The following is a 52,993-nucleotide window of genomic DNA, read 5'->3' as shown; positions in this document are numbered from 1 at the left end:
AAGGATTACCTTTGATATCTCAAGTCGATTTTGGATCCTATCCTATGGCTGCCGGCGGCTACGAGAAAGAGGAAAGAACTTTACATATGCAGATGGCATAGATATACGTACCTTCAGTTAAACCTGAGAATGTACGCGCGCGATATAAAGGCGTACGTATCACTTTAGTAATACTGCGTACATCCTGAGAACATACGCGCGCGACAGAAAACCGAATTCTACTGTAAATGACGTTATCCGTATATCTCAGTACGTTACGGATGAGTACAGTATATTGAGTATGAAAATGGGATGATACGCAGTATGTCGCGTGCTGTTAGGGATAACATGTAATAATTTCTATTAAATATGATTATACAGGGTGTCCCACCTAACTTGAGCATTCTAAATATCTTGCTTATTTTTTATGATAGGAGGATGCCGAAAAGGGTCATTATTCAGTTCGATGAGACAAATACTGTAATAAACAAGAACTTTTTGGATTCGTCTTGACCTTGTCTATCATATCGCAAGGATAAAAATATGTACTTTCAGATAAAAAAATAACAATAACTTTGAAATCCTACCTAAAAATAAAAAATATTACCTTGAAAAAAAATTTCTTGTTTATTACAGTATTTGTCTCTTCGAACTGAATAAAGATCCTTCTCGGCATTCTCCTATCATAAAAAATAAGCGAGATATTTAGGATGCTCAAGTTAGATGGGACACCCTGTATATAAACTTCTGAAGAGTGGAATGTATCGAGATTGTTTTAACTAACTGTAATAAGTTGTGTTATGGAAAAAACCAACTTGTAACGAACAGGAACATAAATATAAATATTCGTACAAAATATTTATACTAAAAAATGATCATCGATCCTCACTTTTCAAAGTAAAAAATCGCTATGTACCGCATTAACGGTAATATAAAATTGTCAATAATTTATTGACAATTGTGAATCAATTGTGAATAATTTAATACCCACAAGAAGTTTTTACATTAACAATTCGACACATCTTCTAAGTATAAAAATTTGGTTGTTTTTGTATGTTTTAACTTTAATATGTACTAAAAAAAATTGCAATATTGTTTTTCTTTTTCCTATTTCTTTCTTCTGTATTTTTTTTTTGCTTGCAACTTGGATCGTCAAAAGTTAGTGGTCCCTGATCTTGAATACATGTGCATGGAAAAAAGAGATTTACTAGAACAGTAAGAAAACTTGTTACTGTACAGTCAGCAAGAAAAATTTGCTAAACTTATTGAAGTTTTTGGCTGCTTTCCTTTTAGGAGACACAGTCGACTTGTGTCGACTGTGTCTCCTAAAAGGAAAGCAGCCTTTGTATTGTCAGCAAAACGTTTTTGTTGAAATGAGACAAAAAATTTAGTAGATAAACTCAGCAAATAATTTTTCTTGCTGGTCATATAATAGCAAAAACTTCTTTTTCGTTTGTGCGTACGGACAGAAATTCCATGCATTCCTGAATAAGAAGATAAGATTGAACGAAGAACCAGGAAAATAAGCGAGGCCGGCGTAGATCGGACGCGATCGAACCACTATGCGGAGCGTGCGCGGAAGTTCTCTTTGGTAGAAAATTCTCTTAGAGCGTCATTTACGCGTGTCATTCGTCCATTGATAGCTCGTCCCGTGGACCGCCGGCGAGATTCCGAATTCTGTTGCGTATCTGGTAAGTCAGACAGATCGGCATTGCTATGTCCGATTTTTCCGTCTTTTTGTATAAACATTTCCGAAGACTCATGGCGTTGCGGACACGTGAGTGGTCGTCCACGTGTGTATATATATGTTCGACGCTTCTTGACGCGTTTGCTCGATCATTGACTGAATTTTTACGTAATTGCTGCTAACATCGATTGAATGGCGTTCCGAGCGAATAACACAATTGATAAACGCGAATTATCCGTGTTTGCTCAACGTTTTATGACGTTTTCTGTTATCACAGAATTGTTCTGTTATGCGCAAATAGTTCGGTGTTACTTCACAAGTACAAGTGAGATCCAATATTAAATTCGGCAAAATTTCCGCTCCGTTCTCATAAGCATGCTACTCGAGCTTTCACTTTGCCACTTGTGCGTCCGGAAAGTAAACATTCCAATGCAATTGAATTCACGTGAAATGACAATAGAATGAACGATCTGGCACGATTATCTGACGTGATCATTGTTATGAGATTATCGTCAATTCGAATCTCGTATAAATGTGACTCTTGATTGGAACGATTAAAATTGTTTGCAATTTGTTATATCTTTTTTCTTTTATTATCTTTTTCCCCTCTCTCTCTCTCTCTCTCTCTCTCTCTTTCTCTCTCTCTCTCTCTGTTCTTTACATTAATTAAACAGTAATGGAGATACATATATAATTTGCTATTTAACATTTCAGTCTGCCATGACGGAAAAACATATTTTGCAATGGACCGACTATTTAGTAATAGCAATCATGCTGTGCATAAGTATAGGAATTGGTATTTACTACAGATTTAGCGGAGGTCGTCAGAAAACCATGGAGGTATGCAAGTGTTACCAACTTTTTTTGAAAAAAAACCTAAACAACAGCACTATATATAAATAATTTTTCTTGACATTTTGTTGCAACAGGAATATTTTGTTGCAAGTCGATCCATGGGCATTATAACAGTAGCCATCGCCTTGACAGTGTCTTTCATGTCTGCAGTCACATTGCTCGGAGTGTCTGCCGAAAATTACACATATGGGACGCAGTTTGTTGCAATAAACGTATCGTATCTGATTGGCACGCCGATTGTATGTTACGGATTCCTGCCGGTGTTCTTCAAGTTACAGGCAACTAGCACTTACGAGGTTTGTTCCACGTTAAATGCAATAACTCACTTGCAATTGATTGAGATTGTTGTCAATATGGATATACATATTTGAAGGAGTATATTACTTTTCTTTTAGTACTTAGAAAAACGTTTCGGAGTAAGAACTAGAACAATGGCTAGTTTTATTTACTGGATTCAACTGCTTTTGTACTCAGGAGTGGTACTTTATGCTCCTTCTTTAGCTTTGGAGGCGACCACGGGAATTTCCAAGACCGCCAGCATTATCATTATCGGTCTCGTATGCTCCCTTTATTCGAGCATAGGCGGCATTAAGGCCGTGCTGATAACAGACGTATTTCAAGCTGTGCTCATGTTTGCCGCTGTGTTTGTTGTTATTGCCATAGCCGCGCACGATACAGGAGGGTTGGGGCAGATATGGGAGATAGCGAATCAGGGCCAACGTATTGAATTCGATAGGTGTTGTATTTGCATTTTGTTTTATTAACACAGCTCGAGAGCTTGGAGACGATTTGTATGCGCTAATAAAGCTTGTTTATCTTTAACGTTATTTTGTAGCATCTCGATTGATCCAACAGTAAGACATACCTGGTGGTCTCTCATTTTTGGCGGCTTATGCACGTTTCTATCGCTTTATGGTGTGAATCAAGTACAGGTTCAGCGTTCATTAACTGTCAAGTAAGTTTTGGAAGATATAATTAAACAGCAAAAGCATGCGTAAAAAGAACTTAATGTAAAAAAACATTGTGTGATAGATTATTTTATATGGGAAATATATGTATATATATGATGAAGAAGCGCATTAAATACATTTTGGTTTAGAAATATACAAGCTGCACAAAAATCTATGTGGTTGTCTTGGCCTATTCTAACAGTTCTCTCGATCACAACTTGCTTCTCAGGCCTAGCAATATATAGCAAATATCACAGATGTGACCCATACCTTCAGAAAAGAATCACCTCGCCCGATATGCTTATGCCGCTGTACGTTATGGACACAATGTCTAGTATGCCTGGCTTGCCAGGCCTCTTCATTGCAGGTACAACATTTCCAAAAGCAATTTATTTTAATAATCTAAAAAGAAAACTCTTGTAATATGTACATATTACAATATGTACATATTTATACATATGTACCTTTTTAAAACTAAAAATAAATACATATATATTCTTTTACAGGTGTTTTTAGTGCTGGTCTTAGCACAATATCAGCAGCTCTGAATTCTCTGGCAGCTGTAACGTTAGAAGATTACCTGAAACCTTTGTACAGAAAGTACACTAAACGAGAATTCTCTCCTAAAAAATCAACTTCTATCGCTAAAATGATCTCGTTTCTATTCGGCTTACTTTCCATTCTTCTGGCATTTCTAGCACAATTATTAGGTGGAGTTCTCCAAGTAAATCGAGAAACACTCACATGATCAGTTTCCAAATTATTTGATATATGTAAATACAGAATAAATCTCACGTTGAAGTTATTGTTAGTAATACAATTTTTTTAATCGTAGACTAGCTTAACTATTTTTGGAGTAGTCGGCGGACCAATACTGGGCGTTTTCACGCTCGGCATGGGCACGGAATCGGCAACGGAAGGTGGTACAATAATTGGATGCCTTACGTCGCTCGCGTTTTTATTTTGGATCGCTTTTGGCCAGCCACGTCCGAGGCCGCCTGTACTACCAACAACTATCGAAGGCTGTGATGTAAATAATATTATTGCAAATGAAACAATATCTATTTTGCAAACCGTTACGAACTTCCCTAAGTAAGTGATTTGTTACATGAAGAAGACACGCCGTTATTTAAAACAATAAAAATGTTCTTTATTAATTATTAATTAATCAAAATCTTCTCTATCTATTTTTTCAGGAGCACCGGCGACAGTTCGTATTTTTACTTATATCGTATTTCGTACATGTGGTATTCTCCTCTTGGATTTTTAATGACTTTTGTGCTCGGCCTACTCGTCAGCAACTTCTTCCGTTTGTTTGCAAAGGATCAAGCCGAGTTGGATTCGAATTTATTCTTCCCCGTGATAGCTCGGCGTATACGACATCGACGGCGTCAAGTAGAACCCAACGATAACGCGGAGAGAAAGTATTCTTTTACTAACGTGATCTGTGATGAAGATCGTGTCGATAAACTTGATACGAAGCTCTAAATATTTATAGGTGATCTAGTATAAATCACAATTACTATCATATAGTAATAATAGAAAGGTTAGACATTTCCCGCATTTATTTGAATTAATAGCACAATTGTGTTAGAAAAGAATAATTTTACAAGGATCTAAAATAACGTCGCGGATTGTATTAAATAACAATACAATCCAATAATAATATACTTTTAATAATTTTATACTAAATTGCATTAAATGTCTTCCAAGCTGGGGTTTACACTGCCGCTTTATTTGTAAGCGAAAGTTTCGCACAGATAATACGTTCGTTTTGAAAACGTATATGCTAAGTATTCGTCTGCAACTAATTTGCATCGGAACATATCTATAGATGTATGTACTTTTCATAAGAGTTTCTTTTATTTTTGTGTGCATGTATGTAATGTTCATATAAATATGTATTTACAAAAATCTGTTCTATACAGAAAAATGTCGACAATACATAGTGACTTAAAATATTAGATAGAAGTAATTTCACACATAATACATACAGTACATTACATACGTAAAGTTAGCGGTTTGTATAATAATATAGTATGTGTTATGTGCTAATCTTTCGAAAAACTTTAAGGGAATAGTTGACATTTTAAGATATGTATGTTTGTCAATGTTGCTGTATATGTTGTTGGTGCTGTTATTGTTAACGTTAGTTAAAAATATCGTGTGATTGTGTACTTAAGAAAGAGACGACCAAACATGTTTATATCAGTGCATAGAGAGTAGCGTGTATCGGACACTGCAGTATTTATCGAAATAAATAGTTAGTCACTTGCAATAATTTATTACTCAATTTACTCTAATATATGAAATCCACGACTCTGAAGCAACACCCGTGATGATTTTGCAATATTCAATATAAGTAAAGAGCGAAAGAGAGAAAAAAGAACCCGTTTTTGTTATCAAGGTAGCGATTTTGTTGTGCGGTTGTCCGTGCAATTATCTTTTCTAAATCCTCTTCGATAGTACAGATGGAAAAGAGAGGGACAGAAACTTGGTCTTATATATAAAAAAGGATGGGACATTTGCGGAGGGGAAAAAACCAAGGTGGCCGCGGAAAGCATCTCGTCCGTTCGGATTGACACGCCAGATTGAACCAACGCCAGCCAGTTAAAACCAGTTTCAATTTATGCGAGTCTCCGCTGGACCGCCGATCGGGACACTCCGTGGGTCCTTTTTAATTATTTTTCTACTGAAACGTGTCTCACGGATCCCATAAAACAATGCACGCCCGGTGCCTCTTCTTCCTAGACCGGGTGGCATGGTTAACGAACAATTAAGTCATCAGCGAAATTGCGCGGCATATCAGCTACATCGGCATTGCTGCTCTTCATCTTTGAGGTGTCGAATATATCTCAACGACTTTTCTCTCTTACGCGACAATCAGTTTCCTTGGCACGTGCTTAAAACGTGATTAATTAAAGTAGAAAAGATAATAAAATAGAATTTAAAAAAATTTTCTGGCCTATTTTTTTATGATTATGTATTTCATTAATTATTGAATATTATTTATTCTGAATATTATTTATTCTTAATTATTGAATTGAACGCGCGTTCTAAAGTTAGGAGAAAGAATATAATTTAAAAAAATAGACTTGGAACATATTCAATAATTAATTGTCCTTTTTATTGTTTCCCAGATAATTTTATAATATGAAATACAAGTTGTATTAGTAAGTTCAGTAAGATTTTCAGTACACTCTATAAGTTTTAGCAGCGGCATTACACAGTGCATTGACCTTAAAGAATGTACACGCACTGTTGCTCAAACTTTTGTTTTATTTTTTAAATATTTATTTTTATTTATTATTCTTATCTATTTTTATTTATTATTCTTCATACACATTATTCCATTATCTTTTTATAAATATCTATTTATTATTATTACGATCCGGTTAAAACCGACCTTGTCGCTGTTCTTGTATTTGTATTCTCCTTATATTTGGCAAAGTCTCTTTGATTTTCGATGTCAACAGTCTCTACGTTCAACAACCTTTAATTCACGTTCCGCAGGAATGAAGTCTCGCATGATTAATTGCGTCTAGTAAGAGACAATTCGTTTTTCCTCGAGTGCAACAATTCGTACGTGTAAGTGTAAATGTGTGTGATTCTATTAGCGCGATACGATCTGTGCAATATCAATGTGTAATTTTGCAACTTCGGAAACGCGACGCGTTCGCACAATTCTTTGTAATCAAAATTTCATGACGAGTGAGTAACAGATCGGTAAGAACTGCGTAAAAGTCCTCGTTGCAATCGCTACAAATATTATGTTTTGCGCCTGAAAAATTATATTTACCAGAAATTCGTTCAAACCGTTTTTTACCGCTTTCTGACTTGAATCTTCAGGGCGCAAGTTTATCTCTCGGATGTGTCTCGAGCAAATTACGAATTTATTTTACATTTGTGAATTAACCATTTTATTTATTTTTCTACAATTGAAAACATGCAAATAACTCGACGATCGCCGCGCATTTCTTACTTCGAACAATTAGCATTGCATTACTCATATCTGAGAAATCATTTATGCAAAAATTATCTATTCGCGCATGTAAAAGCGCATCAAGTAAAAACTGTTTACTCTGTCCTTCCTCGATTACATTCGGTATTATCTGGTTAGATCTGAACGCAACCGCGTGTGTGCACAGGGTGTTCCAGAAGTCTTTCTTTCTGTAAGGCACAGGTACACGCAGAAAAACAGGTCGATTGTTTTGTACATTGCACAAAACAATTGACAACAGGACACTACGGAACAAATTTACTTAAATAGAAATATCTTTTAATAGAAAAAAAAAGAAAGAAATTTACCTGTGTAAACGAAAGATTTTTAAAAAATGCTCCGCGCTTTTTTTATATCGCACACAGATAATAAATATTTATTACCGTCAATACGTGTCGGCGTACTTTATCGTTCCCAAGGGTATGTCGTTTCTCAAATGTCGTCACCAAGCGCGAGAATGTGATTGTAATTAATCTACGCGACTCATTTTCGATTGACGCGCTCATTGCCAATGCATAATATCTTTACATCTGTTAGACATTTCCCGTCTACCTGGTTTGTTTGTTTACCATCTTGTAAATCGTAACCGGTTAAATGTGGACTTAGCCGGATTCTCGGCGGGGTTCCCTCACACTTATCGCACAAAAGTTACATTGGACCTGCCATTGACTTTTCATTCAAGTGTCTTAGCTATTAGCTAATTCATTTGAAGGTTACACTTAGATATTTTTTTCGTACAAAGGAACTTTTTAAATTTGTTTTAATTAATATTTTTATTTCTTTCACATTGTTTTCAATCGCGAGTACATTGAGTTATGATACTACGTGGGAATGTAATTTGTAAGCGCTTTTTAATGGAGAAAAATAATATGTCCGGAATACTTCTCTTGATAACGACACGTGTTTTTTTCTTTTATATGTAATCTTTTGTCAGTTTTGTCACGCGATGTAAATCTCGTGACAGATTTATAAGATCAGATATGCGACGAATAAAAGTCGACCTGTACGTTGTTCAGTCATTTTTTTGTGACCAGTATATCCGCTAATTTTGTGTAGTGTTTTAAAAGTGTTTGAAAATATATCAGTGAATCTCTTCAATCTCTAATTGCGTTCATTGACAAAATCAAATTTTCACTTACAATAGAATTACTTTGAATCGCGGAATATTCACAGGATTGCAAATATGTTGTAAATTTTTTTAGAGAAATAATATCAGTGAACTTCTTCAATCTCTATGTCTATCGACAATATCGAATCTTCAGGGAGTTACAATGGAATTAGTTTTTTATCGTGGAATATCCAGGACAGGATTACAAGTAAGCCTGCGGAATTTGTAAAATCGCGCGGGCAATCAATTATGTGATCGTCGCGTAGCGTGAGGATAACGAGATGATTACTGTTACTATTGTTTTGGCGAGTTTATACAGGAACTAGTCATACGTACGGAGTGGCGGGCAAAGTAGGGGGATGATGGGACGGGTTGTATAAAGGCGCAAACGTGACAATTAAAACGATCAGTCTCGAATCCGTTCTCCGTGTTAATCTGCCTTTCCTTCTTGCGTAGTGTTTTTTCATTACCAGGACTCTTTGATCGTCCTGCGTATCTTTACACGAAAATTTTGGAAAAAGAACAAAGTTTTTGTGCGATTCTTCGAGTATCAAGAAAGTCCTTGCGAATAAGAGAAGCTCGCGAAGGAGAGCGAGAGTTTAGTTTGAAGGAAGTTCGCGAGCATCATATATGCGTTATATTAGGAAGACGAGCAAAATCATTCAACTACAATTTCGCACTTTTCTACTCAGCAACAACCGTGATTATAGGCATTAGAATTTTCTGCTTTTGTACATAAATCAACTCCGAGAATTGGGTGATACGCGTCCCGAAAGAAGCAATCAAACAGGTAAACACACAAATTTTAATTAAAATAATAATGTTCGAAGGGGGAATTTGTTTAAGCAAATTAACACGTGCCTGAATTGTAAAATTACCAGCTGGTAGCGCTTTCTCTTTTAACATTTCTGATACAGTCGTGTATGTACGGAGAGCGTAATAGTATTTAAATTTCATTTCTCGCGTTACACGCGGATGAAGAGCAATGTAAAATGTAAAATGTAAATTTGATTTGCACGTCAACACTTTGCTTGAATGACGTAGATAAAATATATTTCAGTCTTTCGCGGTTTTCTCGTAACAGGCTTACGTTTATGCATTGTTGCTCAACCGAGAAGAACGCGTCTCTTACGTATCAAATTACTCTCGTAAAGTTTTATTCAACGTATTTACCGCGGCGCATTTATTGTGTCATGCGCGGTGTGTTTCTTCACACAAAGTAGAAATCAAAAAATATATATATGTAATAAGGGCGCGGATTCGCCATCGGTTTTTTGTCATCGATCCATTATGTTGTGGTTTAACGTTGAGCTAACCGGTTCTAACCAGAGAACTAATAGTCTAACCGGTTCAAACACATCTTATTAATGATCGAGAAATAGTGGTATTGGCGACGATACTGTTGAGTTATAGTTATTGGCAATTATCCTTTGATGACGCAAAGCTAAGATAAATAACTGAAATGTACAAACCGCGAAAGTCGATCCGCTGTATTGAATTTCATCGATTTAATCAAGCGAGAATTAACATATACGCCATTGTATTCAACCTTCTGAATTAATGCATGTAAATATTAGTATAATGCAAGATTTGTTTGCATGTCTTTTTTTTTTAACGTTAGTAACTTCTGGCTTGCGATCCGCAATTGTTACTCCGATATTTTCTAGAACTCGATGAATTGTGAGCGTTTGATATTCATTGACATTGTCTCGCTTCGCTCTCGATATTTAATAAAAACTATAACAACGAGATTCGAATAATTGACTGTAACGACGCTCCGATGTGATCGATAAGATCTGTAGGATTCAAGGTGACGAGTGTCAAATGAAAGAATCAATTGAGGCGGTATATCAATTTATATACGAATCCGTTAAAATTCCATTAGAGCAAACGTACTGTGTTGAATAACTTTTTCAAAACTTTGTGCAGACAAGTGCAAATATGAATTTTTAAATATTAAATAACTTTTTTCTCTCTCTTTCGCGAAAATGTTGTAATCCATTATTGAGATCCATTGTTCTAACACAGTAAATTAGCGATCTGATCTAAAACATTACTGCAATTACGTTAGCGTGATGTTGTGTCAAATCATTTTACGCAAATTATGCAGTTAATCGTATAATTGACAGCTTTTAAATAACATGATATCACAGAGAATCAAAGAGAAAAATAATCGACAGATTCAATCAAAGATGCGGTTGCATCTTCTCGTTCTCTTTCTCTTCCTGTCGGCGTCGTCCGCGGAGCAACGAAGCAAGAGCGACGAAGAGAAATGTCGCGAGGAGCACCCAACTTTACTTTACTACTTCTCATGGGCGGATTACACGGTGCTCGCCACGATGTTGTTGGTTTCATGTCTGATCGGCACCTTCTACGGCTTCTTCTCGAGCAAGCAGGAGACCAGCGAGGATTTTCTGCTAGGCGGCTCGTCCATGAGCACGTTTCCCACGGCGATGTCGCTGGCCGCCAGTTTTATCACGGCCATCGAACTACTCGGAAATCCCGCGGAAATGTACGGACAGGTGTGAACACGCAGATTCATCGTATATTAATTTAATAAACAAATGAATTTTCCTGCGACATTTGTTCTGAAAAAATCAAAACGTGATATACTTATTTAATTAACACTTTTCTCAATATCATTGTTTTCTCACCAGGGTACTCAGTTTTGGATGACTTGTTTCTCCTTCATACTCGTGGTACCGATCACCTCTCGTTTGTACCTGCCGGTCTATATGAAATTAAGGCTGACTTCGAGCTACGAATACCTGAATCTGCGCTTTGATCGGCACTGCCGGTTGCTCGCGAGCGTGTTGTACATGCTGCAAATGGTGTTGTACACGTCGGTGGCCGTGTACGCCCCTGCATTAGCTTTAAGTAACGGTGAGTGAATGATCGATTTGGATTCTGATATTCATTGCCAGTGAATTTCGGAATGCAGCACGTACAATTGCACGTAACAATCGTCTAATTAATCACAGATTTATTGTGCTGTCGCGCACAATAGACACACTTGACGCAATTTACACAAATTGATGATTAAGTGCGCAAGAAATCTTTTTTTGCAAATTAATTTGCAACTTAGCAAATAAACAAAATAGTAATATTCGCGGAAATTTTGTGCTATTTCTTTGGTACAAAAGAAAGCACATTAACAGTTTTGAAAAGAGCTCGTTACAATTCAGTTGAATGTTCTTTATTTGCGCTCGAGGCGCGCTAATTCGCAAAACAAAAACAACTAGTTTGAAGCAACTTTTTTTGTCGGATATGTTCAACATTCTTTTCGGAATCGATTTTACACCGTGATCTCATTTCGCGATATTTTTTTGCCGCCAACTTTGTGAGCAAACACGAACTATTTATTGTACTCTTACTGAATCTATCAGAAATCCGTCGAAAAAATTTTTAAACAATGTTCTTCAATTTACAGTAACAGGCCTGAATACTTACATAGCCGTCACTCTAGTCTACGTAGTCTGCATTTTTTATGCTTCACAGGTTTGTATTTTTTATGTGCCATGTTTTTATTACTACACAAAATAATGATAAGAAGAAGAAGAAAATATATATTTGTTTTCTTTTTTATATCATGTAATAATTGTTTTTTTAAATAATAGGGTGGTATGAAAGCAGTGATAATGACCGATACCTTCCAAGCCGCCGTTCTTATCGGTTCGTTGTTCCTTATTATGAGTTACGGAATGTCCTGGGCGGGCGGATTCCTCACCGTTTGGGTAGACAACACAAAATCCGGAAGAATAGAGTTCTTCAATATGGATCCTAGTCCTACAGTACGGCACAGTTTCTGGAGTGTCGTCATTGGTGGCACCTTTTATTGGACGACCATGTTTTGCAGCAACCAGGCGTCCGTCCAAAAGTATCTCAGTGTCGAGAGCATTTCGCAAGTGAGAATGTAAGTGTTTTCAAGATAACAAACTTTAAAACGCGCAATCGCTGTTTAAAATAATTTTATTTAAAAAAAACACTCGTTGTTACAGAGCGTTGTGGGTGTCCTCGTTCGGAATGATCATAATTTATACCGTGAACTTTTTAACCGGAATGGTACTGTACAGTGCCTACAAAGACTGCGATCCTTTAACCGCCGGATACATAAGCGGCCAGGATCAAATACTTCCATTGTATGTAATGAATTTCATGGGACGTCTCCGTGGTGTTCCCGGATTTTTTGTCGCTGGAATCTTTGCCGCATCTCTCGGGTTCGTGTATATAAAAAAAAAAATACATGTGTCGTCTGAAAAAACTTGAGTAAATTTAAAGAGATATTTTTGAAACGAGATTCACAAAAACATCTCTAACCCATTTCAGAACCGTGGCTAGTGCTTTAAACTCTTTGGCAGCGATAACCTGCGAGGACGTTCTTCGTGGGCTCTTTCAGATGAACCTGCCGGCGAGTAAAGGTGCTGTTTACGCCCGATGGATCAGTATATTTTTCGGAGCTCTTTCTTTCGCGCTTGTCTTCGTTGTGGAACGACTCGGTAGCGTTCTGCAAGTAAGTCACGAATATTTTTCACCAATAACTTTTATTCTGCTTCTTTCTTCGAAGAAAGTAAGAAACAACAAATCGTCGATCTTAGGTCGCACTATCTTTTAACGGTATGGTGGGAGGCGTGACTCTGGGATTGTTCTCTCTGGGCATGTTCGTGCCGTGGGCCAACGCTAAAGGAGCGATAGCAGGTTCCATCACGAGTTTGGTAGTCGTGTTGTGGATCGGATTAGGCGCCCAAGTTGCGGCGGTAAACGGACAAATCCACTTGGATAGCAAATCCGTATCGATTGCAGGCTGTCCTTGTATAAACGAGACCGCAATCATCTCTGATCAATCTAGGGTCATTGAATCCGACGACGAAGTCTTTTCTTTTTACAAGGTGAGATTATAATATACAAACGTATAATGTAAACACACACACACACACACACACACACACACACACACACACACGATGTATACGAAACATATAACAAATTGTTATTTTAATTTGCAGATCAGTTATTTGTGGTACAGCGCGATCGGCTGCGTGTTGACGATGCTGGTAGGCCTGGTGGTAAGTTTTGCCACAGGCGCGCAGAATCCCGCCGACGTCGATCAGGACTTCCTCAGTCCGCCGATCGCGGCCATGTTTCGCATGCAGACGAAACCCGCGAGCGCAAACATCCAGGGTATCACGAACATCGGTCTGGAACTGGAAGACGAGAAACCCCGACAGGCCGACGTCTGCAAGAGAGTCGCGTGAGATGTTCTTGACAAAAGGATGGAAGCAGTCACCGAACGGGGTATATGCCACAATAGATCCTAGCTTACTAAACATTTATCGAGCGATCGAACAAAGTTCCATGACAGGGTATATTTGTTTCTTTAGGCTTTACTTAGCTTATCAGTTTAGACAGAATACACAGAGAATCTTGATCATATTTTTATAAAATAATATATAATACAAAAATTATTTTCGTACAATATACATATACACATCACAAACAAACAAAAACACATTTTTTACGCACACACATCAAAACCGAATCGTTTGATGTAATCGATTATTTATTTCATTTGAATTTTTTAAATTTGTATCTTGCGTCGCAAACAGTTTTTATATAGATATTATGTGAAATTAGAAGAACTTTTTTCGGGATACGCGCTTTAAGAGAGATCCAGTAAAGTTTTATTTTTTACTGTACATAGATAATTTATTAAGCGTGTCTCTTACGGATAGTCCACGATCGTAGATATACATAGATATAGTTGTTAAAATGTTATTTGTACTTAGTAATCGTTATTTTGTAAAAAAAACGTTCCACACATAGGACATTAATTAATAAAGAAAAATCAATATCAAAAATAAAAAGTAATCAGCTTTTTTCTTTGACATTCTACTATTTTTTCTTCTTATCAAATTATTAAAAACTAACACATAAACTTAATATAGAAAAAAATGTGATATATTGATGCAGTTACCGAATGCCGGTACCTCATATCAAATGTTTAAGTACGAGGTGAGTGCACGTTAACATTGCTGTCGGAAGTAAAAGAGAGGGAGAACGAGACAGTGAAAGTAGATCAATACGCGGTGAGCGTACACCGCTTGTTCGGCGGCCGTACGGCGTATGGACGTCCTCCTTTGGAGTCGACTGTACATCACCTCGCAAAAGCGTGTTTATAGTGACAGTTAACAAAATCGTTTAACAATCTCGATTGTCAACTAGGTGTGGGTTCACCTCTCTTGTGAGAATGCAACGTAATTGTTTTGATCGTGTACGAATTGCGCATTGAGCGTTTTTTGTTTCTCTCGATTCCACATAATTAAAAAAAACAGTTTGCCATAAAATTGTTTAATTGTTGCTCGCGCGGAAGTGTGTGTTCCTAATTTTTTGTTTTTATCCGCGAAGTAAGCTTCATGCTGTATGTCACGTGAGATGAATCGTCGGTTTGTTTACTGGTGATCGAGAATTTCGATTACGTGTTTGTGAGAATCTGACAAGTCTGATGAATCGGTTGTGTCGCACGAAAAACATTGGAAACTTCGACCATCCGATGAGAGAACGAAGCGCAAATTAGAAAGCGGCTTGAGTCACCGTGTGCATGCTAAGGAATCGAGATGTCACATCTTGTAAGTAAGAGGAAAATTGAAAAAAAAAAAACAATATTTTAGAGAGAAAGAGAAAAAAACACTGCGTATATACAGAGAGAATTGGTTTCGATTAACGTTTATACTTCTGTTATACGTCTATATCAATTTCAATCTTTAAGTTTTTAACTTTTTAAAATAATTTTGTATTTTTTTCAAACTTTAAAAAGCAAATTATATTTAGCAAGTTAAAATCAAACAAAATTAGGTAACGCATAAAATGCGTTCTGGCGAGGAAGTAAATAAATTTTTCTTTTGAAAGATACGAAGCTGCAAACAAGAACTGACTTGTCTGCGATTCCTGCGTTGGACCATCCTGGTACCGCTCGTGATTTATATTTTTCTGCTTTTTATCAAATACAATAAAAACGTGCCTCTAAAGAGTCCGTCGATCCCGAGCAATGCGGATAAAGAGAGCTCCGTTATAGACAATTTGTTCGTCGAGCTGGAAGCTGTGACAGTTGACAAGAAAGATCTGATAAGATACGAAGACGTTGCCGGAATTGACGAAAATATACGAAGAGTTGTGGAGGCGGAAAATCGCGAGAATCCGAGAAATCTTCTAGAAGACATTTTCCGGCGAGCCGATACCGATGAGAATCAATTGTTGGATATCCAAGAATTGGCCAAATGGATTCACGTAAAGATAACCGAGCACATAACGTGGGCTATGCGAGAAAACGTTGGCTTGTTCACCGCTATCGACAACAATCCTAGAAATGGTATTAAAAAACACATATATAGTTCATATAAAGTAATATATAATTAACTTTTCGCGAACAGACATGGGTTTCCCAGACCCATTCAAAAATTGCACATCGCCGTCTCTAGTAAAAATTCGTTTTTTTTTTAAAACGCTTGTATTTTTGAAACTACTAGAGATTTTTTTTATTTGTTTTTTCATCGACGCAGAATTTTTCAAATTTTCGAGTAAAAAAACAAAGTTAAGAAAATATTGATGTTTTAAAGTCGCGTAAGTCTCATAGACCCAGTCTGTCCAACTAGTCATTATCTTTTAAATCTGTCCACGAAGAATTACTAATTTAATCGATAAATTAATAATTTAATTTGTCGCGTGTGAATTAATGAGTGAAACTTAATTTTTATATAATCGATAAATAAATAACTTACAAATAATACAAATAATCTTTATAAAAATTTAAATGTGTGTGTACACATAAATATAGTTCAAAAAAATTTTCACTCATTGCGTGTAATCACTCAAAAAGAGATTTAAAACAACCGGAATCAGATGAAGCCGTACACTAGTATTAGTTGCCTACAACCGCAGAAAAACTGAAAGTTAAAGTAAAATACACAATCAAGTGGTATGCGAATTACGGTCATTAGTTGGTTTGCTTTTGCTGCTTGTCCCAGGCGAAGTGTCGTGGGAAGAATATCACGCTTATTTCCTGAGATCGCATGGTTTCTCCGAGGCTTACATCAATTCCCACGACAAGAAGCACAGCGAAATGTCGCGGACGTTGAAGGAGAGCATAATGAGGGATAGAGCGCGATGGGCCGAAGCGGCCAGAAATGATCCCGACAGATTGGCCCTAGACGAATTCTTGGCTTTCACGCATCCCGAGAGCAGCCACAGAGCTCTCCTGCAAATGGTGGAGGATCTTTTTGACAAATTCGGTAAATTTTATCTTAATCTTATAATTATTTATAATAATTATAAAAAGTATTCTTATATGTTCCAATACAAATAATAATAATACCATATAATAATAATAATAATAATAACAACATATTGTTTCCATTATTTTGATATCAATAAACTTTGACAGATCGAGACGGTGACGAGCAATTGACGGAAAACGAGTTCTCGGATTTGCCGTCGGAAGGAGTCGGGCTGGATTTACGCGAAGATCGGCAGCAATCGATAGGAGGCAGCGAAGACAGGCGGAAGGAGTTTCGACATTTGATTGACAAGAACAAAAACGGGAAAGCAGATCGAACCGAACTTCTGGTGAGTAATGAGATATAAATAAGAAAAACTGTTTCATAGTTCATACTACCATGATCAAAAAATAACCGGAATTTATTCATAAAAAGAAAAGTACATGTTTATTCTTCAAAATTCAAGTTGTCCCCTTCAAAGTAGTCCCCGTCGGCTGCGATGCACTTGTGCCAGCGTTTGATCCACCCCTCGAAGCTTTTCTGGAAGTCGGTTTTTGGTATAGCCATTAGCGCCTCCAGCGATTTTAGCTTTATTGCCTCCACACTCTCAAAACGAGTTCCTCGTAGTGGTTTTTTGAGTCGATCGAATAGGAAGAAGTCACATGGTGCCAGATCAGGTGAATTGGGCGGTTGTTGAATGGTATTGGTGTTGTTTTTGACGAGAAACTCATGAGAATTTTTGCACGAAATTCAGTTCTTTTGGCACCAATCTCGCAGTGACTCGCCTCAGACCCAAATCCTCACGCAAAATGCTCTGAATGGATCCGAATGATATGTTGGTGGTCTCAGCTATCTCCCTTATCGTCAATTTGCGATTTTCGATCAACAATTGTCGGATTTCATCGACGTTTTNATCAGTTTTCGATGTCGATGGCCTCCCAGGACGAGCATCGTCCTCAACAGCCTCACGACCACTTTTAAAGCGTTCATACCACTGGTACACCTGTGTTTTNGATAGAGTATCGTCACCATAACACTTTTGTAACATTTTTAATGTGTCGGAACACTTAATTTCATTTTTATAGCAAAATTTAANGCAAGAACGTTGTTTTTGAATCCATTGTAAAAATCGCCGCGACGTAAAAACTTGATGTAAAGAAATCACTGTCATAAAGGTAAATGAACAGCTGATAAGCAGAAGCTTGGCATGGGTGTCCGTAACAGTGCTGCCAACGTGACACAAACAACAGAATTCTAAACCGATAAGCCCGCGAGGTTTAAATTAAAAATTCCGGTTATTTTTTGATCATGGTACACATAGCAAGATTGCATCGTCGATTTCTTGTACAACGAACGTTCTTCATTTTCTAATTAAAAACTCGATTTCAGATGTACATCGATCCGCGAAATCCCAGACACGCTATTCAAGAGGCGCAACATTTGATCACTCTGTCGGATACGAATTTGGACGGGAAGCTCGATCTCTCGGAGATCCTCAGTAAGATGGACCTGTTTCTCGAGAGCAAAATGGTCGACACCGAGAAGAGTTTTCACGACGAGTTCCGATAGTTCGTCGCGAGATGAAAAGCGTCTTCGGAAATAAATGTTCCCTTGTGTACGGCTCTAAAACTTTTCTTGCGCGACGCAGATGGTTTTAAACGCTAAGAGAGAAGATTTCTGGAGAACAGTTCCTTCGACTTTTGTACCGAATAGACAATATGATGATTCTTTTTATTGACGATCGATAATCACAATCAAAGACCAATACAATTAATTAATTAATTTGCGCACACACAGAAAAATGCATACTGTATCAAGTATATAATAAGTTTATATATCCGCAAATATATTATAAGATTTTCGTAAGTATTTAATTTACTCAAAATACAAATTTACTAAGATTTAGAGTGTATTTTGAGTAAATTAAATACTTACAAAGATCTTATAATATATTTGCGGATATATAAACTTATTATATACTTGATACAGTATGCATTTTTCTGTGTGCAGAGTACTCGGAGCGGCAGCGATTTCTCTGAACGGAATTTCTTCGCGACACGTTGATTGGATCCATATTGTGCAAACGAAAATTAAATACAAGCTTTTAGAACGTATCTGTGATAGTCTTTACGACGTAGAATATTACGTTTAAGTAGACACGATTTTTTATTAATAGTTATGCCGAAAAACGCGTCAACGCTATATCAATTTGCGCGATATAAATGGACTTTAATCGTTTACTATACAGGGTCAGAATTTGTCGATTACTTGCCATTCGATTGTAACAGCGAATAATAAAAGGGTTTGCAAATCCGTCCTTTTCGTAGATTTCTATCGCAATTTCTCACAATAAATATCTGAGTGTTTCTCCGTGATTTATGAAACACCCGTACATCTACAAAGAATAGGCGAACATGAGATGTACGCATATTGTTTTCTTGTCAGCTGAGTTTCACCTCTCAATCACACACGTTGCTCATCATTGTCAATGAACGCATAATGACATACAACTTTATATAAAGAATAACGGCTTAAATTCTCTTATTTCGAAGCGAAATTTCGTATATCATCTATATTTTAAGAACAATCTTTTTAGAAAATTTTGTACACTAGCGCATTTTTCTATACTGTGATTTGGCACAATAAAATCTGTTTAGAAACGGTATCGGTCAGACTTTTGCTTTTTCTGTATATCCTGTTCCACTCTTCTTTTCTCCCTCTTTTTTATCTAATTGTAAATTATAATAAATATGTACAAGAATTATAATGAAACACACACAGATATGTATGCAATTTAACTTTAAACTTAATTTATTTTTACAAGAGATGTTGTTACACGTAAGAACAAAATTGCGCAAAATTTCAAAGTAACAGAATAATTTGTAATATTAAATCAAAGAGTCGTTAATTAGTGATGGCTCTCATTTTTTTCGCGCCACTTTAAAATTCACGGCAAGTAATTTTGATTACAGCGCGATTTTATTCCCACATTTGCAGAACGAAGGAAAAGTTGGTTTTTTTTAAGTGTAAAATTTTTGAAGTAAATTCAGGCGATTCCAGAAACTGCAAGTGTAATTGAAACTTGATATGGAGGTATGCGTGAGATTTAAAGTTCTTATTATAAACGCGCGCGCACATACACACATAATAAAAAAGCACTAATTGAGATGTATGTTAAAACAGTCTCGACCTTAATTTTAATGATGCTAGCAAGAGGTAACAACTGTATCGCATAACTGTATACTGCAAAAATAACTATTACAAAAAAATATTTTAAAAGCGTACCTGTTTCCTCATACGTGGACTACGAGAGAGAGAGAGAGAGAGAGAGAGAGAGAGAGCTCATCTTTCTTCTCTGCAAAGTTTCTTTCTTTTCCTCAAAGCTTTATTACCATCCAGCCGTTCGTGCATATTCAAACGTTTGGTCCGCGCGCCAATTACGAGTGTCAGAGGAATAGGTTTTTGCCAGATAATGAGCGGGCAATTAGTCAGCTAAAGGTCAAGGTGCGCCTGATAGTTTCCTTTGAATAGAAAATTTTTCGCGATTAAGTAAGCCGGATTTCTCTCTCTCTCTCTCTCTCTCTCTCTCTCTCTCTCTCTCTCTCTCTCTAAATTTTGTGATACCGTTTCTGAGAATAAAGAGAATTCTATGATCGGCAACACAGACGTACTTCCTGTTTTTCGATCAAAGAGAGATATAAGATAAAACTAAGTTAAAACATATGTGGTTTCGAATATAGTATTACGCGACTTAGAGAACAGTCATTAACCTTTAGACCGCCGGTGTTTTTCCATTAAAAACATGGTATTTTTTTCCGTAATATTTGTATATAAATTGAGTTTATTATATTGCGTGAAGTGCTCTAGATTTTACCTGGCTTTAGTCGATGTCAGGCCGGTGGGGAACGGAAGTGAAAAATATAAAATGGTATTGCTAGGGATTTTTCATATCGCTGATTACGTTCTTTAAAGTTGCAAAAATCTTTTCAATACAGTAGCATTATTACCAAGCTAATCATGTATAAATAAATTTTGTTATCTCAGATCACGGCAAATTCGAAAGCTAAACTACACCATACATTCATACAACATATTTAGACCTTCTAAGTATTTTTTTTTCACAACTCAAAAGTCAAATGAAAAAAAACTTTCCTCCAAAATACGGTATATAACATTGGCGTCTCCATAGCGATGCCATACATCGCATCATGCGGTCTAAAGGTTAAGTTTACATCAGTTATAAGTACCTATAGTGTGACATCAGCAATATTATTTAGTACATCAATAACGGACCAATATCTGAATCAAGTCTATGGTTAATTAAAAAAAGATTTGAGTACTACCAACTTACATAATTACAAGACAGTATTTAGGCCTTGACATTCATGTTTCTTTACGTTGAGAAACAGAAGAATCTGTTTTCGAATAAGCTTAAAGCGACAAAAACCTACGCAAAAAAATTCTGTTCCCATCACTGCGACGTGATGCCTGCGGTATCAACTTGCGAGTGAAAAGCCGTTTCCTTTGATCGGAAATCCGAGGAATGTGACATTGGCAGCTTCACTATCCAAGGAATTATCTTAGTTTGTAACTGGTTGTCGGACGTTGAAGAATTCACATGATTGCTACGGTCAGACAGCTGTTCTGAAACGTGAGCAAATGCTTTCTATAGAAACATTGTATTTTCTTGAAAATTCACATAAACTTGCGAGTACAATTACGCGCGTGAATATAAATATTTTATAACTAATTTTATAAACAAAAGATATATAATACACACGTACACACACTCGTTATAATTAAAACTTGTACACTTTGAAAGTCTTTTTTATTGATTGTCCTTTACAGATTGGATTTTACATAGATGTAAAAAAAATAGATAAACAAAGAGGTGAAAGAAGCGCAACGCGAGCGTAAGCAGTTAAATACCTCGAGGAAATGCGCATTCAATCTTCCCATCTCTCTGTCCTTGTGTTCTGTAACACAATGTAGAGGAATGACATAAATCACCATAACAAGCAAATTAATTATATAATCATAAGATATCAGTGCTTCAGATAGAAAAGTTTTTTTTGAAAAAACCTGTAAATAACTTTTTTTTAATACGCAGTACATATTAAAAACACGTACTAAAGCGCGTAATAAAAGCAATAATAAAGAAATAGGGTAGGGGAGACCGAGGCTAGTTGTGACACGGGGTTAGTTGTCAAACTGCTATTATCTTGCTTACTAAATCTTGGAAAATATTCTTCTTTTTATTGTAAGTTGCTACTAGTTGTGTTAGTAACGCGTACGAAAGAACTTTTCTTAAAAACATTATATATGATATTTACGAGCACTTTTGTAAAACTGGATATGGCAAGTAGATTTTTCTGATCTCGATTCTTTAGTAATTTCATTGGTTTTAAAATTTCTAATTGCAATTTTATCTTATGTATAGGAAATATGGTAGTTTTAAATAAGTTTTCCTATATTTATTTAATCGTCATCGCATCGCAGTTTATAAATATAATATCTTTTATTTAAAATGAACGTTTGGGATAAGTTGACTCAAATTGAGACGGGATAAGTTGTCACACGGTGAGCATGCGCGAAGAAGTAATCGGAGTGATCGTTATGCGTCGTTATAACTTTTTCAGTACCTGTCATTGTTTTTTTTTTATTAAAGATTAGATTACTAATTATGTTTTATAGTTTTTAACTGATTTAGTATTGTGAAATCATTTAAACTTGTTTTATATATATATATGATTATTAATATTGTGTGTATAAATGCTTTATACTTAATGTATAATGTTATGTACTCTCAATAAATTTAATAAAATAAAAAACAGAAATTTTATATCTTGTTGTTTCTCTGTATAAAAGACATGTGACAATTAACCCTGGGTATGGGGCAGGTTGACAAATCTGCGCGATTGTACTTAACATTAAAATACTCTTTTTTTTAAAGATATATAAGAATAATATTTGTTTTTTCTTAAAGCTAAAGGATGTGACTATTATATAATGTACCCAATATTACATAATATTGCGTACATTTTTTTTTTACAATCTATTTTGGATGTTACTTTGTGCCCCGGTCTCCCCTACGCATAATAAAAAAATGTACCAACCTGCTTTTTTTATTGTCCGTATTATTTGGCAGAGAGAAGTTACATACTTTTTTTGTTAACAAAATCCTAATTCTAATACACATGCATATATAAATAAATATAATATTAATCTATAGCCGATATTGTTAAATTTGTTATATAATTACAAGGCTTGACAGTCGTAACCATAAATACAATTACAAATATAAGTAAAATTAACAATACAAAACGTAATAATATACGTAATAATATGTGAAATGATACAACAGATATCAAAATGAACAGAAGACACATTTCAAATTTCAATACAGGACTGAAAGGAAAGAAAAACAAAGAGTGATTCATTTCTATTCAACTTTACTCTTTGCATAAAAAGATTTAATCGTAACTCATTTAATTTATGACAAATAATGGCAGTGATGAAAACTTTACAAATTGTCACGACGCAAGAGCGATGACACAATTGACAATTACCACGAGCAACGTAGCGCGTTTCCTCGAGAGAAACTGACCGTGTTACAGACGCATTTAACGTGTGTTTTACTTATTATACACAATAGTTGGACTGTGAGAGATATACATAGATTGACCTTGATAACGATCTAAATTGCGGATCGTCGACGACAAACGAGCCTTCCTTGATCATTTACTTACTCGACAGGGCGATCCGGTGATGGTGTATTTCCGCCACGACAGCAGAGTTTGACCAATCCGGTAGATCTTGTCTCTTCCTTCTCTAGCTCGATTACTGTAACATGCATGTTTTGCAATAAAGCAAATGTTTCTATTTAATTTAATTTTCTATTTATTGTAAATGTTTAAATGTTTTTTATTTTTTTAAACTATAATTAAAGATATATAATAAGGTATATGACGATAGAAAGGTTTATAATAACATACAAACACAGTCGCGTTTGAAAAGAGTTTTGAGAAACTAATTAACAAGATCAAGCCAGCAAGTAATTAAAAGTTATTATACTTAAATATTTGCATACTCTCTGACAACGTTTCCTTTTATTAATTTTTTTAAAGTTTGTGATTATATACTTTTTATGTGTATATTGTATATGTGTGTGTGTATGTATAAATGTTTTTAATTTTATGTAGATGCTTAAAAACTCTCTCAATATGTTTAACTATTTTTTGTATACAGTGTCCCTTAAGTCAAAATCAATCGTTCGGGAGGTGATTGACGACCTAAAAACTAAGAAAAAAAAGTTAATATGAACATACGTCCAGAAATACGTTGTTTTCGAGTTATCTTCATTTTTATGTTGAAATTACTGTATTTTGATTTCTTACAGAAGAAAAACATTTCGAACAGCTCTTATAATTTTTATATTGTCATTCATACTCACCCGCCGCCTCCACGTATACGCGCGCGCGGCAGAGAGGGTTTGGAGTCACTAAATATCACAGAATTGACGAACTATAAGGTCTTGATCTTTGCCAAGGGATAAGAGCTGTATCTCCACGTAGTGCATCCTGGGTAGTGCTAAAGCACTCCGCAACTTTTATTTGACTATAGTTATAAAACTCATATAACTAACCATTCTTTCTTTCAATTTTGACAAAAAATTTGCAATACGAAAATACAGCAATTTCAAATTTCAACATAAAAATGGCGATAACTCGAAAACAATGCATTTCCGAACGTATGTTCATATCAACTTTTTTTCTTGTTTTTGGATCTTCGATTACCTTCTGAGCGATTGACCTCAACTTACAACACATTTTGTATAGCAAAACTTTGCAAAAAAATTATTAGAATGTAGAATGTGGACGTGTACGTATACTATAACGTACGTATAGTATACTACAACAATAAAAGAGAAATTTAATTTACCGCGATATTGTTATCCGGTCTACCAGCCCGATACACTGAGAAAAAAATACTATTAACTCAACTAAATGCGTTTAGTTAAGTTTCAGTTTGTTATCTGAAATACTTGGTTTTTTAATTCAAGTATATGATAATAAAGATAACAAATTCGTATAAGTTGAATTAACAATAGTGGTAATGAACATATTTAATTCACTAAACCATGAATTGTTTTGTCGAACATAAGTTAGTTGTGATAATTTCAAATAAAAGATACTGTTAAAAAAGATGAAATAGGCAATTCTCATTTACTTTAATTGAATATAATCTGAATTTCTTTGTACTAAGTATTTCATTTAATCAAACTGCTTATTTTTATAAGCAGACAAAATATTGTGTTGTTCTATTGTGTTGTACGTTCAAAGTTACCTGTATTTAAGCAAATTATAATTTTGTTAAAACACAACTAAATTGTCTTTCGGTATAATCTAATTATTATATCTATTGAAGCATGATATCTTCTTACATTAATCAATATTTTATTGACAGCCCGTGAGACCGCTGCATATAGGTGAATCGAATACTATTTTGTTACTTCACCAACTTTTTTTTCTCAGTGTAGATACAAGATATTTAAGAATATTTTCGTCTAGAAAGAGATTTTACAAAAATCTATATTTTGAAGAATTTCTTAATTCGTTCTATGCATATTTTCAAGAATCGATTAAAGAAATTTCAACTTTTTATTTATTCTGAAAAATGTTCAGTTTATTATTTCCTATATTATAAGATCAATTTTTTTAAAAAGTTGCGTCAAGTAATGATTATAAAAATTTTTGTAATCGTAATATATAAGCCACTTTTTTTTTAACGTCATCAATTTCTTCAATGAGTATCATCAATTAGGTGAATATTTACAAAAAGTCATCTCTCTCCGAATTCAATGAGGTTGACATATGTTATCAAGGACATCTTCGTGAGTAACAATCAAAAGGTTTTAGCCGTCGCTCGTTGTAAAAAGTTATTTAAAAAAATGAGACCGTAAACAAATATTGGAACTTTCCATTTTTCTTATTTATTCTGTGTAATGTTGTACAATGTTATATGTTTTTACTGTTATCATAATGCATTATAAGTATTGTTCATTGTTTTGTAGCCGAATATCATGTAATAAATATATCTCTGACATTATTATGAAAAACTTATTTATCCGTTCTTTGCAAAGCGATGTCTAAATAAGTATTCAGCTATGTAAAATTTGTAATGTTCTACTGATATTCCCTAACGTGGAATATTCGCTCACATATTACGCCAAATTCTTTCAATATTTTGCAATGTACATCATGTATAACGTTGAATTAAAATAACAAGACTACTTTTTTGTTCTTTTTATTCGCGTGTAAGCATGTAGGCAGGGAGGCTACGCATTCCCTCTCGAGAAAAAATAAGGCACGACTTTCGATTACGTGTCGCTTTATGTTGATAGTATGTACGTAATTTTTAGCGACACTCAATCAGAAATTGTTCCCTATTTTTTCTCGAAAGAGGTGCAGGGGAAGGGGGCGTAGCTCTCCTGCCTATACGCTTACAACTTACAACACAAACAAAATGTACATAATGTTGGAAAGTAAGAATTTATGAAACTTCTTTTGTTTATAACTTTTTAACAAATAACAAGCGACGGCTAAAACTTTTTGATTGTTACTCAGAGGAGTGTCCTTGGCAACATATATCAATCTCACAGAATTCGGAGGAAGATGATCTTTTGTAAATATTTATCCATCAATTGCTTAAACGAATAATGTTTGTAATACAATACATCAAAAAGTATATCGTATCAACCTAAAAAAATCTGCACGTCGGTACTGCACTTGATTCTCTCATTAGTAAATTATTAGAATCGGCAACTCCAAGGTTTTTTTCCTTAATAAGCGTATGGATCGACTAATATCGGGAATTTGGATTTTTATCCTAAACAATAAGCTGCATGTGATCTGCTAATGTTAATGTATTACCAGAAATTATGAATCTTCATACGCAATCGTCACTGGAGTATTACCGAGATCATTGTCAATATATGACTGTTTCATTTTAACATATTGTCAGTTACGCAATACTTTTCTACAAAAGAGAAAATGCGAGTTTCATGTAAACATTTTGAATGAAATAATTAACAAGTTGGAAAGGCAGATCAACATGAGCAAAATAATTGTTAAATTACGTAATTTTCTCTTGTATATGTATTTTTCTGTTCTTATTAAAATCTTCCTTGGTGAGTAAACATATTACAATAAGTGCAATAAAAAAACAAAATAAACAATAAAAAAGATAAAAACATAATAAAATAATAAATGTAATAATTAGAATAATACAAGAATAATCAAGAATCATATCGCAAATGAAGAGATAGTCATAACAATATGTCATTACATTAAGTCAGAATATAGTATAAGTCAACAAAATTAAAAAATTAAAAAATGTACATAAAATTGATGTTAAAAAAGTTAAAAGAATATCACCACAACCAAGCGCGATGAGATCAAACCGTTGAAATTTTGATAACATTAACAATAACAAACGAGTAAGCGCAATGTACAACACAGAGATAATTCAATAAATAAAATTAAAGTTTTCTTCAAAAGTTATTGTATACTTCGTAAAATTTATTAAACATGATTTTTTTTCATCTTGTTAGAGAGCTACACGTCGTCGTTATAGATCCACGTTGCAAGTAAATTGACTCTGTGATATTTTTCAGTTAGCTTGGGGCACAATTTTTTCCGGAATATTTTATATTCCCGATAAATGATATATATTTTGCGGAAAATATTCCTGTGATAATAATGCGCACCACCAATTCACCCGCGATTAAACAAAGCTTTCGTTACAAAAGAGACAATTATGTGGCAGAATGTTATTGCGATACTACGCCGCGAGATATATGACTGAAAATCAGCTATCGCGCGTATCGATTTTCATATTTACCCGAAGTTATTCGATGAGGCTGACATCCGCTGAAAGCCGACTGTCTTCTGGTCTGCAAGTCGGCTCCTCTCAGAGAAAGATAAACAGCAATAGTCTTGTCTAGAGCGAGTCTTACCTACAAAATAAGGGCAACTAAATGCATAGAAACACAACTAAAATGCAACAAATTAATTCTCAAACAAACAAGTTCTCTTAAATATATTTGTTAATTATTTTATTTTGATCATCTTTGTCGAAGATCTAATGTTGCGAGTCTCGACGGCTGTAACGTGTTTCGAGCAGAAGCTTCTTCTTCTTTGCTGTAATGGCTCTTGCCCCGGTGAGGAAGGAGCATACGCCAGTCTTCGATTTATTATTATTACTAGTATGTACTTGTTTAGACTAGAGACTACGATGATAATATTGAAAGTGGTGTAAAAACACCTAAAAACACCTAAAATTGTCCAAAAATATTCACAGTAGAACTACGCACATCCAACCAACATGGCTGATGCAACGCGACTTTTCGAGCAGAAGCGACTTACCTCGCCATTAAGAAAGCAATATAGAGTTGCGATGAAAAGACCCTGAAATGATCGCAAGAAGTGCGTGGTATACGACCATACGGCGAATTTCTTTACGTTATCCAACGGGGCGTCGATCATAAACAGCACGTTCGTTATACCCAGTAAAGGCAAAAGAACCACGGCTGCTCTCACAGCTTTTCTGTACGAAAGAGGTAGACGCTTTTACCTTCGCTTCCGGTGACGCACTTAAATGCATTTCTATTGTCAGTTGCGTTTTGAACAAAAACAAAAACACGATGCAACAGGATAACAAGTCGCTCCATAAATTCTTTTTCAGAACAAAGCTCGAGGATTTAAATATTCAATTGAAATTGTTCTAGAAAAAAGAACAGCGAGAAACTATGCAAATGCAATGCGAAAGGTCATTAACGAGTCAATATCAGCTTTTTCTCGCGACGTGGCACTTCTTTGTGTTTCTTTTGCGAATTGTGCGCTTGTAAATTCGCAGCACAAAGATCCGAATACATAAAAGAGTAATTATATAAGCGTGTTTAAGATCGATTGAAAGAAAATACGTATTTACTTTATTGAAAAATCAGAAAGTTTAGACTTGGAAAGGAGCGCTTTTGTTTGATTTTTTTTCCCTCAAAACTCTCGCAAATAAAAAATACTACCGTTATACTACGGTAAATTATAAAATATTAATTTGCACAGATGTACTCACATAACTTGTTTAATCTCGCTTGTATGACTCTGCCGCAACTTCATCACGAGCACTCTTATGATGTTCAGAAGAAACAAAAAATTGAGCTAAAAGAAAAAACAATAAAAATGGAAAGTGCGACTTGACGCGCAACTTAGTGAATTATTATTACTGTAAACGATATAAAAATTTAAGTTTTTCATTTTTTATCTTTTTCTTTTTCTCTAAAGTATTATTGAATTGTTGTTTGTAAGAAAGTTCTTTCTCACCAATATCACCGCGAATCTTGGTCCCTCGAGGATCCAAAAGTAGGACGACAAATTGTATCCTGACCAGCATCTGAATAATCTAATATTTCAAAAACGTTACATCTCTCCGCGTTCCGTCAATTATACTGTCAATTATACATTTGCTTTGTTTCAAACAACGTACTTTGATTTCGGATGATAATAAAACGCCATAACAACGGCCCAGATCAAAGTCATCAGCACGGGACATCCCCATCCAACGAGTCGATATATCCGATAGTAAGACGTCTCTTGAAAGACCGTCACTGCAAAATTACATTTCAACAACAATCCTCATTGTGTTTTCTCAAATTTACATAGAAAAGCTACTCAAAAATTCGCCAGACATTTAACGCTTTTACGACCGACTCTTTTGACCTTTTGAGGTAAAGCTTATTCTCTTTTTTTTTTTTTTTTTTTTGCTCCTAGGCCGAGTTCACTCGACGTACCGCATTTGTAGCAGACTGGCTTTTAGGCGAGGTTACGTAAAAAAGTCACAACGTCAGAAGCACGTACGTACCTGTCACCATGTTATGCAGAAAGAGACCTTCTATAAACATCCACATGAACATCGCGGTTTTGACGTACTCCAGCAGCACGTAACTAGCTTCGCAAAGCACCGGCTGCAAAATTGGAATAACATAAAAAAAAGCGCTTTTTACGCGATGCAAGAACTCTTGGGCGAATATGTATAATGCGAGCTGAAGTCTCCCGCGCATGAAAAAGCCAAGTAATTCAGTCGTCTGAAACTAAATTGGCGATCTGATTTAAGTGTTGGTAAGATTATGTATCTTTAGCTCGTCTCGCAAAGAAAATTTGCTTTTTCGATAATTTTATCGACACTGTGCTTCTCCGCGCGTGTTTTTGTCAAAGAATTTAAGTTATTTTTCATAAAAATACAAGCATGCGACGAACGCACGTGTTCCCCGAGAAAATTAGACAAATATCTCTCTCATTTTCTTCTTGTTTTTAATTTTTGTAACAGCAAAATTGATGAATTCGTCTTACGGTATTTCCTATTCCTCGTTGCATGCTGTGCGACTTTCTCCGGAAGATCGCGATGTCTATGTATAACATCAGCCTGATCAGCACCTGCACGATCATGGCAACGAACAGATTCTTGTGGATTCTGGTTCGTGTATTACGCAACGATCTGTAACATTCAATTAGTAGAGATGTCATTTGACTTTATTAATTTCAAACTCGCGTTAGCCGCATTCAATAAAAAAACAAATCATGCAAATTGATACGATCGTTTCTCGCCGCGTCACTCACAAACTTCATTGGGCAAATGACTCCAATATTATATAATAAAGCGATAGAAACTCGTTTTTGCATACGAAAAATTTCGTATCGCTGAAAACATCTCAAACGTATTAATTTATAAAAGATAATGTCGTAAATTAAAGATAATGTCTTGACAAAGTCTGTCTTTGTAAAGGTTGTTCTCCGCATATTTCTGATGAGAGAAAACCTTGCTTCTCGATTACTACTCAGAAAGCGCGATGTTTTCAAATTGAGTTTCTCATAATCGTTAAAAGGTTTCGCCTAGCTGGCAAAAACTCTGATTAATAACATTTATCATATTGCAAGTCAGAGTTAATAACGGATTGTTGATCCCAGAGAAAAGAAGTAGCAAACCGCGCCACGACGTTGCGATCACGTTTAATGCGAACCACGCTTCGCTGGACGAGCACAAAACTCTCTTTTTCTCTCACTTACTTTCTCTTTCTCTCTTTTTTAAAACGCTCACCTAAATCGACAGAAAATCACCAACGAAGCGAGCAGAGCCACCAGAGAGATACTGAGACCGACAAATTCCAAAGTACGAGTCTTCTCGGCGATTTCCATCTTCATCTGAAAAAATTCTCTTTCTCTCTCTCTTTCTCTCTAATTAAGTTTTTAAATAAAAAATGCAAATATTTGTATTAAACAAAAAAAGATGTAATTATTTTAAAAAATTTTAATTATTAAAAACATTTTTTTTAATAAAAATGAGAAGAAATAAGCATTAACACTAGGTAGTGATAGCTTTTAATAGAATCAAAGTAATCAATTATGATTTTCAAGAGTAACATGTACAAAATTGTTATATATTCAATTTGACAAATCGATGGAAAGTCACGCGTTATTGTAGATGCATCGTCTTAATGATATGCGCTTACTTCGCCTTCGAGATTATTGTTGTAAACCCTATAGTGAAGCCACAGCATTTCCGGTGTTAAACAAGTGGTATAGTTTGCCCAGCCGGTGAGCGAATCCTCGTTCGTGCTTGTGCCATTCTGCGATTCCCAGCGACCATTGTAACCGCATTTCTTTGCTACAGATTCTGGAAAGAAATAAATGATAGATATCTCTCTTTTATAAAAAGAAATTACGGAGCCCAGACATTTTTTATCACTACAAATATTTTCACATTTAAATATGTATAGACAGAACGACATTTTATTTTCACTCACTTATGGTATTTTTATTCCTTGCGTTTTATTATAATATTTTAAAATCTCAGTGAATATATATATATATATATACATATATATGTGCAAACTAAGTCTAGAGTAATATATAAAATCGAATATGTCTGAAGACTTTCGATTGATTAAAAATATAATTAAAATTAAATTTCTACAAGTTTTACATAACAGAGTAAATTTTTGTATTACATTCTTTTTATATCTCTCAAGTGTCAGCAAAATGTTTTCGACCTCTTTGAAGAAGAGAATCAATAATGCGGGAAGCACGCAACTCTTGATATATCACATTGCTCGCTGGCAAAAAATGCAATTTCAACGAGTCTATTTTCGATAAAAGTGGCACATTTCAGTTTATTTCAGTTTTACATAGCAACAAGTACAAAACGGCGAAACTGCCAACGCTCGGCTAAAACTGCTATTTTCACAATTCATTATACGCACATTGTAATATTTTCGCAAAATACGAAAGAATTAAAGATTCGTTCCATGTTACTGGTTTTGATATGTTGAATTAAATAATAATTGCTTCTCTATTTTCTGTTTGTAAAACACATCAAGAGTTTTTTTACACACACGTGCACACTCGGGTTTACCAGATGGAAAATTTTCTGCTCGTTCCAATTTATATTTAAAAAACGTGAGTAAAAAAACGATCATGATATAATGAGATGATGTTACGTGTAACATCTTCCGAGAATCTCGTCAAGCTGGCTGCGCAACAATTTGATAAAATGAATTTTATTTTATACCAAGACCGAGACTTGTTCGAAAATTTCAATTTCGTGAAACAAATATTTCTGACACATTTATATGTATTTTATTATTGTTTTACTTTTATCGAAAAAAAACGCTCATAATTAAAACCACTTATGAATATTTTATGAATTTTATTATGAATAATTAGAAAACGTGTAAGATTTTTTGTTCAATTTTTTGTCAGAGTTTTTGTCACAATTTTAATTCAAGTTCATACATAACATTAAATTATGAAAAAAGTGTTTCACAATATATAGACAATTTTATTTACAATGTTGTCAAGATTATGTAAATGAAATTTTTTTATTTCTTTGCGCGGAACATTCGCGGAAACAATCGTTCTTTAAATTCGCCTTGTGCTCCATTAAAGAGGAAGTACTGTCACGATTCGTCTTCGGTTTCGTTCATTTGCGGTCTGTGGTTCGAGAAAAAAAGACCAGAAAGATTGCGCGGTAAGATTTACCTTTTAAACGCACAAACACAATTCGATAATCTGCTCGTGCAACAACCAGCTTTTCCGCCTCTTTGCGATCAATACACATTCATTAAAATGCAAATTTGCCTGGCTTGTTGCATAAATTTCGAAAGTTTGATGTAAAGGTTTTGCAGAATATGAACATATTTTGTCTACTCACTTGTTGTATCGAATCCATCCACAAAAGGACATCGGAGTTTCGCAAAAGTAGAGGCTTTTGTTGGCGGCCAACAGAGATAAGAATCCCATACCGGGCTGCACCAGAGTTCTATTATATAAAAGAACTTTTATCGCTTTATATTGAATTATAAAAGTCATCTTATATAAGGTAACTCCAGTATTTTTATTGTGCCGGATTTTACGCTGCATAGAAAAAAATAGGAGTGCGATAATTTGAGTGCAACCATTTTATTGTTATACATTAGTGTTGTTCAATTTCAGCTTTCAATTGTTGATATTATATGTAACAAATTCATTTAGTCAGTTTAGTCGAGCGTGACTATTAGCGCAATCATTTATTGCGGATACGTAAAATAATAATAATAATAATAATAATTTATTATAGAGTTTGTAATAGACTGTGGCTGTTTCACGATAATAATAATAGACGGATGGTCAAAGAATAAAGTATAGCGCTTATCTCTTGTATTTTTGTTCAATTTGATATCTTGTACATGTCACCTGTTAAGGATACAAGACATTTTCAGCGTGTGCAATTGAATCACAATACGAACATGAGTTCGTCAGTATATTCTTGACTATATCTTGACAAAATAACAATAATTTGCACTTAAGACACATAGTAAGTAAGCAAAATTATTGTCTGCAAAATCTAATGGTTTTAACTTCTCTTGTCTGTAAATAAACAATTAAAAACTAAGTCAAACTTATTTCCTAACTTCTTCTTTTAATGGTTACTTAAGCAAGTAATCATTAAAAACTAAACTTTTTATAACGCAGCTTATAACAAATTTTCATAACAAAGTTATATTACATTTGTGTTATATTACATTTATTTCTTGTTGAAATAAGTTTTATTTAAAAACGTTTCGTTTAAAAATTCTTGTTTGTTTATTTTTTATTAAAAAAAAGTTTGTTATTTAAAGTTATTTAATAAATAAGTAAATGTCAAATAATAAGTACATAAGCGAATATTTTATAGTAATAAAAAAGCATTTGTGAATCGCAATATTTTATTCTAATTCTTATGTGCAATCATTATTTCACTGGATAGGAGGGAGGGGCATTATTTTATCGACATAATTAAAAAATATATATATCTCATTTTAATAAAATATTTTACTTTTGATTTTCTACTCAGCACAATCATATTTTATATGTTAATATTTAATTCTGAGTGTTATTTGTAAGCTTTCTTTATTTATGAGTTTTACGTGGCCGTATATATAACTCTCATGGGATATATGACAAAAATACAACTTTAAAAAACTTTTTTTAGGATGTAACAAATAAACATTTTATATTTAAATTAAAGTACAACAGGCCTTAAAATGATAAACTAACTGAGAATGTAACCTTACTTACTTTTTGAGTCTACGAATGGAAGTGGTATGAAAATTATTCTTTAATGGGGATATTTTATATTTATAATGTTTTCATTGTAAAAGACAGTATAAAGTTCTATTAGTACAGTTTATTTATATTTAACATCGTAAGTAATATTTGATAAATTAAGTTTTCAATAGGTGCAACATATGTATCGGAGTTATTCTTTAAAAAACATCAACTTTTTCTCTCTGTGTGTGAAAAAGATGTTAAATTAAATTAATTAACTAACTAAACAAACGCTATATGTTTCAAAATAAAGTAATTAAAATAAACATCAAATTAAAGAATAACGTCAAATTAAACATTTCCACAAATTTATTTCATTTAAAAACACATATTTACTGTTGCAATTAATAATTCTCTGAGAAAATAAAATAATCTCTGTCACAAATTACTTTTCCGTTTACATATTCAAAATAAAGATTTTGGCGATGTAAAATCCGTTTGTTAAAGTAAATTTTAAAAGAGAGTAAAAGGGTGTAGCAAGTAAAAATTCAATTATTCGTTCTTAAAATATTTTTCCGAAAAGTACGCAAACGCGCGAAGAATGATGAAAGTTTTGAGCGAATCGTACCTCCGTGCGGCGCCACAAAGTGTTTGTATTGAATATTACAGTATTCTCGGGTGTTGTTGCCGTTGACATTCAGACCGTCCATTTTTCCCTCTAATAGTCTATTTTCGCGCGTTGTCTCTGCATCTTCGTTTTAGTGTTTGGCTGAGTTAGAAAGTGGAAAACGACGTGCGGCGTACTGTAAACAAATTCATTCTTTATCTTGTTTTTCGTCGCTTTTGCTTTCCGTTTACCATTTCTTAGCAAAACAGAAATAAAATAGCTTCCAGAAATATAAGATTATATCCAACTTTTCTCTGTTCGTCATCATGTCAAAAGGAATATGTTTGCCGTCTCTAAGTTTGTTAGTTGTTTGCACTTGTTTCTGTAGAAGTATGTATATAATACTTTACGATGATGCCAAAACTTGATATTAAAATAAGATTACACTGATGTTTCTTTTAGTATTGTTGATACACACGTCCTTGCTGAGATTACCAAAGAAACAAGAAGACTTGATTTTTTTTGTACAAAAAGCGCGGAGTACATATTTTGTGTTAGAGAGAGTTAGAGAGAGACTTCCTTTTATTAAAATTTAATGTTAGTCGCACATAATTAGTTAAAACTATAGATTAACGCTGGTCATTCTAAAATTTCGACGAAGAAAGCGTTTTACTTGTCTAACTAATATATATATGTATTCACGTATAAATTTTACACGTGAGTTTTTGAGTTGAAATTTTAATTCTTAAATTTATATAGAATGCTATATTTGCATCACATATATGAGACCCCCCGTATATCCCCCTAACTAATTTTAAAATATTGCGAAAAAACACCTCGGCCGAGAGTCGAACCTGGAATCTCCGGCTGTCGCTTTCCCAATTCGGCCATCGAGACACTTCATATAATATAGGCATATTTCCGCAACAACATCCAGCATACGACTCTTATTACCGTTTATATATTTCGCGTTTTAGTAATTTATTTCTCGCTTTGAGTTTATATAAAATAATTTATTTGCATGTCAAATCGATTACGAATATTCTCATCTGTGTCAGCACGGCAATATGCGCGGCCCTGTTGAGCTTTCAAGTGAAAGAGGTCAAGCTGAGGATCAACACACTCTCTTCCGATAAAGTAGCTTAAACGATTTGGATGCTATTCAAAAAATCCGTCATGATCGTATTACTCTTGTCAGTCGTCAAGTGTCATGGAACGGCTCGTCGCGCTTGCTAATCGATTCTATAAACACTAAAGAGCTTATTCGTAATAAAATTTTAAACACGTAAACACACGTTACTCCCAGCCATTCACTCGCGTTCAACAACAAAGTGTGTGTGTGTGTGTGTGTGCCACAAATTTGTTTGAAGAAGATTGCAAATCTCTCTAGTTAGGTGGTCAATATACGTTGTGCTTACACGTACCGATTTATATATTTCTTCGATTCAATATTATATTTAAGCGTTCGAGCGGGATTCTGATGTTTTAAATCCGCTCGAGCAAAACACCGCAATTCTAATCATACCGATTTTATAAAAGAGACCGCATTTTACTTAAGGCTCGAGATTTCCTGGTGAAATGGGACAATCGATTGTGGCGAGCGAGCGAACAGCAACCACAGAGCAAGAATGATTTTTTTCTAGCAAATCGGGAATCTTTCGTGATGTTATTTTAAAGTGGGTGTGTTTCCTTCCCACGCGAGCGGTAAAAAAATATTGGAATCAATTATTTTATATAACAGCGTTGATCGCGAAAACATACCGCGATTCCGTAGTTTTTGACTCGTTTTTGTACAATTTTGCCGATACTTTCATTCTCGCACTTTTTCTTTGCAGCATGTAAAAAAAAACTAAATTATTTTCAAGTTTTCGAACTATCGTTAAATCTCGAGAAAAATTCCTGATAGTTCACGTACTTTGCACAAGCTATTTTGTGTTATTTGAAAATGCTGAAAGTTAATGTCACTGTCGTGAACAGTAGCGTTCGAATGCTGCTATTTGCATGACATTTCAGATGCAATTGCTATTGGAATGGTTTTCCGTTCAGCCCCGTGTACATTTAATTGAGTACGCAGCTTGAATGTTAATGACAAAATTAATTGAGAGATATATAGCAAAGAAATTCGACTAGAAATACTTTTCTTCTAAGTTCGTCAATTTAAAAGATATTTGTTTAGCAAATATGTGTTTAACAAACTTTTACAATATAAATCAATTTCTATTTATAGTGCTTTTAAATTTAGAATTATGTTGTAGTTTTATTATAGTTAGTAATATGTTATTTTTGGTTTTAGTTTTATTTCTACTTTCTTGATTGCTATTTTATATCGTAATTTTATTAATTGACAATAATTATAACTATGTAACATAGAGACTCCTTAATAGCTCCACATTTTTAAATATAGTATATGTATGGAAAAGGTCAGTAAGGACTCAAACATAGATGGTAATGTGTTGAATTATTTTGTTGTTGATAACTTTGTTGGTACGAAACAAGCAAAGTTATGACTATAATAATCTACTCGTTGACATGTATGAATTTTTTATGTATTAGAGAAATACTTCGTGAAACTAATTTTCAATCCATTCGTTTAAACGTAATTATCGTCGTGTTTAACGTTATCGCTTTTGGAATTCCATTTTGCAATGCATATAGGCCTGTTTCCGTTAAGCATAAACACGGATTCCGCTTTATCCACATGGGATGCGTGGAATGTTCTCAAGCATGATGATTAATCCTCAAACACGATTTTATAATTAACCTCAGAGACGAGACAACGAGTTTCATTCGAGTGAAATTTGCTCCTAGAGATGTGATTCGCACCTCAGATAATTAAATTTGCACTCGAGATAAAAATACGATTGTTATATACTTTTTGTGTCGTAAAACGAGTACTTGCAAAACTTTCGTCCTTAGTAAAAAAAAAAATACATAAAACATTGCAATTGATAGAATTTCGGTAAGGTTTTAATATTCAATCAATTTCTAGTGGAAGATCTATAAATAGCAGCTAGTCTTTGCGATACAATCGCTTGTTCTTTAATTTAAATTAATACAGAAGTCTGTCTTCTTCAAAACTCTGAGCTATCGGAATTTCTCTTGCTGAGATAACGTCAAAATCTGATCCCATCGAAATTACATCGTGATTTCTGTTTATAGCTTCTACTAAATTAAACAGAACTAGACTGCGCTTCATACAATATTACCAATTTGCGCTTCATAATCAAGTAGACCAAATTGCAGCAGGAGTGAGCGGATGTTTGCGCTTCAACAATCCTCACATTATTTAAGAGCTATTGTTTGGATTCGTACGATGAATGTGAATAGGGATGGACTTGATTGAAAACTTTCTAATCACGCAAAGCGAAAAAGTCATTACTCAGTAAAGATACAGCTACAAAATGTAATATTCCTTTCAATGGAATTTCTTTTTGTTTAAAGTTTAAATTGAAAAAAACCACAATAATTGTTCATAACAGCTGTGTGCGATATTACTGTGGTTTTTTTAACTTTATACATTGTATGTACTGCTTTGTACTTGTACTAAAAGTTCGTGAATATTGTTAAATGTCAAAGAATGTGTCGGAAATTTTTATAACATACACAATACACAGTACAAAAGGATTAATTTTCCACGAAAAAAACATCTACCAAAAATTTATTTACAAACTTTTAAAATTTTAAATTTCAATGCTTTGTATTGCGTGCGATATATCTTGTCGTATATTGTTTGTTTGTTAGAAACTAATGCATAAAATATCTTGCTGATCGATTTTAAAGATATTAATAATCTGGATTCTGGTCTGGTGTTACAAGAATTTCTCTGAATGAACGCATACACTTCGACTGCTACAATTAGCGAGACAATTTACTTTCCAAATGTGGCGCATTACCTACAACAATTTGCGTTTATCTTCGTTGATTATGTGTGAATTGTACCGTGTTGTGTCAATTAAAACACGCTGTTGCACGAGTCATACATATATATATAAATATATATCTTTCTTTCTCTCTCTCTCTCTCTCTCTCTCTGTCTGCCGTTCTCTACTATCTACCGTATTCATCCAAGTATAAAAAATAAGAATATTTTAAAAACATGTGTTCAGAGCAAAAAGTCACAGCTAATATTTATAAAAAGAATTCCTCAATAATGAACTACAGTATAGTCTTTCGTACTCGCAAATCTCTACATGTATCCTTATAAACTTTTCGGGAAAAAATTCGCTAAACTATGTTTATTTTTAAAATCACGTGTCTGATAAGCATATTAACATGATTTTAATTTGTTCGATGATCGTTTCATGTGTGCATTTATAAAACTATTAAAAGATATCTACCTCTTAAGAAATATAATATTGATATGGCACAAAATTTTATAACGTATATCTCTAATATATATTAAAAAAAAAACAATATGAATGTTATTATATGATGTTATTTTGACGTTACTTTTCATGATAAATAATTTTGTAAGAAATGCATCGAATAAGATCTTACCGTTATCGACGTTTATCCGGCGTCAGTAGTTCAAGCTCGCACTAGTCAGACTCGCCGGCAAAAGTGCCTTCATTCTTCAGAACTCTTTGAGCGACGAAAAGTATGAAGTTTAAGACTCGTTATCGAGGTCGTGAAATAGAACGCACTCAATATAGATAATATTCTACGAGAGTTTAAAAATATTTTCAATCAAGTAACATGTTCAAAAATAAATGCTACTGCAAAATAATTTTAAATGTTGAAAGAATGATTAACGCGTTACACACTTTAATGTTACTTACAACTCAAAATATATATTTACTACATTAAATTTTTTACTGTGTAAATATTTTTTGAATTATTTCAACTCCGATTCTTTCTCAACCAGATTTGTTTTGGGCATTTGAAATGAAATTCAAATTGCGCGATAACGAACGGAAAATAATTGATGTGTTAATCGATGAACGAGTTTTTAGATCGTGATCCTGGTGTAGCAGGATGTTCTCGGAGAAGACGTGCGAACGTCTGGGAGTATGCGCGTCGACTGTTTTGCAGTTGCGAAATGCGTCCTCGTCGCGAGAGACACTACTCAAACCGTGGCGCAGCCTCCATCGTTATTAGTTCACTCACTCTCCAATCGCGCATTACTACCCTTGTCGTCCCTTTCATTCTCAGATTTATCCTCAGAGATATACTACTTTTCCTTACGGCTCTATATTCTCGAGAATTTCATTTCTGAAAAACGTTAGCGTCACGAATTTTGACAAATTCGATTTACCAAAATACGAATTCAACGCATGCGGGTGAACTCAATTTATTTCACACCCTCACGCGCATCTCAATGCGAGAAAGTAATTTCCCGCTCTGTAATCTATCGCTTCCGATATCTACAACAGTCGCTCAGCAAGCTTTAACAAAAAACTAATATTCTACTATATATACAAATGGTTACATTGTTAAAATTATTTTTAATATATTGTTAAATTTGAACGACAATTTTGTTGGTCATTTTTTTATCTTAACATCTCGAAAGGTTTGTAATAGAAGCGTGGTTGTTCTACCTTCGAAACGAGGTTTTTTTGCAGATTGAAAATTCGTTGTTTATCTCGAGGTTCGTTCTACCGACGCATAAAAAAATCCAACGATGTAGATTGCAATTACATTTTTTAACATTTTTCTCTACGTATGAAACATATTCCAATGACAGAATTAAACGCTATAGAATAATCTACGCAAGATCAGCCTTTGCCGAAGCGTTGATGTGTATGATTGCTCGCAATCCGTTGGGGATACACATATATATCTCTGGTTCACAAGAATCTCGAATTCACGAAAAGTCGTACGAGACAATCGAAAAGTCATGTAACGTGATGGTGAAAAAAATTCCGTGAAATGTGAAACTACAAAAATGCGACTTAAGGAGCAACATACTGTTTGCAAAGAATAAAATCTTCGATAACTTTTCAATGACGTTGTCACGTTATATTTATCAAGCTTTGTGAACAATAAATTTATTTGAAATATTTAATTTTGAAAAAATAAATGATAAATTTTTAAAGTTTAGAAATTCTATAATTCCCACATTTAACAATATATAAACATTATAGTCTCCGAAAGAGGATAATTACACATGTAATTTCCGTGCTATTAACAGCATAAATTAAAATTCTTATAATTTCCCAGCGCGTAATCCTTTTTATACGCTTATTTTTAATTTTCGCGACTTCTCGAAGCGACAAAGAGAATCATTAAAACAGCGCGTATTAACAACAAAACCAAGCAAAGTTCAATCGAGGCGTGAAATTAGATAGTGACCTTGTGTCAATCGGCGGGAACACAATGTGAAGTACGGTCAGCTCCCGTCGGCATCATTGTCACGGGCTATATGTAAGGAAGATCACGTGCGCTTCGCACTTCTACTCTTCTCAACGTTAATTAAACGACATAATGTATATAGAGACGATGATTACGAAACGATAAACCATTACTCCTGTTACCTCTGTCGTTCTCTATTTAGTGTTAAGGAATATTAAGCTCACCGTTAAAATCTTACGATTTAGTTTTTTTAAGTTCTTTTCTGTTTGCTTGAATGTTAATCCGTTAATGGCTATTTTAAGTGAATGTCTCACTTCAGGCGTTTTTCCATCCGCATGAAAGTATTCAATTGTTTTTCCTATTTTCCTGAAACATTCTTCTGAATCTTCTTTCTTTTGATTCATTTCACTTTCAAAGATTTTAGAGCATATTTATTTTCATCAATTGTCAACGTATCCTTACCTCAATGTTATTTCATCTTTTTAGTCTGATTTCCATAAGGATCTCGTTCTTATACATTTCTAACTTTGTTTTGTGTTCTTTTGTAGAGCTTTATTGCTGCGTCTGTTAGCCTTGACTCTTCAAAAGCTTTTTACACTGTAAGCCATAAGTTATTTTTGGCCAAGTTCGATCATTATGAGTTTTTCACATCGTCTTTTTCGTTTTTTCTAATCATTCACAAAAAATAATCATTAGTGATTTTCATCTCTTTTTCTTTTCCTTTGGTGAGGAATTTCTTCTAAAATTTTTCAAAGCTCTGGTATTCTCTTTAATTTGTTTGTTGCTGACTGATTATTAAATTCTTTTATTAAAATCTTTTAACGTCTTTGAGTCCTTTCGAACAACCAGATTTCTAAATAATAACTTGCTCTAGTGGTCTGCATTTTAATCTATCAAAGTTTAGCTTTATAATTGTTGGTTCAATGAGTTTGCAATCAAAATTCTAACTTTTGATATTCATATAAATAACGTTTGCATTGTATCTTTAAAAATCTTTGAAATCCATGTCGACTCGTATTGATCTTTTGAACATCATGTTACCGTCAAGTGTAGAGCCGCTTTTATGCATCTTTGTTACATTCTTTTCGTCATGTTTTGTCTTTGTCTCAGAAGGTTCATGTGTTTTCCAGTTCCTTATATCTCTCTTTGATTACATTGATGTTGTCTACATTCTAAATATTATGCAAAATACACTCAATCTTGGCTAAAGACGCGGTTATATGTAATAGATTTCTTACAATAGGTTTTTTAATTTTTATAAGAGGGAATAATGGAAATATTTCATCTACATGTGATGCAAATCAAGCATCCAAGATAAATTTTCAAACTGAAATTCAGTTTGAATTATTACATGTAATAATTTACATATTAATTAAATAAAATTTATGATTTGCATAAACATTTTTACCTATTGATTTGCATCAACCGAATATATTTGTTTTCTAGTTTAATGCTATAGGAACGGAGAGAGAGAGAAAAAAAACTAATTGAAGGTCTATTAATCGCAAATAAACGAGATTGCGATTTTATTCCGATTTTAGCAATCATCGGGAATCACATGAGACATAATTTTACAAAACGGAGTTATTCTGATTAGTTGATTCTCCATCATCTCTCCAACTTTTTTTTGTTTCACAAAAGCGGAATAAAAACGATTTATAATGAAGAGGTTACCAATCAGATTGAATCCGTTCTGTGACATTATGTATCGTTTACCGCGCGACCAAAATAGCATTAAAAATCAGAACGGAAGAAGCTCATTTATTTCTGATTGGATAATCTTTCATAAATCTTTTCCGTTCTGATTTTTTGGTCTGCATCTGCACTTTCAAGGGGATCCTAAAGTGGGTCTGTTTTATCGATAAAACTGAATTGTTTGCGCACATTAAGTTTTTTTTGGCTGTATGGATCGACAACTCCTTTTCTACGATTAAAGTACATACAATAAGGAATACATACGGGAGGTCCAAATTTACATAAAAAATGAAAAAAAATGTTTTAAAAATTTAAATTTTTTTCATTTTGTTATATAAATTTGGACCTCCCGTATCCCTTATTATATGTACTTTAATCGTAGAAAAGAATTTGTCGATCCATACAGCCAAAAAAAAACTTAGTGTGCGCGAAAAATTCAGTTTTATCGATACAACAGACCCACTTTAGGATCCCCTTAAAGTGCAGATGCAGACCAAAAAATCAGAAAAGATTTATGAAAGATTATCCAATCAGAAATAAATGAGCTTCTTCCGTTCTGATTTTTAATGCTATTTTGGTTAACCGAAGTTTTTAATTTTTTTCGGTGTCGTATTTACTGCATCAAATCCAAAATGCTTCTATAGAAATAAATAAATTATTATAATATTAATTAAATAAATTGTGTCAACGTTTCTCTTTAGGTACTTTTGATTATCGAAAATAAGCAAAAATTTTTATTTTACTACAGTTTTCTTCTATAAGTTCATTATATATTCATGTAGTAGAATTATTTGTAAGCTTATATACGTACTTAAACTTACCTAGCAATAAAAGTACGACAAAAAAGAATATAATGAGACACTTAGATTATGATTGGAATGTCTAGTTGACGAGAAAAAGGGATATTCGTGATGACAGTATAAGTTATCATATGCTATCATTATGAATGGAAAAAAGAGTTCAAAATAGCATTATATATCCATTTTCAAAAGCACTATACATTGTTTTATTTATTTGCTTTTATAGAAGCACTTTTCACGTGATGCAGTAAATAAAATTAGAAATTAGAGAAATTTAAGTTTTTAACCCTAATAGGCACATTTGTGAAAATATTGCACAAAAATGGCATCATGAATGGCGACGATTTTGCAATGATTGCACTAAGATGATTCGCCATAACGCAACAGTTTTGTCGAAATAAAATTTTGTAAATAATATTTGTCAAAAATTGCGAAAAAGTCGTTATGCATTTCCACAGTATATAGCTTCAATAGGCAAATTGTGAAAATATTGCACAAATATGACATCATGAGTGACGACAATTTTTTGCATTTCTTCATATGCAATCATATTTTTATATATTTGAAACATCATATAGCTGAATTTCTTTTCTCAATTATTGGACAATTTCTTTGTGAAATTAATTTTGCAAATATACTGCTAAGATGATTCGCCATATCGTTATTCTTTTGCCGAAATAGTATTTGGAAAGTAATTTTGCCAGCAACTACAAATATTTCAGAAAAGATCAATGTTTTTGCATCTATTTCATAAAATATGTCTGTATAATTGCAAATTACAATTTTAGTGCAAGATTTCGTCACATAATTTTGTAAATGGTTTCCTATCAGGGAAAACGTCGATTTACAGGTTTCTATTATCAGTATTCAGTACCCTCTTAAGAGTTCACTAGAAATGTGTCTTACATTTATATTGTCTATAATTTGTACGGTCTCCTAGTCTTCTGATGTTCCTTTTTATCTTTATGAATTGCTTTACTTGAATGTTCATTCTTGCTCTCTCCCATTCACTCATTGTCAATCAGAATTATCCTTTATTTCCATAGCTCGCAAAAGTTCCGCAAATTCTTTTCTTACGTTGTAGCAAAATAGTTCAATTTATACATTGTTATTCAAGAGAAAAGATCACTTTTTGGCTTTCGCACTGCTACTCTCTTATCAAAAGTTATTTGTAACGAATTGTTAACTTTCTATTTAAGCTTGTGTATTTATTTTGTAAAATAATTGCTGACAAAGTTATTGTTGTCTATAGTAGAGTAACTTCGGTAGGTATTTGCTCCACGTCAGGTTTCGCATCGCATAGAAAATAGAAAAAATAGAAGTGAGAATAATTTGTGCGCAACTATTTTGTTGTATGCCTTTATGTTACTATGTGATTTCAGCTTTTTATTGTTAATATTTGAAACCATCATCAGTTTATCATCAACTTGTGATAAGTAACGCAACTATTTATTAGATATGTGAATATTTATTAGATATCTATTTATTAGATATAATTACTATAAGATTTGTAAAAAGGTTAGTGATTATTTTGCGATAGATAAGTGTAGAATAATAAAAGGTAGAATACAGCAAACTACAAGCAATTAGCTTATTTTTTTATTTAGTTCAGCTGTCTTGTATATCTCACTGTAATCCAAACTTAAAAGCAATTTTAGAGTGAACAGATTCTCTCCGTTTCATCATGCATATGCGCTCATTTGTCCATAGCACACGTAACGTATACTATAGATTATGTGCGCATATGCATGAAACTGAATGAATTCCGTGTGATATGTGCCTCGTAATACAGCGCTTGCGCTGCACAGACGTGCGTAGGACGCTTTCTAATTAACGACACAAGAGTCATCCTGTCTTTGTTTCTCATTGAATATTGAACAAAGTCGTCTGTAGTAGAACGAAGCTAGTTGAGTTAAGAAACCATTTGGGACTTGCAAATATCTCAATATCTGAAATGTGTATGTAACACGTTGATGCTTGCGTAAGAAAGTGCGAAGGCGGAGACTACTGCGCTGCATATGCCGTCTGCAATCGGTTGTCAACGGATGAACACGAGCGGTTTTTTTTTATGCACCAAAAATAAAATTATTAAATGTCTGTTCTTTTTTCTACGTGGCAATTATAGATTAATAAAACTAGAAAAGTTGTTTTAACATGTCATTAATGTATTTTTTGAACTTTAATGTTTATCGCTACTCGTTTAATGTATCATTGCTATTTTATTTACAAGCTTTTAGTTATAATAAAATATTTCAGCCAACATTGATATGAGGCTAGTTGGGTCACGCGTTCCAAAGTTTATTTATTTCTGACTGTAGAGAATACCTTTTCGTTTTTAATAAGTTACTTTTTATGATTTTTTGATAGTTTGTTTTTATATTTAATAAATTAATTATTAATTATTAATAATTTTCGATAGGTGTGACGTCGGAGTTATCCTATATTTTATTTATTATATTTTTGTTATAGATTAAGATTAAGAACAGCTTTATAAACTATTTCATTTTTTTAAGTATTCTAGAGGTGATGTATTTTGCGTAAAGACTTTTTATATTTAATTGCGTCTTTAATATTTATTTTTATTATTATTGTTGTTGTTATATTGTTATTATTGCTGTTATTGTTATTATTATTATTATTAAATTATTCAAACACAACTGTGCGTCAATGATTGTGAGCAACGGCGCGAGCTTTCGCTTACGTAACGCTATGATAGAACGTGCGCCGTGGAGGAAAGCACGTGAATGAGTAGCCACGTGATCGCGATATCACGTGGCAAGGATAACTCTTATTTCTCTGCGTTTGTCACGTCCACGTGAACCGCCCGTCTTTCCCTCACCGCGCGGCGAGATCAGGTGGATGAATTACATAAATTAGCAAATTCTTTTTTGACTATATCAATAAGAGGAAAGAAAGAATAATCATCTTTGAGAAGAAAAAACGATCAATAATTACGACTATGTAACAATTACATAAAATTATAGTTGATTGTTAACTGAAGTTTACTCGCAAAAATAGATTGGAATATTTTATTGTGTATCATTTTTAGTAGCAATCTTGATATTCGAAAAATTCATGAAATAGTAGGTCAACCACTCGCTAAATTCTTTCTCGTTGCGCATATAAAGAACTAAACTTATTTCAAACTTTAATTTTCCGCTACTTCTAAAGAGATAATCAAAAGTTCGGATTCTGCTTGACGTTATTACATGATTCGATAAAACATAAAAAGAAAAGTGGCTTTTAATAAAATGATTTCATACAATAACAAATTGTGTTACTATTGTATGCTTATACTTCTTACAATTCGTTTAGAATATTGTGCACACAGATATGTGACATCAATTAATTTATTAATTATAGATATTATTAGGTATTCATCTGTTTTTTTACACAGAGGCAAATATATTTTACATATATATGTATTTATATAAAATGTATAGAAAATATTAGGAACTAATTTTTTTAGCAAACTTAAAAGAACACACATTATTTGTAAAAAAATTACTGTTTAGAAAGTTATTTGATGAACAACCCTTTAATTTCTGTCGTAAAAAAAACTATAGATAAAAGAATGATAGTCGATAATTCTCTTAAAACAAAAAAATACACAATACATCAAAAATTAATAAATTTACTTTTTGTCTATACATATTTAGCTGTTCTTATGAAGAAACTTCTCGAACATATTTAACAATTTATCCTGACGAGCCATCGCCTCTTCGTGCATCAATCTGCGCTGAAGAAGACTTTTTTCTGTAACACAAATCGTCTTCTTCAATATATCAAGTAATGAGTCCTGACGAGCCATTGCTTCTTCGTGCATCTTCCTTCTCTCGTTAGCACGTCCCTCCATAATACCAATTATATCTTCCGAAGTTCTTAGACCTGCAATTCCATTGACATTGCAATAATAAAAAAAGAGAACAGATAATATAAAATATTATGCTACATGAAACTACTTGCACTTTGCCCAGAAAGTTAGCTGCAATACTTACGTTTAGAAGCCGATTCACCTTCTAATAAAGAACTATCTCGTTTGTTAATTTTCTTTTTAGTCTCCTCGGTTTCAGAAAATAATAAAGATTGATCATCATCCGCTGTCTCCAAATCTGCCCAAGATGTTTCCTTATTTTGATATAATTTATCTAAGATCTATGACACACCAAAAATATGTTTATATTGAACAAAAGATGTATTAAGACACTTGNGATTTTTGCTAACATTATATCGCATTATTGTTAAGTGTGAAAGAACTGTTGGTCATAACTTAGTACAATTATTATGAGAATCTCAAACCTCTTAATAAATACAAAATAGTACAAAAATATATAAAAGATAAAAGATGAAAAATGAAGTAAAAAAATATAATCTATAGTTATCTATATTTACCTCATAATAGTGCCATGTGCGTCTGTATCTCTCATTTCTGTGAGCCTTTATATTTTTATATGTATTTCTTAACCCTGATATTTTACTCTTACATTGAGAACCTGTAACTACGTAACCTTTCTTACTCAATTCTGAAGCAACCATCGANCAGAATTTCTTTTGTGTCATTTTTCCAGTTGCCATGTGATGCTTCTGCTCTTTATAATATTTGAGAAGTAAAAGTATAGCCTCATGTGGCCAACGAAAACCATCTGCAAAGCCCTCTGAAACATGATCATTTATTTGCATACCTACTGTTTTTGTATTAAAATGTTTTGATTTTTTTTAAACATAAGAATGTATCATACCTTTTTCTTGACCAGAAAGAGGATCAGAAAGTTCTGGCACTATTTCTTCTGCATTATCTGCTATGTAACAAATATGTTACTTCTTTAGATTATGGCTTTATTTATACTAAAAATTACTACAAAAAAATACAATATTTACTATACCTGATGCTTCTACCTGAGAATCGTCATTTGCTTTGTAATTATTCAAAAGTTGCATCGCATAGGTGGCATCTATTTGAACAAATCAAATTCAAGTGTCAAGAAGTCTCTTATTCTAGTTTGGTTTATTAACGGCTGGAAAATCGAACGCCATAAGCGATGGTTCATATGATTGATAAACTATGCTTTCTTGTGTTCAATAATTTTTTGAAGTATGCGCAAAAGAAGAATGTGATCTCTATTTATGCTCAAAACACTTCGAAGTATTTATAATGATCAACTGGACTGCGGTGAAAATCAAAACAATAGTGTATGTAGCCGCAAAAATTATAACGAATATAAAATGCTTAATATCGCAGTTTTCACCTTGACTTGCTTTTTGCGAGTCCTCTTCAGACACATCTAATATGTATAGAAGTTCTGTTGCGCTGTCGAATACTCGGAGTTTCGGCATTATTTCCAAAACAACTGTATTATCTTTTATTAACGGATTCTTCACGCACTTCGTTAGCATTCGAACGCTTCAATTATAACCTACTGATCGGTGCAATATCAAATAGATCTCACTCAACGGAGCTCGACGAACGCTTCAATCGCTTTGCTTCCTTAAACTCGATTCGCATAAGTCGCAACTTGTAACAAAATTGACCAATCAAAATGGTTGATCGGTCAGCCATTTTGACCAACGCAATTGGTTGATCTCGCGAAACCCGTTTGATCCTACAAAATGGTCGCGTTCAGCAGATACAACTGTTGTACAACTGTTGGGTGAGTGTCTGCTGAACGCACTCTGCTCAGTCACCGCTACTCAACCCTGGCTAGTCGCGTATCTTCGCAATGAGAGGCACGAGGCCCGAGAAAGGGAGACGCACAAAGTCCAAATATGGGCATAGATGGTCGAGCGTCATTATGCGCAGGCGCATCTACCAAGTGAGTGCGAGCGAGACAAAGCATTGGAAAGTGAGAGAAAGAACGCGAGAAAGAGAAATGCGCAAGCGCGCTTGAATGTTCACCGCATGCGCACAAAGCAGCTGGAGAGAGAGGCTACTATATTGTCTGCACCGTAACATTGAGCTTCAGGTCGGCACCGTACTAGCCAGGGTTGCCGCTACTCAACATGTTTAGGGAGCGGACGCCATTTTTTCCATCGAAGTTTTTCTCTGCTACCTAAGCGTAACATGTTGTAAAAGAATATGGCGGCACACATATGAGAAATGTAAACACGGATAATTTTGATTTGTATGTAAGAGAAAATGAGTTCTGAAAACCTCAAAATATATAGTGTCGTTTTTGCCATTATTCATAGCAAATAAAACAATCACATTTAAATTGTCCATTGCAAATTGTAAATTATAACACTTAATTTTTTTATAATTAGGTAATATTTTGTTTTCTACTGTTTAGTTTATTATGAATAAACACACTGAGAGGTTATGTTTAGGCTTTATTAAAAAACAGTGTAGGGTCACGTGACATGTTATACAGATCTGAAACTCAAGACCGTTCAGCAAGCATGATCTATATTACTAAGGGCCATTAAGGGTCGTCTACAATGGAGAGTTGTAGGCCGTAACAGTAAGAAACTGACAAATCACAATCGATTATTCTTCTGTACTTTGTCTGTGATTGGTCAATTTCTTACTATTACGGCCTACAACTCTCCATTGTAGACGGCTCTTTATACAGATCTGAAGCTCAAGACCGTTCAGCAAGCATGATCTATATTACTAAGGGCCATTAAGGGTCGTCTACAATGGAGAGTTGTAGGCCGTAACAGTAAGAAACTGACAAATCACAATCGATTATTCTTCTGTACTTTGTCTGTGATTGGTCAATTTCTTACTATTACGGCCTACAACTCTCCATTGTAGACGGCTCTTAAGCGTTCACTGATCATTTGCTTAACCGTTTTGCAACTGCTGGAATCTGCTGAACGCGACCAATGACTTCACGAAGAACATTACTGTTGCTAACGCTACCGTATTGGAACGTTTTAAGAGCCGTCTACAATGAAGAGTTGTAGGCCGTAACAGTAAGAAATTGACAAATCACAATCGATTATTCTTCTGTACTTTGTCTGTGATTGGTCAATTTCTTACTATTACGGCCTACAACTCTCCATTGTAGACGGCTCTTTAAAAGCCATTGCACATGACAAAATTTTATTCGTAATCACAAAGGCTTTGTTCGGTTATTACTTCTTCTTCTTCTTTGCTTCTATGGCTCACGCCCCTGCGAGAGAGGAGCAAACGCCAGTCTACTGATATACATTCTCAGAACGAATGTGGGGGGGGGGATGTGCAGTTTTTACCTACTACCACGCGATACACGGCCGTCTTTCACAGTGGGCGTGCCCAATCTGTGTCGGGCTCGTGCTCAAGATGGTATGACTACAATCGCCTTGTGGGAGGGAAATTAATTCGGGATTACACCCGAATTAATTATTGGAGGCCCGATTCAGTTCGCCAATCAACCGATAAACTCGGTTGAAAGGGACCGGCCCGGAAAAAATCCTTAGGTGGTGAGCGGATTCGAACTCGGGACTTCCAGGTTCGCAGCCCCTGCACTCAGGCCGCGAGACCACTGGGCCGGTTTCGGTTATTACTGGCAGCAGGGTCAATAAATCGCGAAATAGGCGCGGGGATCGGAAGGCAAGCGAGCGGTTGCGTTGCATCAGCCATGTTGGTTGGATGTGCGTAATTCTACTGTGAATATTTTTGGACACTTTTAGCATATATTTTTGCTAACATTCTTTATATCTACATACAGACATAGACTGGCGTATGAACTAACCGTTTTCTCGGTTCAAGAGCCACAAGCGCACCAAAACCAAAAACCAAGCGAGCGGTTGCTCGTAGCGCCAACGAGCGCCGTGCGAACTAACTAGTAGCAATCGGTTGTCCACAACTACGTCGTGTCGATAATGTAACTGCTCTTCCTTCCTATTTTCTTCTCAAAACGTAAAAGTATTGGCCATTTACTTAATATTTAACATTGACAAATAACATGTGTATATGTATATATGTGTTTAATAGATGGATCTATTAATGTCTCCGGTAAATGAAAGGAACGTATATTGTAAAAGTCTCGTTTAAAAAAATATATGTATATTTAACATTAATATTTATATGTAGCCACTAAATAAATATAATTCTATTATAGTATTATTTTATTCTATTATATCTATATATAGTATTGTGTATACAATTAAATATATATATGTAAAAATCAAAACATTAAAAAATGAATAGAGCAAACCGTATATAAATAAGATGAAAAAGATATAACAAATAAATATATTATAACAAATAGATATATGCCAACTGTAGAACGTATTCAGAGGAACACTCACGGACACAGAAATCATTATATATACAGGGTGTCCTAGAATTGGTTTAACATCTCTCGTAGGCAGGTAGAAGGAATAAAACTGAGGTGAAAAATCCTATATCATGTTGCTAGATTCGCAATAGTTACTGAGATTTTAATTAACAAAGATCCGCGAATAAACATGCATCGGGCTGTCTTACGCGCGTAAGACTGCCCGCCGCGCTTCGCGCGCTAACGGTGTTACCCATAGCGACATATGGGAGGAGCTAATATAACAGCATATACTATAACATATACATATTAAAATGTAATTGTGCGCCGGGCTGTCCTACGCGCGTAAGACCGATGCACGCTTATTCGCGGATCTTTGTTAATTAAAATCTCAGTAACTATTGCGAATCTAGCAAAATGGTATAGGACTTTTTACCTCAGTTTTATTCCTTTTACCTGCCTACGAGAGATGTTAAACCAATTCTGGGACACCCTGTATATACAGGGTGTCTGACGACGAACTATAAAGCCGACGTGTGTAGGTAGATCGAGTTATTCTGAACAGAAAAGTTATATACTATTTTGCAAAATTCGCAATATTTATTGAGATATGAATTTGATATTTGATGCTTTCGCGGTGTGTAGTATTAACATACAAAGATGTTTTTTCGGGTTTTAACCGCGTTAGTGTTATTTTTATACCGACGTTTCGTGAACATTACAGCTCACTTCATCAGGGTTTGAAGAGCAGCCTGATACATCATATCAGGCTGCTCTTCAAACCCTGATGAAGTGAGCTGTAATGTTCACGAAACGTCGGTATAAAAATGACACTAACGAGATATGAATTAATAAATGTAAACCAATGAAGGCGCGGGGAGCGATGATCGGACTCTATAGGCGTGCACAATTATCAGCTCTACTCCTCGCTCGCC

General features: G+C 34.2%; 5 protein-coding genes across 21 annotated transcripts; 3 read left to right on the top strand and 2 right to left on the bottom strand.

The window, feature by feature from the left end:
- Positions 1-1,108: 1,108 nt before the first annotated feature.
- On the top strand, positions 1,109-5,811 carry LOC109861151 (putative sodium-dependent multivitamin transporter). Of its 4 annotated transcripts, XM_020440674.1 has the most exons (10): positions 1,109-1,194; positions 1,449-1,670; positions 2,381-2,506; positions 2,596-2,817; positions 2,917-3,257; positions 3,357-3,476; positions 3,621-3,838; positions 3,978-4,195; positions 4,307-4,563; positions 4,668-5,809. In XM_020440674.1, the coding sequence occupies exons 3-10, from the start codon at positions 2,387-2,389 to the stop codon at positions 4,957-4,959; spliced, it is 1,788 nt and encodes a 595-aa protein (XP_020296263.1). In that variant the 5' UTR covers positions 1,109-1,194; positions 1,449-1,670; positions 2,381-2,386; the 3' UTR covers positions 4,960-5,809. The 4 variants fall into 4 exon arrangements, with proteins under 4 accessions (XP_020296263.1, XP_020296262.1, XP_020296265.1 ...); XM_020440673.1 differs by lacking the exon at positions 1,109-1,194 and having other exon boundaries at positions 1,273-1,670; XM_020440676.1 differs by lacking the exons at positions 1,109-1,194; positions 1,449-1,670 and adding an exon at positions 1,689-1,756 and having other exon boundaries at positions 4,668-5,811.
- Positions 5,812-8,978: 3,167 nt separating this feature from the next.
- On the top strand, positions 8,979-19,511 carry LOC109861149 (sodium-coupled monocarboxylate transporter 1-like). Of its 6 annotated transcripts, none has more exons than XM_020440669.1 (10): positions 10,121-10,424; positions 10,760-11,101; positions 11,237-11,462; positions 12,010-12,077; positions 12,197-12,492; positions 12,578-12,796; positions 12,906-13,089; positions 13,175-13,465; positions 13,583-13,871; positions 18,857-19,511. In XM_020440669.1, exons 1-9 carry the CDS (start codon positions 10,404-10,406, stop codon positions 13,829-13,831), a joined length of 1,896 nt encoding a protein of 631 aa, XP_020296258.1. In that variant the 5' UTR covers positions 10,121-10,403; the 3' UTR covers positions 13,832-13,871; positions 18,857-19,511. The 6 variants fall into 6 exon arrangements, with proteins under 6 accessions (XP_020296259.1, XP_020296258.1, XP_020296257.1 ...); XM_020440668.1 differs by lacking the exon at positions 18,857-19,511 and adding an exon at positions 14,982-15,060; XM_020440667.1 differs by lacking the exon at positions 18,857-19,511 and adding an exon at positions 14,547-14,632.
- LOC109861153 (45 kDa calcium-binding protein) lies at positions 15,114-18,682 on the top strand. The gene is made up of 5 exons (XM_020440680.1): positions 15,114-15,202; positions 15,483-15,942; positions 16,598-16,861; positions 17,014-17,195; positions 18,236-18,682. Exons 1-5 carry the CDS (start codon positions 15,191-15,193, stop codon positions 18,413-18,415), a joined length of 1,098 nt encoding a protein of 365 aa, XP_020296269.1. The 5' UTR covers positions 15,114-15,190; the 3' UTR covers positions 18,416-18,682.
- Positions 19,492-40,070, bottom strand: LOC109861152 (PDF receptor). Of its 6 annotated transcripts, none has more exons than XR_002250923.1 (16): positions 39,569-40,070; positions 35,093-35,267; positions 33,110-33,217; positions 31,410-31,573; positions 30,998-31,101; positions 30,253-30,397; positions 29,765-29,867; positions 29,390-29,510; positions 29,227-29,305; positions 28,979-29,064; positions 28,273-28,453; positions 27,749-27,863; positions 23,596-23,689; positions 21,776-21,822; positions 20,132-21,490; positions 19,492-19,574 (listed from the first exon to the last, which is right to left on the bottom strand). XR_002250923.1 is itself a non-coding variant. In XM_020440678.1 (15 exons), exons 2-15 carry the CDS (start codon positions 35,172-35,174, stop codon positions 21,318-21,320), a joined length of 1,602 nt encoding a protein of 533 aa, XP_020296267.1. In that variant the 5' UTR covers positions 35,175-35,267; positions 39,569-40,070; the 3' UTR covers positions 19,608-21,317. The 6 variants fall into 6 exon arrangements, 2 of the variants coding, with proteins under 2 accessions (XP_020296267.1, XP_020296268.1); XR_002250924.1 differs by lacking the exon at positions 19,492-19,574 and having other exon boundaries at positions 19,608-20,520; positions 20,721-21,490; XR_002250926.1 differs by lacking the exon at positions 19,492-19,574 and having other exon boundaries at positions 19,608-20,367; positions 20,721-21,490.
- A 7,405-nt stretch (positions 40,071-47,475) lies between these two features.
- On the bottom strand, positions 47,476-49,326 carry LOC109861148. 4 transcript variants are annotated; one of them, XM_020440664.1, is made up of 6 exons: positions 49,104-49,326; positions 48,741-48,872; positions 48,597-48,656; positions 48,250-48,512; positions 47,856-48,012; positions 47,476-47,745 (listed from the first exon to the last, which is right to left on the bottom strand). In XM_020440664.1, exons 2-6 carry the CDS (start codon positions 48,793-48,795, stop codon positions 47,513-47,515), a joined length of 768 nt encoding a protein of 255 aa, XP_020296253.1. In that variant the 5' UTR covers positions 48,796-48,872; positions 49,104-49,326; the 3' UTR covers positions 47,476-47,512. The 4 variants fall into 4 exon arrangements, with proteins under 4 accessions (XP_020296253.1, XP_020296254.1, XP_020296251.1 ...); XM_020440665.1 differs by having other exon boundaries at positions 48,597-48,653; XM_020440662.1 differs by having other exon boundaries at positions 48,741-48,809.
- Between the last annotated feature and the right edge of the window lie 3,667 nt (positions 49,327-52,993).

This window comes from Pseudomyrmex gracilis, unplaced genomic scaffold, assembly GCF_002006095.1.
Source record: "Pseudomyrmex gracilis isolate BER0280 unplaced genomic scaffold, ASM200609v1 scaffold_602, whole genome shotgun sequence".
Taxonomy (NCBI): Eukaryota; Metazoa; Arthropoda; class Insecta; order Hymenoptera; family Formicidae; genus Pseudomyrmex; species Pseudomyrmex gracilis.
Note: the sequence above shows the minus strand (reverse complement) of the source record. Positions and strands in the feature narration are given on the sequence as shown.

Excerpts from the sequence above, each read along its gene's own strand:
- LOC109861151 (XM_020440676.1), top strand. The coding sequence starts at position 2,387 with ATGACGGAAAAACATATTTTGCAATGGACCGACTATTTAGTAATAGCA. Across the intron at positions 3,258-3,356 it reads CAACGTATTGAATTCGATAG|CATCTCGATTGATCCAACAG; the intron begins GTGTTGTATTTG and ends GTTATTTTGTAG. Across the intron at positions 3,839-3,977 it reads GCCAGGCCTCTTCATTGCAG|GTGTTTTTAGTGCTGGTCTT; the intron begins GTACAACATTTC and ends ATTCTTTTACAG.
- LOC109861152 (XM_020440678.1), bottom strand. The coding sequence starts at position 35,174 with ATGGACGGTCTGAATGTCAACGGCAACAACACCCGAGAATACTGTAAT. Across the intron at positions 29,511-29,764 it reads TCTGCATAACATGGTGACAG|TGACGGTCTTTCAAGAGACG; the intron begins GTACGTACGTGC and ends GTAATTTTGCAG. Across the intron at positions 28,454-28,978 it reads AGCGAGATTAAACAAGTTAT|AAAAGCTGTGAGAGCAGCCG; the intron begins GTGAGTACATCT and ends TCTTTCGTACAG.
- LOC109861149 (XM_020440669.1), top strand. The coding sequence starts at position 10,404 with ATGAAAGAATCAATTGAGGCG. Across the intron at positions 10,425-10,759 it reads TGAAAGAATCAATTGAGGCG|ATTCAATCAAAGATGCGGTT; the intron begins GTATATCAATTT and ends AATAATCGACAG. Across the intron at positions 12,797-12,905 it reads ATCTTTGCCGCATCTCTCGG|AACCGTGGCTAGTGCTTTAA; the intron begins GTTCGTGTATAT and ends AACCCATTTCAG.
- LOC109861153 (XM_020440680.1), top strand. Across the intron at positions 15,943-16,597 it reads CGACAACAATCCTAGAAATG|GCGAAGTGTCGTGGGAAGAA; the intron begins GTATTAAAAAAC and ends TGCTTGTCCCAG. Across the intron at positions 16,862-17,013 it reads GGATCTTTTTGACAAATTCG|ATCGAGACGGTGACGAGCAA; the intron begins GTAAATTTTATC and ends AAACTTTGACAG.